This window comes from Euphorbia lathyris, chromosome 4, assembly GCF_963576675.1.
Source record: "Euphorbia lathyris chromosome 4, ddEupLath1.1, whole genome shotgun sequence".
Lineage (NCBI taxonomy): Eukaryota > Viridiplantae > Streptophyta > Magnoliopsida > Malpighiales > Euphorbiaceae > Euphorbia > Euphorbia lathyris.
In genome coordinates this window covers 60313851-60385939 of record NC_088913.1, presented here as the reverse complement: position 1 = coordinate 60385939, position 72089 = coordinate 60313851, and the positions used below count along the sequence as shown (strand labels likewise).

The window sequence follows — 72089 nt, the reverse complement described above, 5'->3', positions numbered from 1 at the left end:
CTTATAGCTCTGGGGGAATGTTTCGGATTTGCTAATCACATTTCGCGTACTCATTCCGTTATGCAAAGATTAAATATAATTCTGTGAAAATTAATTTAATAGTTGCATACGGCTAGAAGCAATAAGAACCTAATGGGTCACATATAAGACTTGGAGCCCAAAAGAGAAACATATGTTAATTAATTGATCGAAGCCCAACTGAGTCCACTAAGGCCCAGTTAGTGAGGGGGGCGATTTTATGTATGATAAATACATAAATATTTGATTTGATTTTAACAATTCTAATTAGATTATAATTGTGAATTAAATTAATTAAAGGATAAATAAGTTAGGAGTTTTAATGAGATTAAATTGCTCCTATTATTATCCTATAAGGTTATTATTATTATCTTTATATTTAAGATATAATTGTAAATAATAAATAACAATTATATTCCGAATTAAATTCTTATTCAGTAACCTGATTCTATCTAACTAGGGTTTAGATACAAGAGAATATAAATACCCCCTACATGTAATTTTCGAAACATACATAGACAACCCGGGAGAGAGAATTTCGACCCAAAGTATTGAGGACGAGATTATCTACCGCTTCCTTCCGTTCAATTGATTTTCATCTCTTTCTCTTATTCCTTGATCTTGGGTTGATTTATTAGAGACAATCTATTCTTGATTGTTTTATATGGTTGATATCTAACTTGATTTTGGATTGTGTTTTTGTCTTGTGCTCGGGAACTCGAAGTAAGAGTTGTGGGCACTTCGATTGCAACAGTAGATAGAACATCAAAAGGTATTTCCTTCTATCCATCTTTATATGAAATAACGATCAACGGATCTTGGGTTAATGGAAAAAAGTTAAAAATTTTATATTTCCGCTGCCAAACGTTTGCCTATTTTCCTTCAGTGGTATCAGAGCCTGCGTTAAATCCGTTATTTCATACATGAAAATTTAGAAATTTTTCAATCAGATTGAATAAATATTTATAGTTAGGTTAATTAACAAATCTATTTTGATTAATTAGTTCTAAAGATAAATAAGTTTTAATTAATTATTAATTAAAATAGTTTATGCATATGTTCCTAATTATTTTGGTTGATAATCATTATAACAAAATCTATTAGTTTTATAGTTAGATTGATAAAAGTTAATTTTATTGATTCTAAAGATAAAACGGAAAATCTATAATAGGTTTTCTTATTTTCTGAAAATCGTTTTAAAATCGTTTTAAAACTCATATATATATATATATATAAAATGGACAGCAGCTCGGGTCGCGCCTCACGGCGCAACCCGGCCGCTGTCCTGCGGTTGCTGCCTCGCGGCAGCAACCGCAGAGCGGCTGGCCACCGATGCCGTGAGGCAGCGGCGGGGCCAGGCGCAGTAGGGCTGCTGCCAAATGGCAGCAGCCGCGTCCTCGGGCCCATCCCGAAACCCACGTATTTTAAAATTGTTTTAAAATAGTTTTTAATATATATATATATATATATATATATATATATATATATATATATATATATATATGTTTCAGAAATTAATAGTTTTCTCTTTTGATTATCGAATGAGTGAATTTATTTAAAAGTTTGTTTTACCTATTTGTAAATCAAAAGTATTAAATGAATTGAAATCAAAATAATTGGGACATGCATAAATAAAGTTTTGTATAGTTGTATTAATCTAAAAGGTTAATATAGAAGATACGAAACTATTAGAATTAAAATTGGATGAAAGTTAATTGATGAGTTAATGCGATTAACCTAAATATTACATAAAGTATTTTATGTAATCAACCAATTAAATTTATTTAATTGAGTCTATGCATGTTTGGAGTTATGGACATATTTGGACCATCTTTTTTGTCTTTTGGTATTTTTGAAATAGGGTCTGCGAGTCCTGCCTTTCTACTATCTATTGTAATTTCTCCTCTGATCTAATTCCCTTCAAGTTAATTGAAGTTTTCTTTAGTAGTATAGAAATTAATATGTAATTTCAAGGTGCCATGGAGAAGACGGAGGACCTAAAGAGAAATATGTAATAGTTAGTATTTCCCTAGGTTTGGCCTTTTATTCCGTCTCTGGCTCGACAGAATAATTTAGATGATATGTCCATAACACCAATGTATGTGTCTGATATATGCTAAAGCAAATCAAGACTAAGTTAGATTATGAGACTAGCTTGTTGAGCAAACTCAAGGTGAAATCTCAGGAGTTAGGATCCTAGCTCACTAAAGGATTTATGAAATTCTTCGAATTAATATGGAGGGCTATTAATTTGGCAAAATAGTGGGAGCAATCTAAAATGAACAAAAGGCCTATAATTTTAGATTGATGTATTTTAAAGCAAATGAATAACGTACGCTTACTCTTTCTCACTCTCAAGTTATATTAAAACACTCTTAAAATCATGACTAACACCAATCTGCAAAATATACTTACCGATAACAAGTTGAACAGTTCAAACTTCACCGACTGGTATCGCAACCTCAAAATCGTTTTGAAGTTCGACAAGAAAGGGTATGTACTTGATACACCGATACCCCCTTACCCGACGGATGGTGCTCCCTACCAAGATTTTTATGCTTACCTGAAGCATAAGGCTGATGACGATCACGCGGGAGACATCATACTTGCATCAATGACACCGGAATTGAAAAGGCAACATGATGATATGGATGCCTATTCCATGGTCACGCACCTGAAAGAGTTGTTTGCGAATCAAACTCGGTGCGAACGCTACGAGATAACGAAGCAGTTATATAGATGCAAGATGCAGGAGGGCACATCTGTAATGACATATTGTGTCAAGATGATTGGCCTTATTACCAAGTTTTCTAGTATTGTAGATGCGATGGATCATGAACTAAGTGTAAACTTACTTCTTCAATCCCTCCCCGAGAGTTATTCACAGTTCATTATGAACTACCAGGTGAATGGCTTGCAAACCTCTCTTGTAGAGCTTGCAAATATGCTCGAGATAGTCGAGCCCAATATGAAGGAAAACGAGGGAATACCGGCCCTTGCTATTGAAGGATCAAAGAAGAGGAAAGGGAAATTCCCCAATCCAATCCATCCTGAGAAAGGCAATGGAGCCATGCTCACCGAAACAAAGGGAAAGGAAGTAAAGAAGCCCAAAGGAGAGTGCCACTATTATGGAGAAGATGGGCATTGGAAAAGAAACTGTTTGGTATACCTAGCTGCCCTCAAGAAGGGAAAAGCTGGGACTTTAACATCTGGTATGTTTTATATTGAAATAAATACAATTTCACAGTGTGAATCTTGGGTATTAGATACCGGATGTGGATCTCATATTTGTATGAACATTCAGGGACTCAGACGGACTAAGGAATTGAAGAAAGGAAGCATAAACTTGCGAGTAGGAAATGGAGCAAGAGGTGCCGCCCTCACTGTTGGAGATTAAGCTTTAAGCTTGCCCTCTGGGCTTGTAATAGAATTAGGGAACTGTTTGTATGTTCCAGAAATGTCCAGAAACATTATTTCTATTAGCCGTCTTGTTGACGACGGTTTTCATATTTCAATAAAAGACAAACATTGCGAGTTTCATAGAGATGGGATTTTCTATTTTTCAGGAATATCACAAAATGGGATTTATGTGCTAGATGACAAAATTTATGTATTCGCAATTGATACCAAAAGACATAAGCTAGATAATTCGACTTACTTGTGGCATTGTCGTTTAGGCCATATAAACAAAAGATGCATGCTTAAGGTACACCAAGATGGGCTTATAGATTCAATTGATTCTGAATCATTGGAAACATGCGAAGCATGTTTAAAAGGTAAAATGACAAAGACACCCTTTAGCAATAAAGGTGAGCGTGTATCAGACACTCTAGGATTAATACATTCAGATGTATGCGGTCCTATGTCAGTCCAAGCGAGAGGAGGATTCAGATACTTCATAAGCTTCATAAACGACCATACCAGATATGGTTATGTTTACTTAATGAAGCACAAGTCCGAAGCTTTTAAGAAATTCAAATGCTTCAAGAATGAAGTAGAAAATCAATTAGGAAAGAAAATAAAGATACTTCAATCCGATCGAGGTGGCGAATATCTTTCAGATGATTTTCTGAATTATCTAACTGAATGTGGGATATGCTCACAATGGACACCTCCCTATACACCACAACACAATGGTGTATTCGAAAGGAGGAACCGTACCTTACTAGATATGGTATGATCTATGATGAGCATATCGTTACTTCTAAAGTCATTCTGGGGCTATGCCTTAGAAATTGCCCTCTTCACCCTAAATCGAGTACCAACTAAATCTGCTAGTTCCACACCATATGAATTGTTCGTTGGTAGGAAACTCACATTCTCATTCATGAGAGTATGGGGTTGTTCAGCATTTGTCAAACGCATAGCGTCAGACAAACTAGATTCTAAATCTGATAAGTGTTTCTTCATTGGATACCCTAAGGAAACTATGGGATATTACTTCTATCATCTAGATGATCAGAAAGTAATAGTATCCAAGCATGCTACCTTCTTAGAGAAAGAGTTTCTCGAAGAAACAGAAAAGGGAAGCATGATTGAACTTGATGAAGTTCAAGAACAAGAAACACCGACTGAAACAACAGAGGTGGTTGAGGAACCCGAAGCAGTCCCATTAGATGAGACTCTAGTGCCACCCATTCGTAGATCACAAAGAGTTCGTGAACTCCCAATTAGATATGGTTTTCTAGTGGGAGATAATGATGAGGTTCCCGTGTTAGACGACGAACCCGAAAACTACGAAGAGGCTCTTACCAGTCCAGATTCTAAAGCATGGCTCGAGGCCATGGATTCCATGTACACCAACCAAGTTTGGACTTTGGTTGATCCACCCGAAGGGATAAAACCCATTGGGTGCAGGTGGATCTTCAAAAAGAAGACTGACATGGATGGAAAGGTTAGCACCTACAAAGCTAGGTTAGTTGCGAAAGGATATCGTCAGAAATAAGGAATTGATTATGACGAAACTTTCTCTCCTGTGGCTATGTCCAAATCAATCAGAATAATGCTCGCTATTGCCGCTCACTACGATTACGAGATTTGGCAAATGGATGTGAAAACAGCTTTCCTAAATGGAAACCTGCTTGAGGATGTATATATGATGCAACCTGAAGGTTTCATATCAAAGGATGCAAACAAGGTTTGCAAACTTCAGAGATCCATTTATGGACTCAAGCAAGCATCGAGAAGCTGGAACAAGCGTTTTGACGAAACCATAAAACAATTTGGTTTCGAACAGAATTGCGAAGAAGCTTGCATTTACAAGAAAGCAAGTGGGAGCTCAGTAGCATTTCTAATATTATATGTGGACGATATATTATTAATGGGAAATGACATAGCTCTATTAAAGTCGGTAAAAGTATAGTTATCAGGTACCTTCTCCATGAAAGACCTTGGTGAAGCAGCTTATATACTTGGTATAAAGATCTACAAAGATAGATCAAAAAGACTGCTTGGTCTTTCACAGGCTACATACATTGAAAAGGTGCTAAAGAAGTTTAGCATGCTTGAATCGAAACGAGGTAACTTACCCATGGTACATGGAGTAAAGTTAAGCAATCATCAATGTCCTAAAACCGAAGATGATAAGAAGCGCATGGATGTAATCCCGTACGCCAGCGCAATCGGTTCGATTATGTATGCTATGCTTTGCACTAGACCTGACGTAGCATTCGCGTTAAGTATAACGAGTCGTTATCAAGGTAATCCGGGAGACGAGCACTGGAATGTCGTCAAGAACATCCTTAAGTACTTGAGAAGGACTAAAGACATGTTCCTAGTGTACGGAGAAGGGGATCTGAAAATAGAAGGATTTTCAGACGCCAGTCATCTCACAGATGAGAACGATTTTAGATCCCAATCAGGATACCTGTTTATCTTGAATGGGGGCGCGGTCAATTGGAAGAGTTCCAAACAGGGAAGCGTAGCTTTCTCTACGACCGAGTCAGAGTACATCGCTGCTGCGGAAGCAGCAAAGGAAGCTGTTTGGATTAAGAAGTTCATTACTGAACTTGGTGTGGTGCCTGACATTGTAAATCCCATTACACTGTACTGTGATAACAATGGAGCCATTACGCAAGCAAAGGAACCACGGTCTCATAATTCATCCAAGCATTACCTAAAGCGATACCACATTGTAAGAGAGATTGTGGCAAGAGGAGATGTGAGAATAGAAAGAGTACCTACTGAGGACAACGTTGCAGATCCGTTGACAAAGCCCTTAGCCCAGAAAGTACATGATCGTCATCTAACTTCTACTGGGATAAGTTGTAGAAACAATTGGCTTTAGTCCAAGTGGGAGTATGTTGGGGTTTAGTGTCCTATAGACAATTGTTCTAGGATATAAACTAAATATGAATGAAGTGTTCTTTATATCATTTGTTTTAATAAGATATGGTTTCGTAACTATATAAAGGCAACCCCTTTTAAAGAACTAAATAAGTCTAATAAAAGGAAATCCCTAAGTTTATTTAAAGTGATTGTAAAGTGTTCATACAAGCATGAAGTGAGACGAAACTTTATAATAAACTAATAAACTTAAAACCACCACAAGTCAAGTAATATGTTTAGGATTGACATATCACTGTTGAGACTTGCATGTAACAATGTCTTCTGTCAAGACAGAGAGCTGATCTCACAAGCTTCAGATATACAGATGATCTGGACAGTTGTATGGATCCAATGAAAGGGAGTTCATTAGGATTGGGGACCCGACTTGAGATAATAGGATGGGTAGATTCATCCTTGTCACCTGTTCATCTCATTGGTATTAATAGGTATAAGTAATCCTCAGACTCAAAGGAATGTTAATTGGTGATTCTGGATTATGGAATGTAATGCTTTGATCCTGTTGTAACACAATCCATAACAGAGATGACTCTGGGGTGTGAACGGCAGACGTTGGGTATCATAGGAAGTAATTGCAGGATAATTATACATTGGATTGAGCATTTGTCACTCCCGATGAATGGGAGATACGTCCAAGGATCGCTTGTGGAAGACTTGACTCTAAATCCTTGCAAGGTGATAGCTTAAGACTTGAAATACAGATTTCACTTAACCTATCTAATTGGAGTTGACTCGGCCTGTACAAGTAAAACGAATGTCTCGCTATATGTGACTTGACATTATCCATAGTCATAAGATTCAGTTCAAGGATGTAGTTGATAAAGGATCGAATTATACTGTAACTAATACAGAAAGGTCAACGACAGAATCAACCTGTCTACTTATAGCTCTGGGGGAATGTTTCGGATTTGCTAATCACATTTCGCGTACTCATTCCGTTATGCAAAGATTAAATATAATTCTGTGAAAATTAATTTAATAGTTGCATACGGCTAGAAGCAATAAGAACCTAATGGGTCACACATAAGACTTAGAGCCCAAAAGAGAAACATATGTTAATTAATTGATGGAAGCCCAACTGAGTCCACTAAGGCCCAGTTAGTGGGGGGGCGATTTTATGTATGATAAATACATAAATATTTAATTTGATTTTAACAATTCTAATTAGATTATAATTGTGAATTAAATTAATTAAAGGATATAATTGTAAATAATTATTAAGAATTATAAATAATAAATAAGAATTATATTCCGAATTAAATTCTTATTCAGTAACCTGATTCTATCTAACTAGGGTTTAGATACAAGAGAATATAAATACCCCCCTACATGTAATTTTCGAAACATACATAGACAACCCGGGAGAGAGAATTTCGACCCACAGTATTAAGGACGAGATTATCTACCGCTTCCTTCCGTTCAATTGATTTTCATCTCTTTCTCTTATTCCTTGATCTTATGTTGATTTATTAGAGACAATCTATTCTTGATTGTTTTATACGGTTGATATCTAACTTGATTTTGGATTTTGTTTTTGTCTTGTGCTCGGGAACTCGAAGTAAGAGTTGTGGGCACTTCGATTGCAACAGTAGATAGAACATCAAAAGGTATTTCCTTCTATCCCTCTTTATATGAAATAACGATTAACAGATCTTGGGTTAATGGAAAAATGTTAAAATTTTTATATTTCCGCTGCCAAACGTTTGCCTATTTTCCTTCAAAGAAAAAGGGTAAAAATACCCTGCTGGCACAAATTTACGTAGATGATATAATCTTTGGTGCTACTGATGAATCTATGTGCAAAGAATTTAGTAAACAGGTGCAAACTGAGTTCGAGATGTCAATGATGGGGGAACTCAACTTCTTCCTTGGTCTACAAATCAAGCAAGGGAAGAACGGCATCTTCATCAGTCAGTCTAAGTATGCCAAAGAAATGTTGAAGAAATTCGATATGGAAGAATGTAAGCCCATATCTACCCCAATGGGTACTGACACTGTCCTTTGTGCTGACGAGAAAGGTAAGTCAGTAGACAGTAAGATGTATCGAGGTATGGTTGGCTCTCTACTTTATCTTACCGCTAGTAGGCCTGACATTCAGTACTCAGTATGTTATTATGCAAGATACCAAGCTGACCCCAGGGAATCTCACCTTATAGCTGTAAAAAGAATTTTTAGATATTTGCAGAGCTCAGTTAATGTAGGTTTATGGTATCCAAATACAAATGACTTCACACTCATTAGATACACTGACGCTGACTATGGACGAGATAAGCTAGAGCGTAAGAGTACTTCAGGAGGGTGTCACTTCCTTGGAAGCAGTCTAGTATCTTGGTTCAGCAAGAAGCAATCGTCAGTGGCCCTGTCAATAACTGAAGCTGAGTACATTGCTGCTAGAAGCTGTGTGGCCCAGGTCCTATGGATTAAGCAACAGCTTGAGGATTATGGAGTACAAACTGACACAATTGAAGTCAAATGCGACAACAAGAGTGCTATTGACTTGTCCAAAAATCCAATCCAACACAGCAGGATGAAGCATGTCAGCATTCGACATCACTTCATTAGAGATCATGTACTCAAAGGGGAGATCAAGCTGACCTACGTACCTACAGATGAACAGCTTGCGGATATCTTTACGAAGCCTTTGGCTCATGAGCAATTTAACATACTAAGGGAAGCTATCGGTATGTCTAATCCTCTTCAATAAAACTCTATGCTTAAATTGAATATTGAGTGATTACCATGCTGAGTTAGTTGTGCAGAATTAGTAACTATTGCATGCTGAGCTAAATATGAATTGTATCACCCTATGCTGAGTAGACATACATACTGAGTGATTATCTTAAGCTGAGTTACTAAGCACATGAGTATTTACTACGTAAAACTGAGCACTTAGAAAGACAAAAATGCTTGAGATTCTAGATACTGAGTAAAAGCCAGCGAAAAACAATAAATGCTTGCACGCATATTAAATAGCCACCTAGGATGACGTAAGCGCAATAATGAGAAAACACATGCACCGAATGTGTCATAAATGCCAGGATTCCTATCGATTGATCATCTCGATGCCAAACCGCCATTCCAACCTATCAGATCAACTCGGGATTCCTATAAATAGTGGATGAATTCCCACTCATACCTCTTTACATTTGAAAATTTCTGGCATTCAATCTCTCTTTCTTAAATCCCAAAACCTCTCAAAATTTCTCAAGGAATCATATCTGACGATTCACAAAATATCTCCGGGGCCGATTACGATCAAAATCGCTCCGATGAAAATCCTCCTTCTCCTGCTCAGGAGGACTACGAAGAGACTTCTACTGAGTCTCAAGGACATGGTCAGCATGGCCAATCTAAAGCCACCACTCCGAGCAAAAACCCCCAAGCTGACTGATAGGGGTCAAAAACCCCTATCTTTGGGTACGGTTTTAGGATGGGTTTTAGCGTTATTTTGTTAATAAGCGAGCAATTCTCGCATTTAAATGCTTTTGTGTGAGTTAGTTAGAAATTGGAAACGTTTTATTTACTTTTCGTTGTTTAGGCTCGTTTTATGATCAATTTATGCAAATACGGCCAAAATGGCATGCATATTATAATTCCGTTATCTTTTGAAGCTAATTGATCCGTCAAAAGTCGCACCAAATGAAGCGTTTGCTCAAATAAGCGATTGGCGGGTCAATTTAGCCCTTGGACTAATGTTGTTTGGAGTTTATGTGCGTGTGCAGGTTAAAACATGATCAATTTCAGGCAAAAATCGTGTCTCGGGGACCCCCGGCAGTCGCTCGGCGAATTGAGCATCGGCGCGCAGCCCGGGCGCTGCTCGGCGAGCAACCCAGGCACTGCCCAGGCACTGCCCCGGCACCGCCCAGGCACTGCCCAGGCACCGCCCAGGCACTGCCCAGGCACCGCCCAGGCACTGCCCGGGCACTATGCCTGCTCGCCGAGCAGGCCGTCAGGCGCCTGCTCGGCGAGCAGGGGGCTGCTCGTCGCGAGTAGCCCTGCTCGCCGAGCAGCTCGCCCTGCTCGACGAGCAGACCTGCGGGAATTGGTCAAAAAGACCAATTTCGCCCCCACGATGCCACGATGGACCCCACGACTTCCTACATCAATAAGGACACGAATTAGGTCAAGAAAAGGGCCCGAGCCGCGTCTATAAATAGAGTTTTTCCAATGTAAATTAGATATCTTTTTCCTTTGTAATTTTCTTAGCTTTTCACCTTGAGAAATCCTCTCCACCTCCTCCATGTCCTTCAAACCTCCATTGAAGACACCTCCGAAGCTCCATTCACCGAGGATTGCTCAAGCTTCATCCTTAAATCCTAGAAAGACGCCTGCATTGGTAGACAGGTTCCCTGAAAGGGATTTTTCTTCTTTTACATTCTGTCTAGCCTCTGATACATGCTATGAATTCTAGGTTTATTGTAACTTCGTGACAATGTTTCCATCTTTGATATATATTATAGTTCTTGTTTATTCAATTGTTTTTACGCTTTGTCTGATTGGTTTAACTCATTCGATAATCCCAAAATTAGGTTGGCACATATTGCGAGCTGAATCTGACCTAGTCAGTGCCTATAGGATTGACGACCCTATAGAAGATTAAGCCCAAATTACTGAGCCTTAGAGCTAGTTTCGGCCTTACAAGGGAATCACGAACTAGGGACTTTAGGAGGATAGGTCGGGTTAATCGCCTTGGACACAAGTGACTTAGGTTTCAATTCAATTGTTTAAACATTCTATTTTCATTATCATCGTATCCCTTCATGTTCCTTCGGTTAATTGCATTGGTAAAAGATCACTTAGGAGTAGTTTAACTTAATTAGGGGTAGAGTAACTCAATTAGGCGTAGAATAACTTAGTTAGAATCGGATAACTTAGCTAGGAATAGCGTAATTCAACCTAGGAGTAGATTAATTTAAACAAACCAACTCAAAACCCCCTAAGCCTAGATAACATCCGAGATCGAGTAGCGGTACTTGCAGAAATAAATCCTGTGGATGATAACCTGGACTTAAACTAGAAATTTATTACTTGATAACGACGGGGTACACTTATCCCTTAGTGAGTTCTCATCTAACCTTAGGTGAGGGCGCATCACTGACCAGGCCACTCCGTCAAAGAAACAGAAGAAGAAGAAACAACCTAAAGAAAAGGTATTTCTTCAGGTTTACAACAATGTAAAGAATTGTGAGGTACTTCGTTGCCGGTGGTTCTCCCCAAGTTTTGTAACTGCTGAGCAACCGTTCTGTGAGTGGATCTCCAAAAATGGCTGGTCTGGACTTTTCTCTCTACCCGGTAATACCTATCCGCAGTTGGTAAGGGAATTCTACACCAACCTCTATGTTGACGAGGATAATGTTGACCATCTGGTAACCAGTGTCAAAGGCAAGAACATAACGATTACTCCATCCTATCTAGAAACCTTGCTAAAGATGCCGGCCAAAGGAAAAGAATTCAGGACCACAAACGCCAAACTTGACTACCCTGTTGAGTTCTGTAAACCGAAGGACCACAAAGGAGAAATAGCCAGCACATGTATGGGTCAGAATAAAAAAATGGCTCATTACATCCTAACCAACTTCATATTTCCTAAGGTCAACTCTGCCTCATCTGCCTCAAACTTCGAGCAGTGCTTCATTTGGCACATGCTGACCTATCAACCACTCAATATGCACGTGTTTCTTATCAGTGCTTTCCAACGAAGTACTGGCAAACTCAGGATGGGCTCTCTCATCACGAAAATTCTCTAGGACCACCAGGTGAGCACTGTTGGGGAAATAGAAATTTGGGGTACAGAAATAACAACGGCTCTGCTGTTTAGGCTAGTTTATAACCAGCCGATTAAATCCAAAAAGGGTAAAGGTGCAGAAGAAAATGAAGAAGGGGTTGAAGCTGCACAGGATGTGCCAACCAAGAAGGGAAAGAGGGTAATGGTTGAACACGCTGACCGAACAAGGCAAGATAAGAAGCGGAAAGCTGACCAATCCGCTAAGGATGTCAACACAGCTCCAAAGAAGCTGAGGATAATCTCTAGCAAAGATGCCGCTGACCAAACTCAAGGTCAGGGGGAACCTAAGTCAGCAGAGAAACGAAAAAGGCAAGTTGAGCCTAAGGAAGAAAGTGAGGAAACCCCGGAGCAACCTCTGCAAAAGAAGAAGAAAAATTCTGGGTTAAAGCCAATTGATGCACCCCCTCTTGACTTCGTAATCTCTGAAGATTCACACTTTATGAGAAGTCAAGAAATTGATCTTGAGAAAACTCCTACTGACCAGGAGGATGAACTGGGTAATATCGAAGGTCAGTTTGATACTGAAAAGACAGTTCATGCTGAGCACACTGTGAATCTAACTGAGCCAAGTAAGACAGTTGATGCTGAGTCCACAGCGAAAGACCAAGCTGTGAGAAATATCAATGTTGACCTTGGGCTGAACTCCTCTTCTGAGTCTCTTGGCTCTATTCCAGCTGAACCCTCGCCTCCAAACAAAAAGGACAGCACAGGCAAACGACTTAAGTGAAAGGCTCAAAAATCTCCAGTCATTGACCTTCTAGACGATTCTCCCCTAAGGGAACCAATAACTGACCTCACCAAACTCCAGTTTCAATTCTTCTCCACCGTCATTGAGCCAACCCCAGATCAACTAAAGGAAAAGCAAGCCTCTTTTTCTCAAGCTGAGGAACAAGCCAACCCTAAAGCTCCTCAGGGTCCTGTTTCTGCCGAGCAAGAGCTCGAAGTTCCTGCTACTCAAGACAAAGAGTTAGCAAGGGAAAATCCTGCTCAAGTCAGTTCCGAATTGCCTCCACCTTCACAAACTACTCCAACTCAGAATGACGCTGAGCAGGTCAATATCTCTGCCGATCCACCTCTTCCAAATCCTTCAACGTAGAATGAAAACCAGTCAGTTCCTGCTGCTGACCACACTGGCACATCTAATTCTGGATAACACCAAACACCTCCTCCATCCGGTGCTATTCCAATTCCGGCCTCTAAACCACAAAATGATGAATCCTATGCTTACTTGCATGCTACTGAGTCTGGACGACGAATCATTGACTCAGCTCAAGCCTTACTTTAGGATATTCATCAATCTAATGCCGATGTTGCTGGGTCTGCCCATATTGAGCCAACACAACTCTCTTCTGTCACTCAACTTTTAACTGAAATCAAGGGTCTCAAGGACTTACTGAGTGTCATGACATCTGTTTAATCTCAACAACCCAAGCAAGAATCTATAGTGAAGCTGGCTGAACTCCAGCTGACAATGGTCAATCATATGAATTCTATCCAGGGCCAACTCAACACTTTGTTAGCTACGAACTCACTCTATGCAACCTATGCTGAGGTTAATCAGCTCTTCACCCAGCTAACCTCTGAGCTGACCGGGGCTCGAGAATTAATCTTCTCCTCCTCCTAGTGTTCCATTGAGCAAATTAGTGAAGCCGTTCGCCTACTCAACTTGAGTAAAGAAGAAATGGACACTGACCAAGTAAAGACAAATGAGATTCTGCAGTACTCTCAAGCCACATTTAAACATGTCCGGCATACCAATGCTCAACGTCAGTTCTATGATGCTGCTTTGCTCAAAATGTATCATCAATCATATGCCAAGCTGACTGACACTATAACTTGGATCGGGAAATCTCAAGAGTATCTTCTCAGTATGCTCAGTGCCACCATTAGGATACCCGCTTCCACTCTGGATGATGGCATGGCAGTCTTCGACGGTCTTCGGGAGAGTACGAGTCACCTCTAAGCGTACTCATCAAAACTGACTCGTGTTGTTCTTCGCGAGACATTTACTCCTCCTTCATCTAATGCTGGCAAAACGGGGGAGAAAGAAATGGGAGAAGCATCTGGTTCCGGAACTCAGCTCAAATCGGGCAATCAGGGTCAGCAACAAAGAATCGCCAAAGGCAAAGGAATAACTAACCAAGCTCAAGTCAACAGGAAGAAATAGATTGAATAGTCTTAGTTCTTGACTTGTAGTTTTATCTGGCGTGTTCTATTGTGTTAATGCTGACCATCTATATATATTTATGCATCCTTTATTCAAACTGAGAAATCTTATGTGATGCTTACTTACTTATTGTGCTTTGTGCTGATCTGTCTTAAATGAACAAAACAAACAAAATTAAAAAGGAATATACTCAGTACACATTAGTTCTGATACATCTTTTCATAACTCTGATACCTGAGCTGACTATGTATCAAACTGAGTAAACATATGTGTCAAGCATTAAACTCTTCTGAAAAATTGACCTAGGCTCATCTGAATTAGATCTTGGAAGGTCTAGAATTGAACTAAGTCAGTATAAGCATGTCTTATTTTTACTCGATTAAATCTTAAAAGGTTTAGAGTTAATTTAAGTCAATAGATGCAACCCTTACGGGGGAGTAACTTCAGAAGTATAAAAAGAATTTCAATCATGGGGAATCTCAATGCTGAGTTCCACAATTAAATATTTTGACAACATCAAAATGGGGGAGTTTGTTGAAACACCTTTCCACATGATTTTGATTTGAAAAAATTATTTAAAGTTGATCCATGATTAATGGACAATTAAATTTAAGTGCTTTGATTTAATTGTACTAATATGTTTGTTCGATGTTGAGTATAAGTATAAACGAAAACAGAAATAAAAAGTAAGACAGGACGAAGTCAGCATGAGAACACAACACAAGCCGAGTGGAGTGTAACTCAGCATTATAGGAGAAGAGTCATCTTCAGAAGTAACAAGAAAGACGAAACTGACTGAAGAAGCTGAGTGGAACACAACTCAGCATCAAAAGAATAGAAGTCTTCCTCTGAACTAAAGCTTGAAGTCGAAGCTGACTGAAGAAGCTGAGTAGAAGACGACTTAGCCTCGCCAGAGATAAAGAACAAAAGCAACGTCTATAAAGTTCAAGCTGAGTATTCGTCAGGATAGCACGAATGATCCATTTGCTAGAAGACAAGATCCGACAACTGTCTGCACCAATAACAGAAGCTTTGGAATTACGCACAAAGTAAATTTCGAGATGCATGGGTCAATAATCCGTTAGCTAAAAGACGAACTGGCGCTAGAAGACGAACCTGCCGGAAGAAGACAAGCCTGACGCCTGCTAAATTCAGACGACAGGATTGGCCTACAAATCTGAATGCTGACCAAAGGCATGACGCAATAGATCCGTTTGAATCCAACGGATACTTCCGGATTCAAATGATTAGAGCTTCAGAATCAACTGTAAAAGGACAAGACCATTTCTTGGATCTTTTGCCGAAAATACAAGAGAAAACGAGCATACATACAAAGCACATTCAAACAAGAAAAAGATCTTCACCAAATTTCTATGTCTGTGTAAAAGTGATAGGGGCGTTTCGTCCATATCTTTTAGCGTGATTTACGGTTTAATTTTGGATGAAATAAATAAGTTTAATTGCAAAAATAGAGTGTTTTAAATAAAATAATGAAATAAAAATAAATTCCGTACTTTCGGATAATTTTCCTTATTTTTGATTAATTTAGAAAATAAAACGTCAAGCTAACTCGGCTCTCGAGAATTGTATTTCAGGTACGAGCAAGAAGTGAAAATCTACCAAAATACGCGGGGCGTATCACTCCTCACGCGGGGCGTGGAACACTGAGTCAGAAATAATTGCCTTATCCACAGGTACCACGTGGGATCTACTCAGCAATATGCGGGGCGTATCAACAACCACGCGAGGCGTGGAACATGTGTCAGAAATGATAAGCCTAATCCTGAAAGTCAGACTGCATGGTCTCCCTGAGTCAACTACCCTACGCGGGACGTACCACCTGACATGCGGGGCGTGTAAGGAAGTTCTTCAATGCAAAAAGCTCAGAGACTTATTTACGCGGGGCGTGCCTCAGCTACGCGGTGCGTAAATGACCCAATTCAAGCAATAAAATCTCAGAAACTCAACCACGCGAGACAATCCCAGTCTACGCGAGGCGTGATTGAGACAACAAGATCTGGAATTGGTCCACATGCAGGAGATTTCTGACGAAATGGGCAATTACGCGGGGTGTACTCCACCATACGCGAGGCGTATCATGGGAAATCTGCAGAAAATCATGTTCCTCCAAGCTTGTATCTCATGAAATTACAACTTTACCCTAGCTTGATGTGTATAAATAAGAGTGACTAGCACTCATTTAAAAATCTCCTCTTTTACCATAAACCTTAGACTTTGTATACACCTTTTGATATACAATTGTTATTTTAGTTTGAGATTTTAGTTTACATAGCAATTCTCTTCCACCTTGAGAGCTTGTTCGTTGATTCCGGCATTCCGTCAAAGTTCCGTTCCTTCTCCATTCACCAAGCTCGAAAGCTCCACCTCCAAGTCCTAAGAGACGGCCTTGAGTCCGGTTAGCTAGTTCCGAGGGTGGATTCTTCCCTTTTCACTTGCTAATTAGCTTGTACTCTTCCTATGTACTAGGCTTGCTTGTATTTCACATTTACATCCTCCATATTTATGATTTATGATTCATAATCCCTTTCTCTATATTTGTGTTGATGTTTGCTACTTGTTTTGATACTTGTAATTGATTATTGTGTAGGAGAACGCGATTTCCGACGCCATTCGGGCTATCTTTAGGGATTCATATATGTGTTGCCTTACCGGAAGTGACGCTCTGGAAACCGGAGGAATTGACAAACCATGGAACTTACGGGCCCTAATTTCTGGTCCCAAGCATTAGACACGCCTTGACTAGGAACCACGTAGTCTAAGTACTTCACGGATCGGTCACACTACACGTAGTCGTCATTGCAAGAGTAAAACATTAACCGTTTATATATTGAGAGTCATTGTTTGTCATATTTATAACTTATCGCCATCCATATCATTTCGTAGAGTTTTGTTATATAAACTTGTCTCACCCGTAGTTAGGAGTAGTTTGTAGTTGTTCCCCGAACCAACTCAAAGTATTCACCGCTTAGATAACATATAAAACCGAGTCGTTTAATACTTGTAGTTATAAATCCCGTGGATTCGATACCCGGTCTTAACCGGATTATTACTTGATACGACGGGGTACACTTGCCCCTAAGTAGCCGCGTCCAGTAGAATCTAAGAACACGTGCATCCCTTACACTTATATAGTCTCACCCATCATCCACACTCTATTCACAACCTACTAGGCGTAGCACCCATCAAGTTTTTGGCGCCGTTGCTGGGGATTTATAATTTCTTGCAATATTAGACAAAAACGTTTTATTGTTAGTCTAAGCATTATTTTTGTATAAATTGTTTATACACACTTTTTTATATATATACTTTGCACTAACAATATTCTTTCTTGTTTATAATTTATTTTATGCACACCCGATCTCGTAGTGATTCTCTCGTTCCTATTGATCTTGAAATTGAACGTACTCTTTGTAGGATTCGGAGAGAGAAAATGGCGAACCTCAACGATGAAGCTAACCAACCCGAGGTCAACCAAAGGCCGCCGGTGCAACCCGTGAACAACAACCGCAATGGTGGAGACATGCACTCGATGATGGAGATTCTTGCTCCGCATCGTCCTCAAAACCGCAACGAAATCGTTGCCCCCACCATCCCGGCCAACACATATGAAATCAAGACTAGCATGATCCAACTCATCCAACAACTTGTCCAGTTCGGAGGAGAACCTCATGAAAACCCTAACGAACATTTAGATAAATTTCTTATGTGTGCCGAAACTTCTCGGCAAAACGGTGTACTGATCGAGGCCGTCCGACTAAAGTTGTTTCCTTTCTCTTTGACAGGGCAAGCGTTGGAGTGGCTGCACTCGTTGGAGGCGGGTTCGATTACATTATGGGTGGAACTTGAGAAGGAGTTCCTTTCTTACTACTTCCCGCCCTCCAAAACAGTCAAGTTGAGGAACGACATCACTACCTTCTAGCAGCTCGAACACAAAGCCCTTCATGCGGCTTGGGTAAGATTCCGGAAGTTGCTTCGAAGCTGCCCGCACCACGATATCCCCAAGCACGATTTGGTAAGCACTTTTTATTAAGGATTAACACCTACTAATCGTGCCACCGTGGATTCCGCAGCAGGTGGGGACCTGTTTAGGAAGTCGGCCAGTGAAGCATACGAGCTCATCCACGAGCTCGCAAGGAAAAGCGTGCAATGGCAAGAGGATCTACTTGCCGGACCTTCGCGACATCAAACGTTTGCCGTGGAGAAAAAGGCTCCGAAAAGTTCCATGGCGGAAATGAATAAAAAACTTGATGCTTTGATAGCCCAGTTGAGCCTTAACAAGGTTGCACAGGTCCTGATGTGCAATCACTGTGGTGGAGATCATGACGGATTCAATTGCCAAGCCGATAGCCCTTTCGCCGGCGACACCGAGAATGTAAGTTATATAGGAGGCAATCAGAGGTACAATCCTAACCCGAACTCCTATCACCACCACAATAATAATAACAACGGTTGGAGGCCTCGGTACCAACACCCGAACTTGTCATATGGCAATAATAATAATGTGTTAAGGCCCCCATCCGACTTTGATCAAGAATATCAGGAAAACGGGCTAGGGCAATCACAAGCCATGCCCGGTAATCGGAACGCTCCGCCTCTCGACAACGTACATGGCCAGTCGGTCACGTCTTTGTTAAAGGATATATTAACCCATCTTTCCGATAGTGAGGTGTTTTGCAGGGATCTTAGCCGCCAAGTAGCCCACTTGAATCGTCAGCAACAGGAGAGGCCACTAGGAACCCTCCCGGCAAACACCGAACAAAACCCGCGGGGCAAAAATAGGGAGTCCGGACAGGCGATAACTCTCCTCAATAGTAGAAGTTCGAACCCGTCAAGTTCCAACTCGAACAACCTGCAGTAACCCGCCGCATGAGAAAGTCGAGCTACTTCGACTCTAAACGTGCATCGGTTTGAATTTCTCAAACCCTGTGTCTATATGTATCATAACCGTTTTTCAAATTATTTTTATTTATTCCTATTTGTTCTCTCTTTTATGTTATTTTTAGTTCTCCCTCTTTTATGTTATTCGTTTTCTATTTTTATTTTTACCTTTATTTTTATTTTTATTTTATTTTTATTTTTTCATAAATCAAAAGAAAAACAAATCCCACTTTTAATCCAAAGAAAATAAGCCACGCGGGGCGTACACACCTATACGTCCCGCGTATCTGCGTCTCTGACCCCTTTGCTCGCAGTAGAAGGCATGTTACGCGAGGCGTTTACCCTTCCACGCCCTGTGTAATGTTCGACAATTAGTTACCACAAAATAAAAGCCACGTGGAAGGACACGCGGGACATACCCTAGGGCACGCCTCGCGTATCCTCGGGGAGTTGTGAATTACAACTCCTCATGGCAGCCTTTCCCTCTCCCACCTTTCCCATCACTCTCTCCTCTTCCCCAAAAATCTTTCCCACTTCTCCACTCCACCTCCTCTCTCCTCCAATCACCATTCACCTTTTCAAATTCAAAACTTCCCTCTTTATTATTTTTGTAACCACCCTATTAATTGTTGATTAAAATAATAAAAACATTAAATAAGCAATTAAAACCCATAAAAATTCAAAAAAACTCCTTAAAACCGAAAAATTGTTCATTCCACGCGGGGCGTACCTCCATTTACACCCCGCGTCCTCGCCCCTCTCCCTTCAAATTGGGGTCAGGAGGTGCAATACGCGAGGCGTGCTCTCCCGCATGCCCCGTGTACCGTACCATTTGCGTGTCAAATAATAGGCAAGAGGTGGGATACGCGTGGCGTGGCCCCTTCACGCCTCGCGTACCCCCTGGGAATCTGAGTTTTACTTGGATTCCCCACTCCTTCCCTATAAATAGTTCCCCTTTTTCCCCTTCTTCTTCCTCACAACTCACCCCCCACACCCTTCCTACACACTCTCTCAATCCCTCACTCACATCATGGTAAGGCGAAAACAAACTGCCGACATGCGCCCCCCACGGTCCACTCAGGCTCGTACCTCCCGCACCTAAAATCAACAACCACCACCACCCGAACGGGAAGAAACACCACCACTCACCCGCCAATATCGGGCTCCCTTCCATCTTCTCACCGAAGAGGAAGCCCAAAACTACCACACACTATCCGCCGCCCACATGATGGAGCTTCCATACATTGAACGTAGCGTTCTCGATCGCTACAATGTTGGAGGTGCCTTCGAGGACCGCCTCCGTGCTCTAAATTGGCTCAATCACTATCGGGCACGCCACCACGTCTACTCTTCGTTGGTTGTGGAATTCTACACCTCCTTAGAATCCAACAATGTTCCGAGAGCCGCCCTCTTCAACTTCCACCTTCACAACCAACCTTTCACCATTGACACCCAATGGCTCCGCAATTATTTCACCAAACAAGCGGAGGCGGGCATTGCACATTGGCCCGAGGGTGTCTCCCCTCGTGATTTTTGGACCTCCATCACCGGGTCCGATGATTACGATATCTCCAACCTCCGCCCGACATGCATCCATGATCCAATCCTTCAACTTCTCCACCGCTTCATCTCCTTCTACTTCTCGGGGAAGTCCGAGTCCACCAAGGTCAACAAGCATGAGCTTTTGGCCCTCTATTGCTGTGCCAACGGGCTCGCTTACGACCTCTCCTACCTAGTGGCCGTCCAACTCCACCACATGCCTACCCGAAAACGTGGCAAAATCGGGTTGGGCCATCTCATCACCATCTTCGCCACCTCCGCTCTTGGCGAAGCTTCCCTTGATCGCCTTCCAAGTCTTGAGCCTCGGCCCTTGGAGAAAAATGCTTTCAAATCTCTCAAGCGCCCTACCTCCGGCCCGGGTGAAACTTTGGGGGTGGCCCACTCAAACGAGGAGGAGGGCTCGGACTCGGACATGGGCCTCAATTTCAGTCCTCCACCCCTCCATGACTTCAACTCCCTCTATGCCCGGTTGGATATTTTGGAGGATAACCAACGCCGAGATTGGGCCCACTTTGACTCCCGCTTCGATGCCATCGATGCCCACCTCGACGCCTCCGAAGTTCAAAGGCGTGAGGATCGGGCCTATCTCGATGCTCGCTTCGATGCCCTCACCAACTCCTTCGCCTCCTACTTCAACATCCACGGAAATCCTCCTCCGCCTCAACCATAGTTTCCATTTTTTTTTATGTTTTCCTTTGTTTTGTATTTTCTTTTTTTTCGTGTTTATTTTAATTCATTTCGTTTTAGGTGTGTCCTTTCTTATCTTTTTATGTTTTTATTGTACTTTCTTCTCTATTTTAATATATTTATGATTTCCGTTTACATTTCTTCGTGTTTATTTTTCTCAATTTATGCACCACTAATAACCTTCACGCAGGGCGTATTCCCTTTTACGCCCCGCGTGCTCGTCATTTTTCTTACATAAATCGCTCAGAAACTCAAACACGCGGGGTGCCCCTCTTAGTGCGTCCCGCGTATTTGAGTCTCTGGTCACAAAGCACTTAAAACGTACCTCGTGCGCGGGGCGCCTCCCTGGGCGCGCCTCGCGTAAGACCTGACCTTCAAGGGTCCTATTTTTAATTTAAATTCCATCTTTATTTTTGTTTTTGTTTTTCTTCTCTTTTGCGACGTCCTTGGAATAGACGTCATTTTAATAACGCGGAGGGCCGTGCAACCCCGCACTCACCGTTTGTTTTGCACTACCAAAAACAAAAATAAAAATTAAATAAACAACAAAATAATTAAACTAATTTATTGATTCTTTAATTTTTCCGACACACTACCCCCTCGGAAATTAATTAAAAGTTCTGTTATTTGTCCTTAAATGTAAAGACATTAATACAAAGGATCGGTTTTAGTAAGAAATTTTAGTCTTAATTCTGAAGCTCTAGAATTTATGCAAAGCTTAGGTTCGTACTAAACAAAAGCATTGAGTCCTAACCCAAAGGTTATCTCTATAATGAAATTTAAAAAGGCAATAAAAACGGGATAGTTGAAAATTTGACGAGAACTTGAATGTACACAATGTAACCCAAAATTTTGTGAGATATTTTTTAGCCTAAAAGAGTTCGTACGAGAACTCTAATGCTTTCACAATTTTTCGAGAGCTTTGACTTCACTCGACTCATAGAGTTTGCACCTAATATCGGGTTAAGTACACTTATTTTGGTTAAAATGACAATAGATGATAAAACGAACCCACTTAGTCTAATTCTGTTCTTAAATTATTTTTCTCGTTTTCATCAACCTCTAGGAAACCCCCTCGAGCCTATTAACCGACTTTTCTTGTTAATACCCTTTTAATAATTAACCCTTTTTCCTCTTGTTTAAATACCAACAAAATCAAATCGTACCCGAAATAAGCCAAGGCCTTGATAAGTAAGCACCATAAGCTTTCGAAATCGTTTTTGTGCCGCTCTCAAAACAAAAAGAAAAAGAAAAACACAATAAAGAGCAAAAGACATTCTCAAGCTCCACCCGAGCAATTTCGAGTTATATTTTACGAACTTACTAAGGCCAAAATAAAAACACGGTGCGATTATCAAAAAAGGTGTTTGAACTCGAGTTTCCAAACATTAACCACTAAAAAGCCACCCACATTACAACCCTCCTCCGGGTTCATTTTTAATGTTGCCTAGACCATAACATAGAAGGAAAAACCCGGATGAAAATGCAAACTCAAAGTGATCTCGAGTAAGTGCAAAGAAGAGTGCAAAAACACCGACCCACCAAAATTTGAACGTAAGAGTGAAATCCCTTGGTGAGGTACTATCGGGTTCTCAAAAGATAATCGACCCCCGTTAATATTGCCTATTAAATTTAATCATGGAGGTTTCAAGCAAGTTTTGGTCACTCATTTGTTTGCGTAGGTACTTACCGAAAACTTTGTATAAAACTTTAGCTTCGGAATCACGCACTTGGTAAAACCAACCGACGGTTTATTTCTTAATAATCTCAATCTCTTGTCTTTCGATTTCTTTTACTTGCGGACAAGTAAAACTTTAAAGTCCGAGGAGGTTTGATAGGGGCGTTTCGTCCCTATCTTTTAGCGTGATTTACGGTTTAATTTTGGATGAAATAAATAAGTTTAATTGCAAAAATATAGTGTTTTAAATAAAATAACGAAATAAAAATAAATTCCGTACTTTCGGATAATTTTCCTTATTTTTGATTAATTTAGAAAATAAAACGTCAAGCTAACTCGGCTCTCGAGAATTGTATTTTAGGTACGAGCAAGAAGTGAAAATCTACCAAAATACGCGGGGCATATCACTCCTCACGCGGGGCGTGGAACACTGAGTCAGAAATAATTGCCTTATCCACAGGTACCACATGGGATCTACTCAGCAATACGCGAGGCGTATCAACAACCACGCGAGGCGTGGAACATGTGTCAGAAATGATAAGCCTAATCCTGAAAGTCAGACTGCATGGTCTCCCTGAGTCAAATACCCTACGCGGACGTACCACCTTACACGCGGGGCGTGTAAGGAAGTTCTTCAATGCAAAAAGCTCATAGACTCATTTACGCGGGGCGTGCCTCAGCTACGCGGTGCGTAAATGACCCAATTCAAGCAATAAAATCTCAGAAACTCAAACACGCGAGATGCATCCCAGTCTACGCGAGGCGTGATTGAGACAACAAGATCTGGAATTGGTCCACATGCAGGAGATTTCTGACGGAATGGGCAATTACGCGGGGCGTACTCCACCATACGCGAGGCGTATCATGGGAAATCTGCAGAAAATCATGTTCCTCCATGCTTGTATCTCATGAAATTACAACTTTACCCTAGCTTGATGTGTATAAATAAGAGTGACTAGCACTCATTTAAAAATCTCCTCTTTTACCATAAACCTTAGACTTTGTATACACCTTTTGATATACAATTGTTATTTTAGTTTGAGATTTTAGTTTACATAGCAATTCTCTTCCACCTTGAGAGCTTGTTCGTTGATTTCGGCATTCCGTCAAAGTTCCGTTCCTTCTCCGTTCACCAAGCTCGAAAGCTCCACCTCCAAGTCCTAAGAGACGGCCTTGAGTCCGGTTATATATTGAGATTCATTGTTTGTCATATTTATAACTTATCGCCATCCATATCATTTCATAGAGTTTTGTTATATAAACTTGTCTCACCCGTAGTTAGGAGTAGTTTGTAGTTGTTCCCCGAACCAACTCAAAGTATTCACCGCTTAGATAACATATAAAACTGAGTCGTTTAATACTTGTAGTTATAAATCCCGTGGATTCGATACCCGGTCTTAACCGGATTATTACTTGATACGACGGGGTACACTTGCCCCTAAGTAGCCGCGTCCAGTAGAATCTAAGAACACGTGCATCCCTTACACTTATATAGTCTCACCCATCATCCACACTCTATTCACAACCTACTAGGCGTAGCACCCATCAAAAAGCTAGATTGATTTTGTAATCATCTAAAGTGTTCTTCATCTAGAAAGAAAAAGTTTGTATCAATTGTAAAAGATTGAGAGAGTGGTGCTGAGTACTCGGTTTTAGTACTCAGCGGTAGAGAAAAATCCGAGTGTTCGGTTATAGCGCTCAGTAGGAGTTGAGTAGACGAATAGAGGAAGGTACTCTTGCATATTCAACTACCTTGTAAACGGTTTGTGCTCTACCTTTAAAGAGCTCAGTATTGGATTGAAAAAAGTCCGGAAGGACTCTGGGGACTGGACATAGGCGGTGAGGCCGAACTAGGATAAATCTTGCTGAGTAATTTCTAACCCTTTTCTCTCAATATATATATGTATGTTATGTTTGCTTAATTTACTCAGGATATAAATTGTATAAGCTGACACTGAGTAATCTGAGTGCTGAGTTGGAAGCTGACCTTAAGTGTTACTTCCTAACTCACAAGTAAAACGGTTTCAGTCAGCCTCTGACTAAAGCTGTCTTACATCTCTCGGCTGTGCTGACCAAAACTGAGTTAAGTAATTAAAAGCATTGATTAAGTCAGCATCATTAAACCAAAAAGTTATATTAGTTCCTAACCCCCCCCCTTGGAACTAATTACACGGGACCAACAGGTATGGTGGGAAGTGAATTTACATGGGAAAGGGGCCATGTGTCGGGGAACTTGATTGAGAAAAAACTGGACAGAGCGCTAGCAAATACAAGCTGGTATACGCGGTTTGGTGAGGTAAGGGTTATAAATGAAGAGGTATTAGGTTCAGATCACACATCTATCTTCCTATCTCTATGGAAGGACAGAACAATCTGGAGACATGCCTTCCGCTTTGACAATGCGTGGGTACAGGAGGCGGATTGTAAAGCAAAAGTAGAAGATGGATGGCAGAATGATAGGCCGGTTCAGCTAACGGCAAGGTTAAAACGATGCAACAAGAACCTGCTTCAATGGGGAGACATGCTCAGAATCAATTCAAAATTAAACTCAATGAGTGCAGGTCCACGATCAAGAGATTAAAAAACATACGTGATATGGCATCCCAACAAGCACTGCTAACAGCAAAAAATGAACTTGATGAGATTCTTCAACAACAGGAAACTTACTGGAAACAACGGGCAAAGCAACAATGGCTTAAGGATGGAGACTCTAATTCCAAGTTCTTCCACCTGGTAGCCACAGTAAGGAGGAAAAAGAACTTACTCGGTCGTTTGAAGGGCGAGGATGGAATCTGGCATGATTGGGATAGCAGTTTAAATCAGGTACTGTTAGACTATTATCGAAATATTTTTACATCTGAACCATGCCAGGACGACACCATATTGGACAATAACACTAACAAGCTGACAAAGGAGGATAATGAAGAACTTACAAAGCAGTTTACAACTGATGAGGTGAAAGAAGCAGTCTTTTCAATGCATCCGGATAAAAGTCCCGGACCGGATGGGTTCAACCCATATTTCTATCAAAAGTTTTGGAATATGGTTGGAGAAAAAGTGACAGAATCATTCTTACATTGGCTTAACACTGGGCTATTCCCTGAAGAAATTCATGAAACAACCTTGGTTCTTATCCCCAAAAAAATCAATTCCAGAGTTTGCTTCTAACCTTCGTCCAATTGCATTGTGCAATGTGATATATAAAATTCTGTCAAAGATACTAGCAAACATACTCAAGATAGTTCTTCCAAAAATCATCTCTGAACAACAGAGTGCTTTCATCCCGGGTAGACTGATAACTAATAATGTAATGTTGGCTTTTGAAGTAAACCACTTTTTACACAGGAAAACTCAAGGCAAAAAAGGTTTTTCTTCTCTCAAGTTCGATATGGCAAAGGTGTATGACAGAGTAGAGTGGCTCTTCCTGGAGAAAATGATGTTGAAACTAGGCTTTGCACCTCAGTGGATTCAGCTAGTTATGCAGTGTGTATCTAAAGCAAGTTATCATATTCTTAACGGCTCTCATATTGTTGGTCCTATCTTGCCGCAAAGGGGACTCAGGCAAGGATATCCAATCTCACCGTATCTCTTTCTGATAAGTGCAGAGGGTCTTTCAGCATCATTGGCGGCCCTTGAAGCTCGTGGGATTATTCATGGGTGTTCGGTGGCAGCGGGGGGCCCTTCAATCTCCCACCTATTTTTTACTGACGACTGTTATCTGTTTTTCAGGGCCTCAGAACAGGAATGTGATGCTATCAAACAATGTTTGTGGCAATACGAACAGGCATCTGGATAAAAGATCAACTTCGACAAATCATCAATTCACTTCAGCAGAATTGTCCGTCCTGAAATATGCACCCATTTGGGAGCCAGACTAGGCGTGGGGGTGGTAGAACGTCCAGGGAAATACTTAGGTCTCCCTTCACTAATAGGAAGGAACAAAAAAGAGATATTTGGCTACTTGGAGGATATGTTCAGAAGCAGAGTCAATAGTTAGAAGGTAAAATATCTGTCTAAAGCCGGCAAAGAAGTGCTAATCAAATTCGTTCTGCAATCTCTCCCATCGTATGTCATGAGTATGTTTCTCCTCCCTAATTCTCTCTATAGTGACCTTGAAAAATTGCTAAATTCCTTTTGGTGGGGGTCGGGGGATGGAAATGGGAAGAAAATTCACTGGAGATCATGGGATAACTTATGTAATCCAAAGAAATTTTGGGGCCTTGGTTTCAAACGTTTGCATGAGTTCAATCTGGCCCTCTTAGCTAAACAAGCTTGGAGGATGCTAATAGAACCAAGTTCACTAGTGGTAAGAGTCTTCAAGGCGCGTTATTTCCCTAATACCTCAATCCTTGAAGCTCAGTTGCAGGCCAACCCAAGTTATATTTGGCGTAGTGTGATGGCAGGTATCCCAGTAATTAAAGGAGGTGCGCGAATTCTGATTGGCACGGGGGAAGAGGCTCGCATTTGGGCTGACCCATGGCTACACGATGAATTCAATCCATATGTGGACAGCCTACCCCCTCCTGGACGCGAGGATGAAACTGTTAATAGGCTCAGAATGAATCAAAACGGAGGCTGGGACCAAGCACTTCTCGCATAACTTTTTTCAACCAGAGACAGACTGCAGATAGGCAAAATAAGGCTTACGGATAGGAGGGTCAGGGACAGTTGGTGGTGGAATAAGGAGAGAGGAGGCATCTACACAATACGAAGTGGATATAAACATTTACAGTTTACTCTTCACAACGGCTCAATCCAATTGGAAGAGAATATATGGGGAAGCCTGTGGATGCTACGAACTCCACTAAAAATCTGCCATCTAGTCTGGAGGGAGTTAGCTGGTTATTTATCAACCCGCGAAGCTTTAATCAGAAAATGTGTGGAAATTCCCGGTGAATGCCCGAGGTGCGGAGGGCAAAGATAGACGATATACCATGCGTTAGTCGAGTGTCCAGAGGCGAGGCAAATATGGCTGTTTACCCCAATAAGGGACGTTAGGTTACGGTTTTTGTTTTTTCAGGATTTCTGGAGATTTGTCAAACGGGAGCATGATACCCGTACCCTAAAGATGGGCTGGGCTATCTGGAAAGACAGAAACGCTAAAGTTTGGGAAAACCGATCAGTCCCCCCATCGGTTTCGTTTAGCAATGCCACGGCTTACTTGAGTCTAGACCTGTTCATGGACCCGTTGGCCCGCCCAAGCCCGCTCTTTATGGGATGGGCTTGGATATATATATATTTCATGTTTAGCCCGGCTCGGCCCGGACCCGCTTAAGCCCGAACATGAAATGGGACGGGCTTGGGATTTAGCTTAAAAGCCCGAATATAGCCCAGCCAGGCCCGACCGTATATTATATATATATTGATAAATATTTTTTGTTTAATTAGATTATTTATTATTATTATTTTGTTAAAAATATTACTAATTTTCTTAAAGAAAAAATACTATGAATTTAACATTTGATATATTATAGTTAAAACTTTAAACATATAACAATTGAATGAGTAACTATATGGAGTTCTTTTTTTTTTTTTCTTTAAGCGACAGGAGCTGCTTCTCTTTGAAAAAAAACAACTGTTGAATAAATCTTATACATATTTTATTGATTTATCACAATTAAACACATTATTCCATATAAAACTTTTTTTCATAGGTTAATTTACTTTACTTTAATTTTTATATATACATATACTAGTTGGGCGGGCTGGGCTGGGCCGGGCTTGGGATTTAGTTTTCGTAGCTTGTCCCAGCCCGGCTCGAGCCCGATATAAAAAGAGTATGGGCTGGGCTGGGCTGGGCTTGGACATAGTAATTATACAATAAGCCCGGTTAGGCCCGGCCCGAGCCCGGCCCGAGCCCAACCCATGAACAGGTCTACTTGAGTCGATGGAAGCAAGCGCGATGTATAGCAGCCCGATCGGAACAGCAATTGCCAAATATTTTGTGGCAAAAACCGACACAGCATAGCCTGAAACTAAATGTTGATGCAGCGGTTTTTGCGGAGAATAACAGGTCTGGTTTCGGCTTTATTTTGAGAGACCATGAGGAGGTTTTTGTGCAGCAGGTAACGGATTAACAAACAGTACACGGGATCCCCTTATAGCGGAGGCAATGAGCTGCAGGGAGGGTTTGAGCTGGTTAAAAGGGACGAACTACTCAAATGTTCACTTGGAGATGGATTCGCAGCTGCTGGTACTGGCGTTAAACAGTTCCACGGAGTTAGTTTCCCCATTTGGCATTTTGGTAGATGATTGTAAAGCTCTAATTAATGAGCTAAATGTGTTATCGGTTTGTTTTGTTGAAAGGTCTGCGAATCGTGTAGCCCATGTGTTAGCAAGGGCTGCCGATTCTGAGTCCGGCCAAGGGGAGTGGAGATCCAACCCACCCCAATTTATTTGTACTGTACTGTCCGCTGATAATGAATGAATGGAGCTTTTTATTTCAAAAAAAAAAAGGTAAATATGCATTTCTCTAAAAACCGATGGGTAAACTTTTACCGTTTCATACATAATAGGTAAATAAGAAAGAAGCTATATATGGTTTTTATTTAACATTGGGAATTGAATTAGTGTTGTTGTTGTTAGTGGTTATAGCAAGTTTGATAGGGAGAACATGAAATTTGAGTAATTTAAATAATTTTGACTATATTTATATCTAGGAATGAAAAGGTGTACATAATTCATTAATAATTGCCAAGTTTATATAATATTAAATAAATCATCTAATTACAAGAATAAAAAATTTGACATCTAATTACAAGAATAAAAAATTGAGTAATTTAAATAATTTTGACTATATTTATATCTAGGAATGAAAAGGTGTACATAATTCATTAATAATTGCCAAGTTTATATAATATTAAATAAATCATATCGTTTACCTAAATCTCTAACTCTTAAATTTCAGATTGCATCTTCTTATCAAAAAAAAAAAAAAAAAAGAAGAAGATTACATCCGAGATATATATATATATACCAATAACATAAACTCCGGTTTCTTCATAAATATAAAAACAATCAACTCTTATTTATATAGACGTAAAAAATTTAGTTTACTAATTAGATTGATTTTGAAACAATTTGTAGTTCAATTAAGAAAATGAAATGATATAGAGAATTGAAGTAAATCTTAACGTTTAAAAATGGATGAAATCAAAGTAAAGGTTAGTTGTTGATGTTTATTCAAGTTGGTGATAGATTAGACATAATTCTAGCTTAATGGTACATTGTCTTTTTTTTAGTGTCTTTTTCAAACAACCATTGAATTTATTATCAAGCATTAACGTAAAACATGTCTTTGAAAGAATATCATACCTTATGATTACAAGTTCAATCCAACTTTTTATAAACAATTGTGAAAATAAAGTAAAATGATTGCTGCATTTGATTTCTTCAATTCCTTGTAATTCTTATGATTGATTTAGTAATGTTGGGTTAGATTAAGACATATTGCCAAATTCCCCCTAATTATAATTATAAGTCATAACAACCTATAATTTAAATTATGCATTTTTCAAATTCTAAGCAAGCATGCCTTATTGGGTTCAATTCAAAGAATATATATGCATGATGTAGATTAATTGATAAATCAATTATATAAAGTAATTTTGTTTTGAGAGTTGATTTATGTGTATAATATTTGATTTAAAGGTAACAATTTGACCCACAAAGAAGGGGAAATTAAATGTCATTTCATGGTGGGAGCTTACTCAGATTTCTTTGGTGACACCACATTACACCTCCTCTTTATTCTGTTTAATTTGGCATCAATCTATTTCTTTTCATTTATAATTGATGGGTTTTAGTTTAAGTTTAAATAAAAATATATAATTGTAAAAGTAAAATGCATCTTAAAGTCAGCTAAACAAGTTTGATTTTTTTAGATTATGAATGTAACGAACCGGTTTGGAGTAGAATGTTTGAACAATTATCAACATTTAGAAATGGAGGGTAAGATTGACATAAATCTTATATAAACAATAGAGAGAGTGATTAGAATTTATAACTAAAATTGATTTCTAATGCATATAGACGCGTTTTAAAACCGTGAAACATAAGATGTTGAATTTCTGCCAAAACGAACAATATCTATATTATAGCATTGAGTCAGCTCTCTACAATAATTTGTATATAAACAAAGGTCTAACTCAACCCAAAATGTATGTCAAATGGAGAGGATTATCTTATACAATTAGTCATATAGCTCCCTAATTAAGCAATGAGGGATTTTTAACATGCTCCTCCCGCCCAATTCATTTGATGTCTGAGGCTTATATGAGCAGGGAGCCTAACATTGAATACCATGGCTTTAATACCATGTAAACAAATGTCTAACTCACTACAAAATATACCTTAAAAGAGAGAATTGTCTTAAAAAGACATATAGCACTCCAATTAAACAATGTTGGATGTTTAACAGTGTGATTCTCTCTGTTCGTAACTTTTTTTTTTTTACTACAAGCAATAGAATAAAAATGGTTGGTTGAGACCGAAAAACATTTTTCTGGTTATAACTATTTTTAAAATAAAAATCAAAGTACCAGTAACACAGCAAACAGTAACAACAACGGAATAAATAAGACTAAAAATAATATGGTTGCAAGGGATAGAAGAAAATAGGAAAGCAAGATTGATTACAAGATTTAAAAATCCATTACTCATCTTAGAAAAATTCTACTAACAAATATAACTGCAAAAAGAATGGCCCAACAAAGCTAAGGAAAAAAGAAGAAATCAAATGAAATGAATTGAAAAGAGAAAACAGGGACAGACAGACTGACTTTCAATATCTAAACTTAAGGACTAGACCTATACCATATATCACTAAACTCTCTAATTATCCTTAAAATACCTTATAGTTTCGCTCTAACCCTCTTAATCTTTCACTTAACTAGCTAAAATTATCTCCTAATTTGATTTCCCCCCATTCCATCCCTGTACAAAATATAACCAATTTAACAAACAAAAATTTAAGTTTAAATAACATATTACAAGAGCGAAACTAGGGAGGCTGCACCAACACTTTTTCTCCTCACATGTATTCCATTGAGAGGCTGTAATTATTCGGAATCAACTCCGGTGAATCCGCCCTCAATTCTGTGGTTGTTGCGTTCATAATAAGATTCTCGCAGACCTTGGTTCTCATTTCAACGACTTTCTTATGCGAATTGGAGTGCAGAGAAGGAACGAACGTTGGACTTGCAGCTGGGCGGTACTCGGGGAAAAGCCGTCCTGACTTGTAACGTACGCCACAAGCGTTGCAAAGGGTTTTAGGCCCCATGGGTCCTGCACGCCATTGTGGTGTTTTGGTGATTTCACAATGCATACATTTCCTAACTGCGCCTTGTTGCTGGGTCACTGCTGGAGTGTGTTTTGTCTCTGATTGGCCTAATGGTAATGTGAACTTTATTTTCTTCTTCTTCTTGTGCTCCGGAACAACCTGCTTCGGTAACTTGATCAAAAGTCGGGACTCTGCGCAGTTTTCAGAATCCGAATGAGCTCTAGGGATAATGAAAGGCTGCGGGCGGGACTCGGTGATTGAGGAAGTGGGTGAGATGAGCTGCATTGGGGGGCGAGGAGTGAATGTGGCAGGACGAGGACGTTTGCTACGAGCACGTCCGCGCCTGCCTGAGGCAACCATTTCGGGGGCAGCTTTCGGATCTCCGGAGCAGGAACTGCTGCTTTCAAGGACAGAAACTGGACTGGATGTCTGAAATTGGTTAGATAAGTCCTTGTTGATAGAGGTTGATTCTTCTTTTTTCATTGTCAAGCTTCCTCCAGAAAATGAATCCTCAACAAAGTTTGATAACCATTCCAGCTGAACTATATCTTCATACTGCAATTCCACATCAAAATTAATAACAAAATTAATAACTTTGAAGACAGTTTCGTTAATAATATCTGAAATTAACGCAACTTATTAAAATTACACTATTTTAAATATTAGAGATAAAATTATTCTTAACTGTCACGTTAGGATTATGTTTTTTTTTTTACCCTATCCCAATTGTTAATTATCTCCGCAATTACTAGCTCACAACCATTTATTTTTTTTATTTTTTTATTCTTTCCTACTTCTTATTATAAAACTACAAAATATATATAATTATTTAATTGAATAAGACTCAACATAACGTGAGAATAATTTTTACTTTAGTCGATCACATGACAAAGCCACGTGACTTCCATAACTGAACCAATTATTTAAGATAACAACAAGCCACCTCATCACCGACAACTCAACCAAATTACTAAATGACCCTCGTGACCCCACAAATTGACTAAAATACCCTCGTCATGAAAAGTATTCAAATTTGAACAATTGCCAAAAACAAAAATCAAATCACATCAAAATAAAAATAAAAATAAAAATGACATCATGATCAGGAAATCCAACGGCTATGATTCAAACAAACTCACCGGAACGGACAACTCAGCAGAGAGGTCAGAGGCGCTATGATTATGAGAGAAAACCGAGTCAGAACACGCAAGTGAGTCAGAGTGAGTCGACCATATACTCGGAAACGAGTTAACATTATTGGCGGCGGTGGTGCAGTCTGGGCCGGGAAGACAAGCTTCAATATCGTCGGTGGGGAAATCGAGGAGGTCATCTATGTGATCAAAGAAGCTGCCGCAGTCTATCTCGTCCACCAAATTTGCTGGTCCAATCATGATTCTAAATTTTCAAAATTTTCCTGCAAAATTGAGAGGGAAAAAAATGTAAGAACAGAATAATAAAAAAGGTTTAATTTTTATGAGTGGGTATAATTATTGAGAGTGGTATGGAAATGGGTTTTTCTTGGGTGTGGGCCAATTGTGTTTTCTTAAAAAAAAATAGGATTGATTGATAGAAAAATGTGTCAATTCATCATAATAAGAGAAATGATAGAATGAGAATTCGAATGAAAAATTGTCAACAGAAATTACTTTAATAGCTAAAGGCCAGCTGGCTACTAAAGTGATAATTGAGTACATCATATAAAATAAAGTAATTAAGAGTAGTGATTAGGGATAATCAGCTTTACCTTTAATGTATAATAAAGATAAACTTGAATTATTCTTTTTCTTAAGTAAACTCAATTTGTAAGCAATTGGGTAACGTTTGGCACGAAACTCAAAGTAGCAGAGGGGAAAAAGGAATTAAGGGTCAAAATCATCAATTGATAATGCCTATAAGTTGAGGGCCATTTTGAGAGTTAATTGAAGAAAAAAAGTAAGGAAATTGAGGAGCATACCTTTGTTAAATTCTGAAAAGAACTAACTGGGTGGTGCTGAAATTGAAGAAAAATTACTTGAATTTTCCTGCAAAAACAAGATAAGGAAGCAATAATGAGTCCATAAATTTATATAAACATGTTCAATTTTAATATACAATGTAGGTGAAGCTCGGAGCTCTGTTTTTTGTGAGAAAACAGAGGATGAAATCAACCCCTGTTTTGGGAAAGGAAAATTAAAACAGAGTCCTAGCTCATTTTAGAAGAAAATTCAGGAAGTGCAGGGGGGCTAATTCATTTTACCCCCCCAAAAGAACACACAGAAATGGAGGAAGTGCATGTACAAAACTAGTACCTTGGAGAGAGAGTGAGTGTTGTAATTTAGTTGTATGGAAGAGAGAGGGGGAGGAGGAGGGGGGAATTATGAGGAGGAAAGAGTAGAAATGAAGAAGAAGAGAAGAGTTGAAATAATAAACAGATAGAGAGAGAGAGAGAGGGGGATAAGAAAAAGAAAAATGGTAGGTGAGGCTACTTCTTCATTGCTAGCTGTCTTTTACTTCACTGTCTTGATGTTGAAGTCTTATTATTTCCTCCTATGGGTCCCACTCCCCCCCTCCTCCTTCCTCCGCCCCCCCTCCTCCTCCACCGCCTCCCCCCACTCCTCTTTATTACTATTAAAGTGACTATTTAACTATCTGATCCGGCTTGAAAGGTATCGGGATAGAAGAAATTAGCGTGGAGCGATACTGAGGAATAACGATGAGAAATGAATTGAATTTTACATCGGATATGTTGAGAGGATAATTAGAGCTTATTAGTAAAATATGTTTAATATATATAGACGGTCCTAAACCCAAGTGTATTCCATGATTTAAAAAAAAAAAATTGTTACTAGAATAGTAATGGTCGGAAAATATTTCTCTTAAAATAATTGTTTTACTCATTACGTTAAAAATAGCTTTATAGCAATAAGCTAATGTCCAAAATGCAAAGACCATTTCGGCCAATTCACCATCGTAATAGATTGTTTTCAACCTCGGAATTAAAAACAACCCCATTGAAAGAATTATTTCTCAATCGGGGAATAATTCCTTCAAATTGCTTTTTTTTTTTTTTTTTTTTGAGGTTTAGTCCAATGTTTTTGAAGAAGTACATATTTAGTTTTAATGTATGAAATGTTATAAATTTAATCTTAATATTTTCAAACAAGTTTAATTTTAGTATATGTTATCAACAATATCGGTTTGGTTTGATTGTTATTTAACGGTCACATCGGACCTTCCAAACATATATTTCCATAAACTAAAGTATTTTCGTAATTTTTTATTGGTTATCTGTGATTATATTAGTAACATATTAAATAATTTAGATACTTTAATATAAAAAATGTGATTTATATATATGTATCATATTTAGTTGTTAGCATTTTAATAATATTTTTTTAATCGTATTAGTACCACACTAAATATTTTAGATATAATTAATTTTAAAAGATCCAATACGCTAATTGAATAACAGTTAAATCCATCATTTTCCAAATTTTTAATAACACCCAACTAAAATTTATCAAATTTGAAAATATTAGGATTAAATTTATATTTATGGTCAAATATAATCCTTATCTTTTTTTTATCCCTTTTTGTTCTTGAAGGGCTACTTCAGTGATTTTACAATGAGAAAAAGAGAATTCACCTCTCTTTCTTCATATATACACAACAACAGGACTTGCCCATTTTGTCACCATTTAACCTTTTTCTTCTTTTATCTGAAAGATTTCACATGTTCATATTATTCACTCGCTTTATAAGGAGTTTGAATCACACGCTCTCATCCCATTGGTTGTGATACGTTTTATTTATTTAATTATTATTTTGACTGCAGTTACGTTATAATTTTGGAATAAAGGAATACAATTAAGGAAACGTGAAGCTGTAATTTGGTAAGTTACAGTTTTGCCAGTTCAGCTCTATTAATTTACCATTACTTACCTCTTTCCACCACCTTTCCAGATCATATTTGGTTTTCATACAAAAAAACAAAAATTCAACTCAATTCCTTCTTATTTTATTAATTATATATTTTGATAAGATTGGGATTTATTTATATTTTATCTCATTAAAGAGTAAATAGATTGAATACAATAAGATCGCGTATCTAATCCACCATCTTCCATCGAATGTAAACTCAGATAAGATTGTAGAAGAAGATCAGAAGAATAACAGAGTTCTCAATTTATGTATAAGACGACAATCATCTTCCATTGAGTGTAAACTCAAATAAAATATAGAAGAAGATCGGAAGAATGACAGAGTTCTTAATTTATTCATAAAACGACAATCCCCTTCCACCGAGTGTAAACTCAAATAAAATATAGAAGATGATCGGAAGAATCACAGAGTTCTCGACAATCCTCTTCCACCGAGTGTAAACTCGAATAAAATAGAGAAGAAGATCGGAAGAACGACAAAATTCTTAATTTATGCATAAAACGACAATCCTAGTGTAAACTCAAATAAGAATATAGAAGATGATAGGAAGAATGACAGAGTTCTCGACAGTTCTCTTCCACCGAGTGTAAACTCAATAGAATATAAAAGAAGATCGAAAGAATGACAGAGTTCTTAAATTACATAAAACGATAACTCTCCTACCAAATGTAAACTAGAACAAAATATATAGAAGAAGATCGGAAGAATGAAAGAGTTCTCAAATAATTATAAAACGACAAAACGTAATCTAATTAAAAACAAATAAATTGAAACAATAACATAAACTAACTAAAAAATTGAAACGCGTAATTAATTATTAAGTCCATAATAAAATCTTTGTGCCACGTTGCAGTTTATCTAGAATGCAGATCAATTGCGTGTCTCCACCATAACATCAGTTGTATCGGACTTTTAGATTAAATTTATTCAATTTTGAGAAATAATAATAATAATAATAATAGAAAAGGTAATTGATTAGCAAAACATAAAAAAAAATTATGGAAAAAATTAGGGATGGTAACGTGGCACTATAAGAGCCCTCGGATCTACGTTCACGTGTCACGAATTGGACTTTCAGATCCATTAGGAAGCTTCTATAGAGCGTGTTTCCCTTAAAAGGGAAACCTCACGCGGCTAAGTTAAAGACTCCACATCACGGAGGATTTCTCCTAAAGCCGCACCCCTAATAGGAAAAGGAATCATGATACCAAAAGGACTCCTAGAATCGGAGGGTTCAACCTACCCTTGTAAATAGATATGTATGGCAACAACATACGGTACGTTAACACTATTATATCTCAACGAGTCCATACTCTTCAGTCATTCCAAAGCACGTACTAACTTAGGTATTGGAACGGGTTCACCGAACTTCGTCCCCTCTCTAAACCTTGGTTCTGTTTGTATCTAATTCACCCTCTTCCACCGAGTGAAAACTCGAATAAGAATATAGAAAAGAAGAGTAGAAGAATGACATAGTTCTCAAATTATGCATAAAACGACAATCCTCTTCCATCGAGTATAAACTCGAAGAATAAAATATAGAAGAAGATCGGAAGAATGACAGAATTCTCAATTTATCCATAAAACGACAATCTTATTCCACTAAATGTGAACTCAAATAAAATATAGAAGATCGAAAAAATAAGAGAATTCTCAATTTATACATAAAACGACAATAACATAATCTAATTAAAAAACAAATGAATTGATACGCATAATTAACTATCAGTTTATAATAAAATCTCTATGTCACGTTGCAGTTTACCTAGAACGTTCATCGCTTTACGTGCCTCCTTTATAGCATCATTTGTATCATTGATAAGATTATAGAGTTTTGGATTAAATTTATTCAATTTTAAGAAATAATAATAATTATTATTATTATTATAATTTCACAAATAATAATAATAAATAATAAATAAAGAATTATCTAAACCCCTAATTTATAAACCATAGCCTAGAAGTAAAGGGAATGGCAAAGGAAAGGGAGAAGGAAAAACCTAGGGCTTCTACGATTTTGGGCGGCGCGGGTGGCCGTTCGGTGAAAGAGGCGGTGGTGCGTACGGTGGGGAGGGGCCTGGATGTAGATCTGGCGCTGGAAGGTAGGTCAGCGGAAGGTGGAAGGCTTTTGGAGATTTCTCCGCGTGGTAGAGGGTTGAGTGACGAACGGCTTCGGGATAGGTCAAGGGAGCGGGATCTGCCTGCGCGGATGGAGGGAGAGGGGCAAGATCCGGCGTTTGCTGGTATGGGGGAGGCGATCTGTGGTTCAGATCGCGGCCGGGAGCAGATCCGGCTTTCTGCGGCGCAAGGATCGGATGGATGCGGCAGTTCTGCTGCTGGCGTGTTCGGGTTTTCGGCAGAGATTGAAGGCGGGCAGGAGCGGGGCTCTGGCTCGTGTTTGGAGGTTGCGAGGCTCCCTTGGCCTGGGAAGGAATTAGCCTGCGCTGCGGCAGACTCTCGGGTTAGCGCAGGGGCTAGAGGAGGTGATCTCGGGGCCCAGGCTGTGGATCTGGAAAGGAAGTCCGGGGATGCTGGGGTCTTCGGATGGAGTGTGTGGAGGGGGGGCCGCCCAATCCTTACTGGTAGGGAAGGCTGCGGATGTTGCGCAGGCCACTATGGCCGCGTAGGCTGCGCTGGCCGCGCTGGCCGCGCAGGGTGCGCTGGCCGTGCAGTCCGCAAGTGTTTCTGATTTAGTTGTTGGGGAGGTTGGGAAAGGAGGAGGGAATCCGGTGGTTTCGATGGCCTCTGGCGTTAATACTACTGATAGGGTTAGTCCTGGGAAGTCATCCTGGAGAGACAAAGTTTTAGGTGTGATCGAGGAGGACCCTATGGTGGAAGATGTCAAGAGCGAGGAGGTTTCTGAGGTTGAGTTTTCTGACTCGGATACTGAGGAAGAAGGGGTGCAAGATGACCCTCTTTGTCCGAGGATCCGTCTATCCTCTGAAGACAAACGTATCCTAAGATCAAAATGGAAGTTGTCTTTAATTGTCACCGTTCTTGGAAAAAGAATAAGCTTTAAATATTTTGCTCAGAGGATTCAGGCCCAATGGGCAGGTAAAGGGAAGGTCACCATTACTGACCTGGAGAATGACTATTACGTCGTCAAATTCACAAAGGCTGAGGATTATAATAGAATTGTCAATGGTGGTCCTTATATTATATCCAATCATGTGTTGGCTTTGAGACCTTGGGTCCCAAACTTTGACCCTCATGACTGTTCAGTGAATAGGATCCTTACCTGGGTTAGATTCCCAGGTCTTCCCTTAGAATATTATAATGAAAGATTCCTAAATAAAATTGGTGGTCTTGTTGGGAAAGTCCACCATGTTGATAAAACCACTGTTGGGGCAGAGAGAGGCAAGTTTGCCAGGGTCTGTATAGATATTGATCTGGCTAAGCCTCTTCTGTCCAAATTCAACATCCGAAATAAAGTCTTTCATATTGAATATGAAGGGATTCACAATATTTGTTTTGAATGTGGCATGTTTGGTCATACCTTTGAGGGATGCCCTAGGAAATGGAAGGCGGTTGATGAGATGGTGGAACCTATCATAGGTAGAGCTGAGCCTCAGATGGATGAAAAGAATTTCGGCCCTTGGATGCTGGCCAAAAGGACGGTGAGACGTCAGCCTCAGGCTGCTTCTGTTCGTAATCAGAGCTCTGACATTAGTAAGAAGTTGTACGCTTTGCAGATTAATCCTGAAATCAAGGTTAGGCCCTCTGATTCCAGGACTGGTGCTGAGGTTGCTTCTACTTCCGGTTCTGGGTCGAGATTTGGAGCCCTGGCTCTTGATGAGAGTCAGGATAATGCTTTATCTAATGAGCATTTGGAGTTAAATTTGCCTAGCCTGGAAGCTGCTGAGCAGGACTCTGTCCTGGGTGACGCTATCAATCCTCTTTTTGATCCTAATGCTACTACTAAGGTAAAGTCCCTAGTCATTGGCTCTAGAGGTGGAGAAGCAACCAGCAAAATCAATAATTCTAAATCCCCGGTGGATTGTCCTTCTTTGAAAGCTATGGGTGTTAACAAGTTGAAATTGAAGAAACCTAAAGTTAACCCCAAAAAGAGCCAGAATTCTTTGGGATCTTGGGATAAGAGGGGACCTGCAGGTTCCTCCTCTAGGCTCTCAGGAGCCCCTAATAAATACCTTGCTTAAGGTTTGGGTCTTGATCAGTTTCCTCTTTTCTGATGGATTTTTACGTTTGGAATGTTAGGGGTGCGGCTAGTAAGGCTACCCGCATTCATGTAAACGATCTTATCAAGCAGTTTAATCCCTCTTGTTTTGCCCTTCTCGAAACCAAGGTTAGTGGAGTCAAGGCTGATGAGGTGGTGAGTAAATTTAAGTCTTGGAGTTGTATCAGATCAGAGGCTACTGGTCGGGCTGGAGGGATTTGGCTTTTTTGGAAGCCAAATCGGATTAGAATTGATATTATTAATCTGGATAAACAATGCATCCATAGTAAGGTTTGTTATCCAGGTAATAACCCCTTCTATGTGACTTTTGTTTATGCTGATCCGGTTCTTTCTAACCGTAAATGTCTTTGGGAGCTTTTGTATACTATCAGCACTAGTATGGTGGATGCTTGGATTGTTGCTGGTGACTTTAATGATATTGCCCTCATGAGTGATCAAAAAGGGGGGGGGGGTAATCATTATGTTAACCGGTGCCTTAATCATAAGCAGAATATGGATCTTTGTGGGCTGTCTGATTTGGGTGCCGCGGGTCATAAATTTACTTGGAAAAGGAATAGTGTGTTTGTTAGACTGGATAAAGCTTATGTGAATGTGGCTGCTCTTTACAGATTTCCTGATTTGTATGTGCTGAATCTTCCTTTCCGGCACTCTGATCACTGTCCTATCCTGGTTAGAATGGTTAAGAGTAATAAGCTGAAAGGGAACAGACCTTTTAGGTACCTCGTTGCTTGGGATGCCCATCCTGGGTTTGGTAACTTTGTTAAAGATAATTGGCAACCCCATTCTGACGTTCTTCTGGCAGCGGAGGAATTCAAAAGGAAGGTGGATAGATGGAATAAAAACATCTTTGGCCATATTATCCGAAGGAAGAATAAACTGTTGAGTAGGATGGAAGGGATTCAGCATTGTTTGGAGGTTCGCTTCGACCACAGTCTGAGCTGTCAGCTTAGAGCTCTCTAGAATGAGTTGGAAGCGGTACTCAGATAGGAGGAGCTCCTCTGGTTCCAGAAGTCTAGAAAAGCCTGGATTAAGGATGGCGACCGGAATACTAGATTTTTCCATCTTTCTACTATTATCAGGAGGAAGAGGAACCGAATCGACGCTATCAAAGACTCTAATGGTGATTGGATTTATGAGGAGGAAATCATTCGCTGCCTTGCTCTCGATTTCTATAAAAACCTCTTTGAAGCTGATGAGGTGGATCTGAGTAGAGCTCATTCTGGGATTTCCTTTCCAAGATTAGAGGAGGATGTTAGGGAAGAAGCTTTCCGACCTATTAGCATTAAAGAGATTGATCTCGCCTTTTCCAGTATTGGAGCTACTAAAGCTCTTGGGATCGATGGTATTCCTGCAAGTTTTTACCATAAACACTGGGATACGGTTAAGGATGGCGTTTACAAATTTATCCTTGGGGTGTTTGGGGGTTCCATTGACATCAGTCTGGTTAATAAAACCCTCCTCGTTCTGATCCCTAAAGTTGAGAAACCTTCTTCCTTTTTGCAAATGCGGCCTATCAGTCTTTGTAATGTTATTTATAAAGCTGTTACTAAGATTATAGCCAATAGACTCCGGATTATCCTTCCTGGGGTTATTAGCCAGAACCAGGGTAGTTTTGTCCCTGGCAGGCAAATGATGGATAATGTGGTTATCGCCCAGGAGATGGTTCATTCCATGAAGGTGAGGAAAGGTAAGAAAGGGATTGTGGCTCTTAAGCTTGACTTGGAGAAAGCGTATGATCGCTTAAATTGGAGCTTTCTTATGGATAGCTTAAATAGAGTTGGCATTCTTGAGAACTGGAGAAGGCTGATTGAAGATTGTATTTCTTCTCCTATCTTCCAAGTCATGATTAATGGGGATATGTCGGAGGAATTCTCTCCTTCTAGGGGTATTCGGCAAGGTGATCCGATGAGCCCTTTTCTCTTTGTGATAGCTATGGAGAGGCTTGCCCTCCTTATCCAAGAAGCAGTGGATAATGGAACCCTCCATCCTGTGTCTATTAATAAGTTTTGCCCTCCTATTTCCCATTTGTTTTTTGCAGACGATGTGATGCTTTTTGTGGAAGGGAATTGTTGAAACACCTTTCCACATGATTTTGATTTGACAAAATTAATTAAGTGAAATTAAATATTCTATAACACATTAAGTTTAAATGCTTGGATTTATTGTTACTAATGTGTTTGTTCAATGTTGAGTTCATAATTGTTATAAGACATAAAGATCATAAGGCCCAAGCCCTATATGGAAGTCAAGGCCCAAGTCAAACAAGCCCAAGATTGCTCAGCCCGCCTATCTCCAAAACGCTGTCGTTGAAGTAATGAAACGCATGCTGAGCAAAGAAGGATCGAGAAGATCCACGTAGACAACTTCGGTATGAAGCTGCTGAGCTGTCTCGACAAAACGTACAAGACAGCCGCTGACCAGAAGATAGCTTCCAGACAAAGTATTTCCTCTTCGAGTAAAGATCAGAAGACACAGCAAGCTGTCTGGTTGACGTTACCCAAAATGGAGGAACATACTGTCACACTGACCGAAGAACAGAAGATGCTGGAATCTGATTGGCTAAGAGAACTGCTGACAGACTGAGTGAAAATGACCTGTAGCCGTTTCCCTCTAACGGTTATTTCGAAATTCGAAATAACCAGAAGCTCCTACAGCTCTCTATAAATAGAGCATTCAGAATCCACATTCCATAGAGAACTTTGAGCAAAAGCCGTTACGCTGATCAAACGTGTACAAAAGTTCTCCATCAAAAGCAAAGCAAATTCTTACACTACAAGCTTATTCATTTGTGTAAAAGTCTAGAGTGATTGATTCTCAATCATCTAAGGTGTTCTAGCAATTGTTGTTTAGGACAAATCTTAATCATTTCTAGGAATAGAAAGGAGAGGCTGAGTACTCGGTTTTAAGTACTCAGCGGAGAGATTAGGATTGAGTAGAAGTATAGAGGAAGGTACTCTTGTCATACTCAATTGCTGATATTGTAAAAGGTTTGAGGCTCTACCTTTAAAGAGCTCAGTAGAGGATTTGAAATCTCGGAAGTGTTCCGGGGACAGGACGTAGGCTTAGAAGAAGCCGAACCTGGATAAATCTGCTGAGTGAAGTATTTCTAAACCTTAACTCCTTATTTATATTGCTTGCTTAAGACAAACTAAAACTGACCAAGTAAAAGAGGTCAAACTGAGTTGTGCGCTGCCAACGAATTAAGTCAGGAATAGACTCTAAGTGCTATTTCCTGATCTAAGCAACGAAACTGACCTAGTCACTAGTTGACTAAGCCAGTGTCTTATCGATTGATCAGCGCCGCTGTCATATAATCTTTTCTAAAAGAAAAGAAATCTGCCCTAATCGTTTTAAAAGGTAAAATAGTTCCTAACCCCCCCCCCCCCTTGGAACTATACTTGCAACCTTACAAGGGACCAACAAGTGGTATCAGAGCTTAAAAGCTCATTACTAAAGGTCTAACAACCTTGAGTTGATCCATACCATGGGCGAAAACAGCACTCGGTTTCTCCCTGGAAACCAGACAACTCAGATATTACCTGAGGGGCTGTCCATTACCAGGCCTCCCCTATTCTTCGGGTCAAACTATACCTTTTGGAAGAATAGGATGAAGAACTTCATTCAAGCTACAAACATGAGTGCCTGGCTATCTATAGTCCAAGGCCCGTTTGTACCTGTGAAAGTTGTTGCTGGCCAGTCAGTTGTTAAAGCTGAGGTTGAATGGACAGAGGATGATCTTAAGAAGCTTCAAAACCATGCTTCGGCTATCAATATGCTTCACTGTGCGCTCGATGCTGCAGAATATAACAAAATCTCAGGTTGTGAGTCGGCACAAGAGATCTGGAAAAAGCTGGAAGTCGCCTACGAGGGAACAAACAAAGTAAAAGAATCCAAGGTGAATCAGCATATGAGACTGTACGAGCTGTTCGAGATGAACAATGATGAGGGCATTTCAGACATGAATGCAAGGTTCACCAACATCATTAATGAGCTCAAGAGACTTGGGAAAATCTTCACTAAGGAAGAACAAGTCAAAAAGATACTTAGGAGTCTTCCAAAAGACTGGCAAGCAAAGAAGATAGCAGTTGAGGAAGCTCAGGATTTAACCACCTACAATTATGACGAACTCATCGGTTCATTGCTGACCCATGAGATATCCATGAAAAACTTTGAGGTGAAGGAAAAATCTGATGACAAGAAGCAGAAGTCACTTGTCATGAAGGCTGACTCCACTGATGGGAGTTCAACTGATGATGAGGAGATGGCTATGTTCACAAGAAAGATGAAGAGGCTGTTCAGGAAGAACGACAAATATTCTAAAAAGCCTTACAAAAAGTTTGATAAGTATAAGGCTGACTCAAGCAACAGCAAATACAGAAAGGACAGCTCAAAGCCCATTACATGCTTTGAGTGCCACCAAGATGGCCATATTAAGTCAAACTGCCCCACGCTGAGGAAAGACAAGAAAAGTGGGAAGAAGGCAATGGTGGCTACTTGGAGTGACAGTGATGAATCTTCATCAACAGAAACTGAGGCCACCGAGTCAGTGAAGATATGCTTTATGGCTGACGAACTTGCTGAGCCATGCATTTCTAAGCATGCTGACCAATCTGATGAGTCAGATAATGAAGAGCAATCTAATGAGGTAATCTCACTCTCTCAACTCAGAAATGAAATGGGTAACGCCCTGAGTGATCTCTATACACTTGTTAAAAAGTGTAACAGGAAGATTAAAGCACTCAGTCGGCGCTGTGATGAAGTTGAAGAGGTCAAACTAAGTGACCTCAGATACCTTCTTCAAGACAACTCAGTTTTGCATGAAAATATGAAAATCATTCATGAGTCTGTCTCTGAAGTCCAGTCAGTTTCAAAGAAACTGAGGAAGGATGTCACAACCATTCAGAACCAATTAAAGGTTCCAGACAAACACAATTTTCCGCTGAGAACTCAGTATCAAGGTACACAGTACCAAGGTACTCAGCAGAGATGAAATCCCCAGCGAAAAGTCCAATGTGACTTTTGTGGGAAGTTAAGACACACTACTAAAGTGTGCTGGCACGCTCAGCACTGGGTGCTGACAAGTCAGTAAAAAATCCTAAACAGAAGGTCAGTTGTGACTTCTATGGAAAGAATGGCCATACTATCAATGTATGTCGCCATAAAATAAAATATGATGCTATACCTGTTGCACCTAACAAGTCAGGACCCAAAAAGAATTGGGTACCTAAAAGTAACTAGTTACAATGCAGGTAAGCATGAGATGTGCCGAGAAGTCAAAGATGTGGTATATTGACAGCGCATGCTCAAGGCATATGACGGGTGATGAAACTCAGTTCATCACGTTTGAACGTAAACGAGGAGGGAGTGTAAGTTTTGGAGACAACAAGAAGGGTAAGATAGTAGGCTCAGGAATCATCGGAGGTAACCCTACTATTGAATCTGTCTCCCTAGTCAGCGGACTCAAATATAACTTACTCAGCGTAGCTCAGCTATGTGACAATGGGAGAAAAGTTATATTTGATACTACTGGATGTAAAATATACGAGGGTAAAACTAATGAGTTAATTTTAACTGCCCCTCGGATAGATAATGTCTTTATGCTAGACTTAGAGAAAAAGTTTTCAAAAACTGTGTGCTTAGTAACAAAGGAAGAAAATTCCTGGCTATGGCACAGGAGACTTGGTCATGTAAGCATGGACCTCCTGGCCAAATTAGCAAGAAAGCAATTGGTTGAGGGACTGCCTGAACTTAAATTTCAAAAAGATCAATTATGCCATGCTTGCCAAGCTGGAAAACAAACCAAGCAATCTTTTCACAGTAAAAACATTGTCTCAACTAAGTGTCCGTTAGAAATGCTACACTTGGATCTCTTTGGTCCAGTCCAGCCGCTGAGTCTGGGTGGAAGAAGGTTTTCCTTGGTTATTGTAGATGATTTCTCTCGGTACACATGGGTTATCCTGCTGACCAGTAAGGACGAGACCTTTGAGACATTTTCAAACTTGGTTAGAAAAATTGAAAATGAGAAAGACCTAAAATTAGCTCATATCCGTAGTGATAACGGTGGAGAATTCAAAAACCAAAAGTTTGTTGAATTCTGTGAAGCCAGCGGCATTGACCATAATTTCTCTGCTCCTAGAACGCCTCAGCAAAATGGGGTTGTTGAAAGGAAGAACAGAACTCTGGTTGAGATTGCCAGGACAATGCTGGATGAGCATAGGCTTCCAAAGTATTTTTGGGGAGAAGCTGTTAACACAGCATGCTATATTCTGAATAGGGCTCTAGTTAGACCTATACTTAAGAAAACCCCTTATGAACTTTGGAAAGGACGAAAGCCCAACATTGGATACTTTCGTGCCTTTGGCTGTAGATGCTTTATTTTAAATACCAAAGATAGCTTAGCCAAATTTGATTCAAAAGCTGATGAGGCTATCTTTCTAGGCTACTCAACAAACAGCAAAGCATACAGAGTTTTTAATAAGAGAACTCAAGTATTAGAAGAATCTATACATGTGCAATTCGATGAAACTGACCCTGCAGGAAGATACCAGCCGCTGATAGAAGATGAACCAAACTCAGCACCTGCTGATCAAGAACCAGCTACTGAGTCCTTCACAAAATGGCTGACCAAGAGTAAGAGTGAACCTAAGATTACTTTCACTGACCAATCTACTTCTGTAGAGAATGTTGAAACACAGATAGAACAAGACATAAATCTACCCAAGGAGATAAGAGTCCCAAGAGGGCATTCAGAAAATGCAATTCTTGACTCAGCTGGAAATACGCTGATGACAAGAAATCAATTAAGGAAGTATCTCGGCAATGTAGCTTTTGTCTCAGTACAGGAGTCGAAGAATTTTGCCGAAGCTGAGGATGACGAATTCTGGATGAATGCCATGCAAGAGGAACTCAATCAGTTCAGGAGGAATAATGTGTGGGAACTAGTGCCACATCCTAGGAGCCAAAAGACCATTGGAACGAGATGGGTCTTCAGGAACAAGCTGGATGAACAAGGAAACGTAGTCAGAAACAAGGCAAGACTTGTAGCTCAGGGCTACAGTCAGTAAGAAGGTATTGACTACGGTGAGACCTTTGCCCCAGTGGCAAGGCTAGAAGCAATTAGGATTTTATGTGCATATGCATCGTATATGAATTTTAAACTGTTTCAAATGGATGTTAAAAGTGCATTTCTTAATGGAGTAATAAACGAGGAGGTCTATGTCAATCAGCCTCTAGGGTTTAAGGATTCTAAGTTCCCAAACCACGTTTACAAACTCAAAAAGGCTCTGTATGGCCTCAAGCAAGCACCACGTGCTTGGTATGAGAGGCTGACCAACTTCTTACTGACTAGAAATTATGTCAGGGGTCAAGCTGATACAACCTTATTCATTAAGAGAAAGGGTAAAGATACCCTGCTGGCACAAATATATGTAGATGACATTATATTTGGTGCTACTAATGAATCTATGTGCAAGGAATTTAGCAAACAAATGCAGACTGAATTCGAAATGTCAATGATGGGAGAACTCAACTTCTTCCTCGGACTTCAAATTAAACAAGGAAAGAATGGCATATTCATCAGTCAGGCTAAATATGCCAAGGAGATATTGAAGAAATATGAACTAGAACATTGTAAGGTAATATCCACTCCTATGGGCACTGACACTGTCCTCTGTGCTGATGAAAATGGTAAGTCAGTAGACAGCAAGTTATACCGAGGTATGATTGGCTCTTTACTTTACTTAACAGCAAGTAGGCCAGACATTCAGTTCTCAGTATGTTATTGTGCTAGATATCAAGCTAACCCTAAGGAATCCCATTACATAGCTGTAAAAAGGATCCTTAGATATTTGCAAAGCTCAGTAAATGCAGGTTTGTGGTATCCAAATACTCATGACTTTACACTCATTGGATACACTGACGCTGACTATGGTCGAGACAAGCTGGAAAGAAAAAGCACCTCTGAAGGATGCCATTTCCTAAGAAGCTGTCTTGTATCTTGGTTCAGCAAGAAGCAGGCGTCAGTAGCCCTGTCCACAACTGAAGCTGAGTACATTACTGCTGGAAACTGTGTTGCTCAAGTCCTATGGATTAAGCAACAGCTTGAAGATTATGGTGTTCAAACAAAGACAATTGAAGTCAAATGCGACAACAAGAGTGCAATTGACCTCTCAAAGAACCCAATCCAGCACAGCAGGATGAAGCATGTCAGCATAAGGCATCACTTCATCAGAGATCATGTACTCAAGAAAGAAGTTAAGCTGACTTATGTGCCAACAGATGAGCAGCTTGCTGATATCTTTACAAAGCCTCTAGCACGAGAGCAATTTAGCATACTGAGAGAAGCCATTGGTATGTTTAATCCACTGTCTTAAATTCCTAAGTAAAAATGTGATATGATGCATGCTGAATGAATGTTAACATGCTGAGTATTTTAAAGAGTATCTGTCAAAATCACATGCCCAGAAATAAATGCACACTGAGTGAGTTATCTCATGCCGAGTAACTAAACCTCTACAACTATCCGTTGAACAAAACTGACTACTCAGAATACGAAACGTTTATATCATCAAACACTGAGTAAAAGTAATTATTAGCATTTAATGCCACCACACGCGTAATGACACATGTACTGCGCATGCGCCGAAAACATCTTAAAGTGTCATAAATGTCAGATTTTCTGCCGATTGGACAACCCAAGGGCAAAACCGACCAAAATTCAAATGAAAATCCAAGTTAAAAATCTATAAATAGTGGATATTAACCCACTACCTTCTCTTCATGCGCACTGAACTTTAGAAAGCTTCAGAATTTTCCTTAAGCACTTAAGAGCTTCAGAACTTCAAAAAAAATGTCCTTAAACAAAAGTACCTTCTCTCCAACCCTCAAATCCACTGATCAGGCTGGTCCTTCAACTAGCATGGTAAGAAGGATGATCAAAGTACACTCTTGGGCCAAGAGTCAAGAAGTACTAAGGAGCCGATACTTTCCTTCTGGCCTCGTCTCTTCTGAGAAACCATTCAGTGAATGGATCAACAAGAACAAATGGAAAGGTCTCTTCTCTCTTTCCGGACAAACCTATCCCACGATAGTGAGAGAGTTCTACTCCAACCTGCACATTGATGCAGATGACTCTGACTACTTAGAGACCACAGTTAAAGGTCAAAAGATAGTGATAACTCCTGAATATCTAGCAACACTGCTAGATATACCAAATACAGGGATCCAGTTCAGGACAACAAAGGAGCCAATACCAAAAGCCATCGCAGAAAAGATGAAGGGGTTCTGTAAACCCAGAAACTACAAAGGAGAAGTACCCAGCACCTGCATGGGCAAAAATCAGAAGATGGTCCACTTCATGCTGACCAACTTCATCTTTCCTAAACTCAGCTCTCCCTCATCTGCCTCCAACTTTGAACAATGCTTCATTTGGCACATGCTGACCAGCACTCCATTCAATCTTCCTGTCTTCTTGGTCGGAGCTTTTCAACGAAGTGGAAGGAAGCTCCGTTTGGGTTCTCTCATCACCAAGATAATACAGGACAAGCATATAGAGACTGCAGGTGAAATAAGTTCATCAGGAAGTGTTATCACTGCAAGTCTGCTGAATGGACTATCACATAGTCAACCCCTGAAAGGATATGATGGAAATGGAAGCACTGAGAAGGAGGATATTATGGCTGAGACTGAGCAACCCATTGGAGAAATGGAAAATCTAACAGATCTGGATGATGCTATAGCTCATGTTATGGCTGAAACTGCTCAAATTAATGAGGGTACAGAACCAACAGATGAACCTCAAACTGAGAAGAAGAAGAAAAAGGGAACCTGCTCGAAGGATATTCGTACTGTCCCACGAAAGGTAAGGCTAATGGAAAGAAACAAGAAGAAAGCTGATCAGGACCTAGCTGAGTCAGCTCAGAAGAAAATGAGAACAGAAGAAGAAACTGTCGCTGAGCCCAACATTACTCAAGGGAAGTCTTCACAAAACCAAGCCTCTGTTCCTCAAAGTGAGAAACAAGCCAAAACCCCTGCTAGTCCAAAAGAAGCTCAACTCCCACCTCACAGCAACTCAGCACCTGAAGTCAACACACCCCGTAGTCCTGTTGCTACTCAAGGCACTCAGTGCGAGCCCACTCCTGCCAAATTTTCACACCTAGGTGCTACTAAATCAGGACGGCGTGTCATTGCCTCAGCTAACAATCTGCTTCAAGAACAAGCTCATCCTCCACCAAACCATGACCAGTCCTCTCATCCACCTGTAACTCACCAAATTCTGCGTGAAATCCATGACTTGATCAACCACTTCTCTTCGGTTCAGACGCAGCAATCAACACAAGCTCAGATGTCCACGATGACCGCACTCATGTTGACTATGGTCAATCACATGAATTCGTTGGAGGGTCAAATTCGTCTGCTGCAAGAACAAGACAAGTCTCCTGCCCCTACCGTCAATTTGCCTACTGCTGATGCTGGCAAAACGGGGGAGAAAAGTGGCAACTAAGGAGAAGGAACTCTAAGTTAGAAACTAGAGAGTTAGAAGTTAACTCTAAGTTAGAAACTAGAGAGTTAGAAGTTAAGAAGAAGAATTTTTTTTATGCCTTGTCCTTATCCTTTTTTTTTGTTTTAAAAATTCAATATGCCTAACTTCTGTTACTTTTGGAATACTTGCATTACTATTAGTTATCCATCCTTCAAATGCTAAGTATTATATGAAATGCATGCTGCGTATAAATGTTTGAACTTGTCAAATATAAACCATTGAACAAATAAATTACTCAGCGCTCTGTCACTATACATTACTTCCGTTGAATACTGAGTAAAATAGAATATGTCCCATAAAGCAGACCTATACCTGAAAACTGATCTTAGACTTATTCGATTAAACCTTAGAATGTTTAGAATAAAACTAAGTCAGTAGCTCAGCCCTTACGGGGGAGTTCACTTAATTAAAAAGGTCAACTATCATGGGGGAGCTCAAAGTTGAGTTCCTTGCTGATTAGTTTTGCCAACATCAAAATGGGGGAGTTTGTTGAAACACCTTTCCACAGGATTTTGATTTGACAAAATTAATTAAGTGAAATTAAATATTCTATAACACATTAAGTTTAAATGCTTTGATTTATTGTTACTAATGTGTTTGTTCAATGTTGAGTTCATAATTGTTATAAGACATAAAGATCATAAGGCCCAAGCCCTATATGGAAGTCAAGGCCCAAGTCAAACAAGCCCAAGATTGCTCAGCCCGCGTATCTCCAAAACGCTGCCGTTGAAGTAATGAAACGCATGCTGAGCAAAGAAGGATCGAGAAGATCCACGTAGACAACTTCGGTATGAAGCTGCTGAGCTGTCTCGACAAAACGTACAAGACAGCCGCTGACCACAAGACAGCTTCCAGACAAAGTATTTCCTCTTCGAGTAAAGATCAGAAGACACAGCAAGCTGTCTGGTTGACGTTACCCAAAATGGAGGAACATACTGTCACACTGACCGAAGAATAGAAGATGCTGGAATCTGATTGGCTAAGAGAACTGCTGACAGACTGAGTGAAAACGACCTATAGCCGTTTCCCTCCAACGGTTATTTCGAAATTCGAAATAACCAGAAGCTCCTACAGCTCTCTATAAATAGAGCATTCAGAATCCACATTCCATAGAGAACTTTGAGCAAAAGCCGTTACGCTGATCAAACGTGTACAAAAGTTCTCCATCAAAAGCAAAGCAAATTCTTACACTACAAGCTTATTCATTTGTGTAAAAGTCTAGAGTGATTGATTCTCAATCATCTAAGGTGTTCTAGCAATTGTTGTTTAGGACAAATCTTAATCATTTCTAGGAATAGAAAGGAGAGGCTGAGTACTCGGTTTTAAGTACTCAGCGGAGAGATTAGGATTGAGTAGAAGTATAGAGGAAGGTACTCTTGTCATACTCAATTGCTGATATTGTAAAAGGTTTGAGGCTCTACCTTTAAAGAGCTCAGTAGAGGATTTGAAATCTCGGAAGTGTTCCGGGGACAGGACGTAGGCTTAGAAGAAGCCGAACCTGGATAAATCTGCTGAGTGAAGTATTTCTAAACCTTAACTCCTTATTTATATTGCTTGCTTAAGACAAACTAAAACTGACCAAGTAAAAGAGGTCAAGCTGAGTTGTGCGCTGCCAACGAATTAAGTCAGGAATAGACTCTAAGTGCTATTTCCTGATCTAAGCAATGAAACTGACCTAGTCACTAGTTGACTAAGCCAGTGTCTTGTCGATTGATCAGCGCCGCTGTCATATAATCTTTTCTAAAAGAAAATAAATCTGCCCTAATCGTTTTAAAAGGTAAAATAGTTACTAACCCCCCCCCCCCCCCTTGGAACTATACTTGCAACCTTACAAGGGACCAACAGGAATGAGGAGCAAATTGGTGTTATCATGAATATTCTTGATAGTTTCTGTGCTGCCTCGGGCCAGAAGATTAACATCTATAAGTCTCGAATGCTCTGTTCTAAGAATATGGACAGGAGTGTTTGCAAAAGGCTTAGTGATTTGTCTGGTATTCCCCTTACTCACTCCTTGGGTAAGTATTTGGGGGTTCCGCTCCACAGTGATAGAGTGTCCAAAGCTTCCTTTAAAGAGACTCTGGATAGAACTAATGGGTTATGTGCGAGTTGGAAAGCCAAGTCTCTCTCCTTTGCTGGCCGCCTTACCTTAGTTCAATCTGTCAATTGTGCGGCTCCCAACCATATCATGCAAGCCTATAAATTGCCCGAGCCGGTTCTTAAGGACCTGGACAAAATTAATCGTCGCTTCCTTTGGGGAGAGTCTGGAGAAGGTAGGAAGATCCACCTGGTTCCCTGGAAGGAGGTGTGCCAGCCTAAGACTATGGGTGGTCTCGGTATTAGACAGGCTAAGGATAATAATAAAATCTTATTGATGAAGCTCCTCTGGCGTATGTGGCAGTCCCCCTCTTCTCTGTGGGTGCGTTTGCTCTGTGGTAAATACAGAAAGGATAAGATTTTTGGAGGTCCGAAAGATAGAGTAGCTAATTGCTCGTTTACTTGGAAAGGTCTTAGCGCTGTCTTTGCCGAGTTCTGCTCAGGCGCTGATCTGGATGTGGGGAATGGTAAGTCCATTAGCTTTTGGTTTGACTCCTGGATTGGGGATAGACCTCTTATGAAAGTCTGTTGCTCCCCCCCGCCTTCCAGTATCCATAATTGGAGGATTGCTGACGTGGTTGATGCTGATGGGGACTGGAGGTGGCCTATGTTTGAGTCCTTCTTTAGCCTGGATATTCTCCTTAAAATCAGGGGAGTCAAGATAAGCACTCAAGAGGAAGACATGGATAAGCACTGTTGGGCTCTTTCCAATAATGGTATTTATTCTTGTAAGTCTGCTTTTGAAGCCTTCTCCTGTAATGGGTCTGTTCATCCCTCCATTTCTTGGAAATCCATTTGGGCCATGAAGATCCCTTACAGAATTAGGAGCTTCCTTTGGCTGGGTGTGAAGGACAGATTGCTGACCAATGCTGATAGACACAGAAGGCATCTTGCGGTCTCAGGTGCTTGTAGTAGGTGTACTGGCCATATTGAGTCCATTTGCCATGCTCTTAGGGATTGCTCTAAAAGTATTGAGGTTTGGAAGAAAGTTCTTCCCCCTCACATTCTTCCGTCCTTCCTTGCCCATCCTGAGACTGATTGGTTCCACTCTGGGGTGAGTGGGAAGCTTCTGGCTAATTTGGAGCATGGGGATATTATCTTTGCTATTATTTGCCACCAAATCTGGAAGTGGAGGAATGGAGAAATCTTTGGTGAAAGGGAGGTGTATGTTCATAACTTATCTGAGTTTTTCTCGAGGAAACTCTCTTCAGTTATTGATAGTTTTAAAGGGGATTCCCTGGCCAGTGCTACTCAGAAAAAAGAGGTGCATCTTGTCGGTTGGGTTAGGCCTAAGGAAGGGGTGGTTAAGCTTAATACGGATGGTTCCTGTCTGATTAGTGGGAGAATCGCGGCTGGAGGGGTCTTGAGGGATGGAGGGGGAGCCTGGATGTCTGGTTTCTCTCATAACCTGGGGATGGGCTCGTCATTTTCGGCAGAGCTGTGGGGTATCCTCTCAGGTATCAAGCTTGCCAAGAGTCTGGGTGTCAAGAGGCTCTCGGTGGAGTCTGATAATAAGGAGGCCATTGATATGATCTCCGACGTTCATGCTATTTGCTTTAATAGCCAAAACCTTATTAAAGCCATTAGGAGGCTTGTCTCCGTCTTTGAGTCTGTGAATTTCAGACATATCTACAGAGAGCAAAACCGAATTGCTGACCGCCTGGCTGCTGCTGGTCATGAGAGGATGCTGGGAGTTACCATTCTTTCTAGTCCTCCTTCTTTTCTCTCCGCCCTTCTTCTTGAAGATAGGGTCGGGGTCAGCTTTCCTAGGCTGATCCCAGGTTAAGTTGTGCTTGTTTTGTCCTTTTTCTTTCTTTGTTTACCAAAAAAAATAAAATAAAATAAAGAGCAAAAGATAAAAATGAATCCTAGAATGCTGAAGGATTTTCGCCCTATCGCCCTGTGCAATGTCATCTACAAGATAATTGCTAAGGCCTTAGCAAATCGCCTGAAAAGGGTACTCCCTAAGATTATTGGTGAAACTCAATCTGCGTCTGTTCCAGACAGGTCTATAATTGACAATGTTCAGGTGGCCTTTGAAAGTATACATTTTATGAAGAGGTTGAATAGAGGGAAGAATGGGCAGGTTGCCTTAAAAATTGATATCAGCAAAGCCTATGATAGAGTTGATTGGGAGTTCCTAAAAGCAGTTATGGGCAGAATGGGATTTCATGAAACCTGGATTGGCTGGATGATGTTATGCATAACAACAGTGAAATACAAGGTGGCAGTAAATGGGGAGTGCTCTGATCAAGTTGTCCCTGGTAGAGGATTAAGGCAAGGGGATCCCCTATCTCCCTACCTTTTTATCCTGTGTGCTGAAGTCTTATCTAAAATTATCAGAAAAGCTGAAGAAGAAGGGCTTATTTCAGGTTGTAGGATCTGCAGAAGGGCACCGGCGGTAACACACCTCTTCTTTACTGATGACAGTTTTTTGTTCTTTGGGGCAACTGTTGATGAGTCTAGAAAGGTCATGAACATCCTGTCAGAATATGAAGTGGCTTCGGGTCAAGCGGTAAACTTAAGCAAATTAGGGTTTTTTTTTCAGCCTTAATGTGTCTGAACCAATGCGAACAGAGATCAAATCGTTATTGGGTGTGTGCACTCCTCTTGACACAGGCAGGTATCTGGGGTTACCATCACTCATTGGGCGTTCCAAACACAGGATTTTCGCTTTTCTGATAGATAGACTACGCAAGAAGTTTGGTGCGTGGGGTCTTAAATTCCTTTCCCAGGTTGGGAAAGAGGTGCTTCTTAAGTCTGTGGCTCAAGCCTTGCCAACCTTTTGTATGAGTACGTTCCGTTTACCCTTATCTATCTGTGATGAGCTGCAAAAATTAATGAATTCCTTTTGGTGGGGTATGAAACCTGAGGGTAGAAGAAACATTCATTGGTTTGATTGGGGTAAATTGTGTAGACCTAAAGATTCAGGTGGGATGGGTTTTAAGGATCTACATATGTTTAATCTAGCAATGTTAGGTAAACAGGGATGGAAATTACTAAAATTCCCAAATACTTTAGTGAGTCAAATATTCAAAGCTTAGCTGACTTGTTCCTTGAAAATGGGAGAGGGTGGGATATGCAGAGACTAAACGGCTGTTTTAGCGAAGTGGAAGTGCAGGCCATTAGTGATATTATTTTTCCATACAATGCGGGGGAAGATATGAGAATCTGGCATTGATCAAGGGATGGACACTACAATGTTCATTCAGGCTACTTGTCAGGTATGGGTTTAGTAGAAGCTAGCAGAGCCCAGGAGGGTTGGAAGAGGTTGTGGAAGTTGATGATTCCCCCTAAGCTAAAACAGTTTATTTGGCGTCTGTGTTCAAAATGTTTACCCACTAGAGCTCGGTTGGCCCAGAGAAGAGTCCCCATTTCAACTGAATGCCCAGTATGTGTGGAGCAAGAAGAGACGGATAACCATTTATTTGTTGATTGTTGTTTCGCAGGTGACATTTGGCGTGTAGCAGGAGTTCCTGTGCCGAGAGTGGACAACAGACACATTGACGAATGGCTTCTTCAAGCCTCGCGCGACTCAAATCTGGAAGAAATAGTCAGAATCTGTTGTGCGCTTAAAGCAATCTGGGACCACAGAAACAGAGTCCTGTGGCACATGAGATGGTGGCCGGCAGACACGACTTGGCGAATCAGTTTGGAGGTTGTTCAGGACTGGAAGGCCTATCAACAGAAGGCGCCAGCTTCGGGCAACCGACAGATGCAAGCAACGCACATGCAGGCGGTCCCGTCGACGGCCGTTCAGCCACTCCCGCGCACACAGGGCGATCAGATGAGAGGCAACCACTTTCCGCCAAATCCTCACCAGAGATGGAACACGCCTAGCCCGGGCTTTGTCAAATGCAATATCGACGGGGCTATCTTCAATGAATTAAAGAGCAGCGGCATGGGAGCGGTTATTAGGGACGAAAGGGGAGCATTTTTATTTTGTAGTAGCAGTCTTATCCCAAGTATCAAGGAGCCACGGGTCATTGAAGCTCTTGCAATCCGTACGAGCTTGTTATGGCTTGCTAATATGAGTTTTTCTGATGTTATTTTTGAATCTGATGCTAAGGCTGTGGTAGATGCTATTCATTCTGAAAAGCAAGATATTTCTGAATTTGGTATGATTGTAGAAGCTTGTCGAGTCCTGCTAAGATCCATCCCATCTTTTAAATTAGGTTTTCTTCCTCGTTTAGCGAACAGTGCGGCTCATTTGGTAGCTAGGCTTGTCTGTTCCAATGCTAGCGATTTCTTTTCAACTATTGTGTCAGAATGGCTTGTGAACACTATTTATATGGATGCGAATCCATCATCTAAGTTTCACTTTCGGGTTAAAAAAAAAAATAAAAATGAATTATGGAAAAAATTAGGCATGGCAGTAGTTAACGTTTGACCAGTAATATAAAAAAGAATTAATGTTTATATTAATTTGCTGGAATTAGAAAAAATACAATGGGATGTTAATACGATGGGCATGTAACCGTGAGTGTAGCAGTTGGTAGAGGTACGTACGTACATTCAAAACAAAATGCAGTACATAATATTTTTTTTTCTAATTTCAAACCAATCAATGCATTTTCTAACATAATTTTCCTAAAGCAAAATCAGCCCCCGTAATTACCGAAACTAATTTTCCATGCCCATGCATGTCAATCATCAAATTTAATATATATATATATATATATTAATATTAGTTGTTACACTTTTACCTAATTAATACACTATTTAGTTTTCTAGTTTTTTCCTATTTTAATAATACATCATTGACTCCTTATAATTTATTTTATTCAACAGTTTAGTCCTTTATAAAGGAATATGTTTGATAAAACTAAAAATTAAAGACTGAAAAAAATAAATACTAATTTTAAGTGTTCAATATTATAAATATTGAAAGTCTTAAATGATGTAATTGTTTGATAAATACTAAAAATAAGTATTGAATATAAAATTATTCAGTAGTGTCTAATAAAGCTTAAAATTAAGTACTGAAAAAGTAAGTGTTGGATTTTAAGGGCAGAATATTATAAATAATGAAAGTATTAAATAGTATAATTGTTTGATGGGTAAAAAAACTGTGCCAATTTTGAGGCTCATTTACCTATTTGAACTCATTACACAACACACTCCATATCCAAGCTATTTCATTTAGGAATTACCCACAATATCATTCATATATATATAACAAATTAACATCTTCTTCCTCTTTTTCTTTCTCTCTTCCTTTCTTTCTTATTCTATTCACGGGGAATCCTTCATTTTCATACATCATTCCAAGCTCCAAGCTCTTGATATAAGTATTATGTTCATTTTACATACATAAATCTTTTTGGATTGGTTAGTTTTGTATATTTGAACTTAGTTGGGACCTATAGCTTATGAAATTTGGAACTGTAATTTTTACGCTTCACGGATAAGCTAAATCTGTGAAGCCAAAACATAAAAATACTTCGCGGTTCCACGAACCGCAAAGAACTACAACTTCACAATTAAATAAATTGCTTTGCGATTCGTTAACTCGAAGCACATTATCTTATTTTCTTTAATACATTGTCTGACATTATCTTTGTTTTCCTTGTTTTTTAACAGTAGCAGTATGTCAACCAACCACTACTTATGTGTAATCATGTGGACCGACCAATGAAAAACCATGGGAAAAGCCATGACATACGAGGGGGGTGAATCGAAGTTGTTTCGGCTTTCAATAAGAATCAACTTTGAAATGCTTGAAGAGAGAGTCTATACTTCTGTAATTGTTGAGTCAACATCATTTGACGTACGTATGGCTATGCAAATCACAAACGATCCAAACAGAGTTCCTGGGATAATAGTTTTGATTGTTGATTCAAGTGATGTTGAGTGCTTCATAGAATATTTTAGAATGAATCCAAGCGATGTTATCCCACTATATGTTAATTTTGAATCACAAAGAGTAAATGCACAACTACCGCGAGCTATGAAAACATAGAATGTTATTCAATGAAGTTATGATGCCACCGTCGAAATGGACACAGCCGCTGAAGTGGACACAACTGTTGAAGTTGAAACTCATCGGCCAAGCAAAGAAAAGATTACTAATTCCAACCTCACAACCAACCCTGGTTTAGATGATATTAGCTCGAATCCATTTTTTTTATCCAGAAGAAACGATATATGAAGAAGATATTTAGGTTCATTTTGACCCCGAAGAAATGGTAAACAAAGGAATCGTATATGATGAACTACTTCTCCCTTAGAAACAATCTTGTCGCGAAGGTGTTCCCGAAAGCCATGTATCAGTAAGTATCTATAAGGTGGATGATGAAGAAAGATGACTGATCGATTTCGATGGCTGTTAGAGGTCCATGATGCATCTGTTCTCCTATTGAATCTAGTGCATCAAAAGGGGTTTTCGGTTTAAAGGTGCATGATATATTCTCAAACAAACAAGAATTGCAAGATGCACTTGAAAAATACGTAGTTAAGAACAGGTTCAAATGGAGAGTGTACAAGTCTATGTTTGAAGTTAGATGTAAGCTTGATGCGACATATAAATGGCATGAGAGAGGTATTGCAATACCCAATTCCGATATGTTCAGGCTCTGAGGAATGGATGAGCTACATCAAGGCTTAGTACGACGGTACGAAGGCCCATTTCCGATAGAGTAGCATGTTGGCAAGATGGCGCACCGTGTGCAATTGCCAATTCACCTAGAGATCCACCCAGTGTTCCATGTTAACTACTTGAAGCCCTATAGTGAGGACAAGGAGGACCCGAGCCGGAACGAGTCATAGAGACAGTCTACGATAATTACGACTCAACATGGCCATGAGATCGAGGAAATTCTAACACACCGACGGGTCAAGGCACGAGGGGTTCATCTTGGTTACATGGAGTATTTCGTGAAATGGAAGGGACTCCCAAATAGTGAGGCTAGTTGGGAACGGGACGTTACGTTGTGGGACAGCCGAGATAAGGTGGACAAATATCACCAAAAAGCAATGGGGTTATTGCTTGATGGAGTGGGGGAGGATGCCACAGACCACATAATTTCCCCCACATCAGGCCAATTTGGATAGCCAATAGGCCCGTCGCAGCTGGGCAGCACGCCCATGCCTGTCGGGCCAAGGTACACTCCGTCCTATAGCGTGTCTTACGTCGAGTGTGGGTCCAGGGGGAGTGGACATTGCCTTGTTCCATTCACCACTACCTCCAAAAGGGAGGTTATAGATATCCAATGGCCTTTGTACATCATCTTTATATAACTAAAAGAGGCTAGAAGAATCAAGAAGGTTCGCGGGAAGTCTAGCGATTTCGAGAATTGGCTAGAAGGTTCTAGAACGGGCCTGTTTAACCTCAATTTATCTGGCTACTGGCCTAGAAGCTACCAGAATGCCCCAGAACACCTAGAAACTGCCCAACAATTTCCAAAAGCGCCCAGCAGCGTCCCAACAACTCTAATTTAGGTTGCCCTAGATTTTTCTAGACTCAAATAGTTTGTAAATAACTAAAGGCTTCCTAGGTTGGATGAAGGCCTATAAATAGAGGGTAGGGTTCATTTGTGGAGGCATCATAAGCCACTCAAACTCTCTCAAAACATACTTGTAATTGAAAAGCATTCATTTGTAATACAATTCTTATTCCTTACAACTCTTGTGCATTTAACCTTGCTAACTTTATTCGCTAAGGCAATTATCGATTGCTAGGGTGAATCTGGGAAAGTTGACTAGTAATCAGGGGAAGACTTACTAGTGCCGCACGGACAACAGTTGACGAACAAATTGTGACTGTGACAATATACATGGGGAAAATAGTTATAGATGTTAGCAGAATTAAAAGATTTGTTAAGCTGAGTTCACAGTCAAATTAGCAATTGTAAATGTAAATGTGAAGTTGTAAAAATTGTAATTCGCTTCTTAATTTTAATAAAATAAAATTCCATTTTCGTTTCTTAGGAGCAATTTCTATAATTAGTCAATGAAAAGTGAAAAATGCACTTGAAATCAAATAACTAGACATAAAACTAGTTAGCCAAAGTTTAGAAGAATAAAAATAAGAAGAAAAGGAATTGGGAGAATATATTGACAGCAATAATATTGTGGATTCAAAGTCAAACAAGAATATACATGTGCAAACACCACTTATATATGCAAATTCTAAAATATACCCGAATTTAGTGGACTAATTATGCTATATGTTTCTTCCACTTATCAAATTTCTTTTCTACCAATCAATTGGAATTATACATCGTATAACTTTTCAATACCACTTCAGTTCTTAATTATTCTTTTTAAATTTGTCCGATTTCTCGATTTGAAACTCATCATATACCTTTTAAATAAATACTCTCCTTATTAAAATTTAAAATCTCTAATTTAAACGAGTTGAGACCTTTCACCACTTTAGCAAACTTTAATTTTATTTTTATACTAGATAGTTGCTTCTTGTTAAATTAATTTAGGAAGAGGGACAAATGAAAAGCATGCAACATCTCTAAGTGGGTCCTAATTAAAAGTGGTCAAGGCTTTAGAACCCAAATAAAATTTGGTATTAATTAATTATAATTAATGAAGGGGATATCTTAATCTTAATTTATTTTGAAACCCTCTTAGTCTTTAATTATTCATCTAAGAATTTTAAATTTTAAAAATTAACAACATATTTTATTTTTGGGCCTTGTCTTATATTTATGAATTATATGATTTGCCTCACTCACTGGCTCACTTTTATTATACAAAGCTAACTCTAATTAATTAATTAATTTTCTGTAATTTAAATTAGTAACTTGAGGTATACTCTTCATGAATCCCTTGTAAAATACTCTCTCTTAAAATCTATTTTGATGGAAAGGGAATTTTATTTTTATTTTGTAACTAACTTGGGTTGCACTCTATCAATCATTCCTTCTATTATACTTTTCTTCCTTTGAGAATTAAACTTTAATTTGGTAAAAAAACATATATATATATATATAGTGAAGGGGTTTGGAGTCCTTCCACTATATATTTATTCAATAGGATTAAAATTCATTCTGAAAAGATATATGCCTAACAAAATTCATTTATCAATTAATAATACACTACTTACTAGATAAAACAAAATTGTTTCACAAAAATACAAATAAATTAAATTCAAGTGTTATGGGTAGCTTTTCATTTTCCAAAATTTGAGTCTTTTGACCATATAGAAATATAAATAATGTAGTATTTATTTATTTAGATAGGATTGAAATATATATCGAAAAAATGATGGCAAATATATTTCTTTCCTTCAAAGAGAAGTGGGATAAAAGGTGTTGTGTCCATGGCATGGCATGGCATGGCATCACCTATAATATATTTATAGCCAATAAAAAAACGTGGCACGGATAAGCATTCATAAAAGTATGTTAATTAAATTGTCACCATTGTATGATAAATATATAGCTTAATAATTCCTTACAATTTCACCAAAAATTAAATAAAGATTATAAGACCATGTCCTTTTTCTTGTTTTTTTTCATGTTTTTTAGTTTTTATTTTTCTATATTTTTACTGTTTTTTACGTTTCTAAATTATTTCAGATATGTTTAAACTTGTTCTATATTTTTTTATTTTTGAACCCGTTCTATATTTTTTTATTGATGATTTTTTATAAATTGTATATATATTATTATTAAACTATTAACTTTAGCTGAAAATAAAAAGTATAAATAAATATATATTATATACTTCAAGTTTTTTTTTAAATATATACTTTAAGTAATAAACTTTTTATTTTTTAACAAATTTTTTTTCCTTATCTAAAATTTTGCGTGTAAACAGGAGGGGGTCAAGGAGATAGAGAGAATCCAAATAGTTCACGATTGGGGGAGATTGAGGTGGGAATTTGCCATTTCTCAGGACCTTATATTAAAAATCCAGTACTGAGGGAGGAGGAGGGCCGGGAGAGGGAGGCGAGGCTGAGAATGTCAATGAGAATACTGAGATGGAACTGATGGAAGCCAGGACGGGGAGGAGGGAAGGGAGAGAGAAGTCGGGAAACCAGGAAGGAGTGCGAGGAGAAGGAGTCTCTGTTCCAAGGAAGGATAAGGGGATTCCTAGTGAGCCCTAGTGAACAAGGCCGCCGGGTAATATGAATTGTGTAATTAAGTTGGGACTGTCGTGGCCTGGGAAACCATCAGACAGTTCGGTCTCTTAAGGAGTTAGTCGCTTCCAAGAAACCAGTTCTTTTGTTTTTAATGGAAACACTTGTAGAGGAGCATAGTATGGTTACTATTAAACAGCAGTTAAAGTTTGATGGGGTCTTTTATGTAAATAGGAGAGGTCGTAGTGGTGGATTGTCAATTTTATGGAAAGCAGACATTAAAGTTAATATCATGAGTTACTTTGAGCACCATATTGATGTTACAATTTCTGATGAGTTGAGAGAGGATTGGAGGTTTGTGGGTTTTTATGGGTTTGCGAGACGCAGCAATCATGGGGATTCTTGGAGCTTATTAAGGCGGCTTGCTGGCGAGTCTAGGTTGCCCTGGGTGATTCTGGGGGATTTTAATTGCATTCTGTGGGAGGAGGAGAAGGTTGGGGGAGCTACATTTCCTACACATCTGATGCAGGAGTTTGACAGGGCAGCTAGTGATTGTGGCTTGGCTGAGTTGGTTATGAAGTGCAATAGATTTACTTGGGAAAGAGGGAGAGGGACAGAGGCGTGGGTGAGAGAGAAATTGGATAGGGGTTTTGCGTCGGCTGAGTGGCTTCTTTGTTATGTTAGCTATCAATTAACAGCATGCATGTCGGGATACTCTGACCATCTTCCTCTTGTACTCACATTAGAGTAGTGGAAGGCTAATAAACAGATTAAAAGATTATATTTCGAGGACAGCTGGCTCAAGGAGAGGGATTTCACCGAGTTGGTTCGGAGACATTAGGTACATCAAGGGTCACAACATGTGCCTAAGAAGCTGAGGGAGTGTGTGAGGACAATGGCTGGCTGGGGAAGGAACTTTAACGTTCATTTTAAGAGCCAGATTCGAAAATGGAGAAGGACAGATAGAGTTATTACATGGCAAAGGTGATAGGGACTCTATTTCTCAATTTTTCATTGCCAGAAGGAAGCTTAATGATACGTTAGAAGCGGAAGAGAGGTTCTAGAGACAAAGGACAAAGGTGTTTTGGCTAACGGAGGGGGACAGAAATACTCAGTTCTTTCATGCTAGTGTCAAAAGCAAGGAGGCAACAAAATCTTATCTCCTCACTTAATGATGACTTGGGGGTTGAAACTGATAATCAGAATGTTATGTTGGCTCAGTAGTATTTTCAGACTATTTTCTCAGCTTATGGTACGACTGTGATACAGACTACTAATGTCATTGATGCAATGATTGGCATGCCTACAAATGAGCTTCTGACGGCACCTTTTGAGGTTGAGGAGTTTAAGCATGCATTATTTTCTATTAGTCCGAACAAATCTCTTGGCCCTGACGGGCTGAACCCAGGCTTTTTTCAATCTTTCTAGGATACCATAGGAGAGGAGCTGGAGTTGGCATGTGCGATGTGGCTGAATCAAGGTGCATTTCCACCAGGGTTAAATGACACTACAATTGTACTCATTCCTAAGGTTGATAAACTGAGGTTGTTAAAAGATTTTCACTCAATTTTCCTATGTAATGTGCTCTACAAAATTATAGCAAAGGTCATGGGTAACTAATTGAAGGGTGTGCTCCCAGCAATCATTGGGGAGGCATAATCTGTTGGGGTTTAGTGTCCTATAGACAATTGTTCTAGGATACAAACTTAATGTAAATGAAGTGTTCTTTATATCATTTGTTTTAATGAGATATATGTTTTATAACTATATAAAGGCAATCCCTTTTAAGCACTAAATAAAGTCTAATAAAAGGAAATCCGTAAGTTTGTTTTAAAGTGATTATAAAGTGTTCATACAAGCATGAAGTGAGACAAAACTTTATAATAAACTAATAAACTTAAAACCACCCCAAGTCAAGTAATATGTTTAGGATTGACATATCACTGCTGAGACTTGCATGTAACAATGTCTTCTGTCCGACAGAAAGCTGATCTCATAAGCTTCATATATATAGATATCTGGACAGTTACATGGATCCGATGAAAAGTAGTTCATTAGGATTGGGGACCCGACTTGAGATAACAGGATGGGTAGATTCATCCTTATCACCTGTTCATCTCATTGGTATTAATAGATATAAATAATCCTCAGACTTAAAGGAATGTTAATTGGTATTCTGGATTACGGAATGTGACGCTTTGATCCTGTTGTAACACGATCCTTAACAGAGATGACTCTGGGGTGTGAACAACAGAGGTTGGGTATCACAGGAAGTGATTGCGGGATCGTTATATATTGGATTGAGCATTTATCACTCCCGATAAATGGGAGATATGTCCATGGATCGCTTGTGGAAGTCTTGACTCTAAATCCTTGCAAGGTGATAGCTTAAGAATGAAATTAGATTTCTCTTAACCTATCTAATTGGAGTTGACTCGGCCAAGAACAAGTAAAACGAACGTCTCGCTATATGTGACTTGACATTACCCATAGTCATAAGATTCAGTTCAAGGACGTAGTTGATAAAGGATCGAAATATACCGTAACTAATACTAAAAGGTCAACGACAGAATCAACCTGTCTTCTTATAGCTCTAGGGGAATGATTACGGACTTGCTAATCACATACTCTGTACATCATTCCGTTATGCAAAGATTAAAATATAATTCTTTGAAAATTAATTTTAATAAGTTGCATACGGCTAGAAGCAATAAGAATCTAATGGGTCACACATAAGACTTGGAACCCAAAAGAGAGACAGATGTTAATTAATTGACGGAAGCCCAACTGAGCCCAATAAGGCCCAGTGACTGTGGGGGTCGAAATTTATGTATAATAAATACATAAATAATTAATTTGATTTTATCTATTCTAATTAGATTAGGATTATGAATTAAATTAATTAAAGGATAACTAAGTTAGGAGTTTTAATTAGATTAAATTACTCCCATTATTATCCAATAAGATTATTGTTATTATCTTTTATATTTAGATATATTAATAGATAATAATTAAGAGTTCTATTCCGAATTGAATTCTTATTCAATAACCTAATTCTATCTAACTAAGGATTAGATACAAGGAAGATTATAAATACCCCTAAGGGATTTTCGAAATCCCTACCCCTTGAGAATTTCGAATTCCACACTAAGAGAGAGAGAGAGAATTTCGAACCCCCTAGCCCGAGGACGAAATTTTCTACCGCTTTCTTCCGTTCAATTGATTTTCATCTTTCTTTCTTTATCCTTGATCTTGTGTTGATTAATTAGAGGCAATCTATTTTGGTTGCTACTCAACGGTTGATTCTAACTTGATCTTATATTTGTTTTGTTCTGTGCTCGGGAACTCGAAGTAAGAGTTGTGGGCACTTCGTTTGCAACGGTAGATAGAACATCTAAAAGGTATTTCTTCTTATCCCTCTTTATATGAAATAACGGTTAAGGGATCTTGTGGTTTATGGAAATAGGTTAAAAAATTTATATTTCCGCTGCTATGCGTTAGCCTATTTTTCCTACATTGGTATCAGAGCCATCGTTAAATCCGTTATTTCATATATGAAAATTTAGAAGTTTTTCAATCAGATTGAATAAATATTTATAGTTAGGTTAATTAACAAAACTGTTTTGATTAATTAGTTCTAAAAGATAAATAAGTTTTAATTAATTGTTAATTAAAATAAATTATGCACATGTTCCTAATAATTTTGGTTGATAATCATTATAACAAAATCTATTAGTTTTATGGTTAGATGAATAAAATCAGTTTTATTTATTCTAAAAGATAAAACGGAAAATCTATGATAGTTTTTCATATTTTCTGAAAATCGTTTTAAAACCGTTTTAAAACTGATATATATATATATATATATTATAAATAAAAAAATAAACAGTAGTTCGGGTCGCGCCATACGGCGCGACCCGACTACTGTTGTGCGGTTGCTGCCGCGCGATAGCAACCGCGCGCGTCGTCTGGCTGCCGCTGCCGCAAGGCAGCGGCATGTCCGACGCCTAGGGCTGCTGCCAAACGGCAGCAGCCCGACCTCGGGCCCGGCCCGATTCCCACCTAGTTTTAAATTGTTTAAAACTATTTTTTTAAAAAAATATATATATATATATATATATATATATATATGTTTCAGAAATTAATAGTTTTCTGTTTTGATTATCGAATGAAAATTTATTTAAAAATTTGTTTTACCTATTTGTAAATCAAAGTTTTAAATGAATTAAAATCAAAATAATTGGGACGTGCATAATTAAAGTTTTGTGTAGTTAAGATAACATAAAAGACACGAAACTGTTAGAAGTAAAATTGGATGAAAGTTAAATGATGCGTTAATGTGATTAACCCAAATATTACATAAAATAGTTATGTAATCAACCAATTAAATTTATTTAATTGAGTGTATGCATGTTTGGAGTTATGAACATATTTGGACCCTCTTTAATCTTTTGGTATTTTTGAAATAGGGTCTGCGAGTCCTACCTTTCTACTATCTATTGTAATTTCTCCTCCCATCTAATTTCCTTCAATTTAATTGAAGTTTTCTTTAGTAGTATAGAAATTAATTTGTAATTTCAAGGCGCCATGGAGAAGACGGAGGACCTAAAGAGAAATATGTAATAGTTAGTATTTCCCTAGGTTTGGCCTTTTATTCCGTCTCTGGCTCGACGGAATAATTTAGATGATATGTCCATAACGCCAATGTATGTGTCTGATGTATGCTAAACCAAATCAAGACTAAGTTATATTATGAGACCTAAAATAAAATCCCTCATTAAAAGTTAAGTAAATAAGCAAGTTATTAAAATCGGTTGTCCCTCCCTAATATTATAATTCAGCCGGCAGTACTGGGGGCCTTTGGGTTGTTGGGTAAACTCAAGCTCGGGGTCTTACAGTAACACCTGAATTATCGAAAATCACTTTTCATGAATATAGGGTAATACTTAAATTAGATTATGATAATTGGATGGGTAAACTCATGTTTTTATAAACTAATGGGCAATACGGTTGGGATTAATATGAATAGCATATTAGTTACTAATGTGGTTAGTAACCCAATAACCTAGGAATCACATTTAAGATGTGATTGATTACATGAATCTACCTAACGAATGAGACTAGCTTGTTGGGTAAACTCAAGGCGAAATCTCAGGAGTTAGGATCCTAGCTCACTAAAGGATTTGTGAAATTCTTCGAATTAATATGGAGGGCTATTAATTTGGTAAAATAGTGGGAGCAATCTAAAATAAACAAAAGGCCTATAATTTTAGATTGATATACTTTAAAGCAAATGAATAACATACGTTTACCATTTCTCACTCTCAGGTTTATATAATCACTCTTAAAATCATAACTAACACCGATCTGCAAAACATAATTACCGATAACAAATTGAACGGTTCAAACTTCACCGACTGGTTCCGTAACCTCAAAATTGTTTTGAAGTTCAAGAAGAAAGGGTATGTACTGGATACACCGATACCCCCTTACCCAGTGGATGATGCTCCCTACCAAGAATATTATGCTTACTTGAAGCATAAGGCTGATGATGATCAAGCGGGAGACATCATACTTGCATCTATGACACCAGAATTACAAAGGCAACTACATGCAGATATGGATGCCTATTCCATGGTCAAGCACCTAAAAGAGTTATTTTTGAATCAAACTCGGTGCGAACGCTTCGAAATAACAAAACAGTTATACAGATGCAAGATGCAGATGGGCACATCTGTTGTGGCGCATTGCGCCAAGATGATTAGCCTTATCACCAAGTTTTCTAGTATTGCAGATGCGATGGACCGTGAACTAAGTGAGAACTTACTTCTTCAGTCCCTCCCCGAGAGTTACTCGCAGTTCATCATGAACTACCAAGCGAGTGGCTTGCAAACCTCTCTTGAAGAGCTTGCAAATATGCTCGAGACAGTCAAGCCCAATACAAAAGAAAACAAGGAGATATCAGGCCTTGCTATTGAAGGATCAAAGAAGAGGAAAGGGATCTCTCCCGATCCAAACCATCCTAATAAAGGCAAGGAGGCCATGCTCACCGAAACGATGGGAAAGGAAGTTAAGAAGCCCAAAGGCAAGTGCCACTATTGTGGTGAAGTAGGGCAATGGAGGAGAAATTGTTTGCTGTACCTAGCTACCCTCAAGAAGGGAGAAGTCGGGACTTCAACATCTGGTATGTTTTATATTGAAATAAATACGATTTCACAGTCTGAATCTTGGGTACTTGATACCGGATGCGGATCTCATATTTGTACAAATATGCAGGAACTAAATCAGACTAAGGAATTGAAGAAAGGAAGCATAAACTTGCGAGTGGGAAATGGAGCAAGAGTTTCCGCCCTCGCAATTGGATATTATGTTTTAAATTTGCCCTCTAGGCTTGTAATAGAATTAAGGAACTGTTTATACGTTCCGCAAATGTCTCGTAACATTATTTCTATTAGCCGTATTGTTGACGACGGTTTTCATATTTCAATAAAAGACAAACGTTGCGATTTTTATAGAGATTCGATTTTCTATTTTTCAGGAATATCACAAAATGGGATTTATGTGTTAGATGACAAAATTTCTGTTTTCGCAATTGATACCAAAAGACATAAGCTAGATAATTCAACTTACTTGTGGCATTGTCGTTTAGGCCATATAAACAAAAGACGCATGCTTAAGCTACATCAAGATGGGCTTATAAATTCAATTGATCTTGAATCATTGGAAACGTGCGAAACATGTTTAAAAGGTAAAATGACAAAGACACCCTTTAGCAATAAAGGTGAACGTGTATCAGAAACTCTAGGACTCATTCATTCAGATGTATGCGGTCCTATGTCAGTCCAAGCAAGAGGAGGATTCAGATACTTCATTAGCTTCATAGACGACCATACCCGATATGGTTATATCTACTTGATGAAGCACAAATCTGAAGCTTTTGAGAAATTCAAATGCTTCAAGAATGAAGTGGAAAATCAACTAGAAAAGAAAATAAAGACACTTCGATCCGATCGAGGTGGCGAATATCTTTCAGATGATTTTCTGAATTATCTAACTGAATGTGGAATTTGCTCACAATGGACACCTCCCTATACACCACAACACAATGGTGTATCCGAGAGGAGGAATCGTACCCTACTAGATATGGTACGATCCATGATGAGCATAGCATTACTTCCAAAGACATTCTGGGGCTATGCCTTGGAAACCGCCCTCTTCACCCTAAATCGAGTACCAACTAAATCCGCTAGTTCCATATCATATGAATTGTTCGTTGGTAGGAAACTCGTATTCTCATTCATGAGAGTATGGGGTTGTTCAGCATTTGTCAAACGCATTGCGTCTGACAAACTAGATTCTATGGAAACTATGGGATATTACTTCTATCATCCAGATGATCAGAAAGTGATAGTATCCAAGTACGCAAACTTCTTAGAGAAAGAGTTTCTCGAAGACACAGAAAAGGGAAGCATGATTGAACTTGATGAAGTTCATGAACAAGAAACACCAACTGAAACAACAGAAGCGATTGAGGAACCCGATGCAGTCCCATTAGATGAGACTCAAGTGCCACCCCTTCGTAGATCACAAAGAGTTCGTGAACTCCCTATTAGATATGGTTTTCTAGTGGGAGATGATGATGAGGTTCCCGTGTTAGACGACGAACCCGAAAACTACAAAGAGGCTCTTACTAGTCCAGATTCTAAAGCGTGGCTCGAGGCCATGGATTCTGAAATGGATTCCATGTACACCAACCAAGTGTGGACTTTGGTTGATCCACCCGATGGGATAAAACCCATTGGGTGCAGATGGATCTTCAAAAAGAAGACAGACATGGATGGAAAGGTTAGCACCTACAAAGCTAGGTTAGTAGCGAAAGGATATCGTCAGAAGCAAGGAATTGATTATGACGAAACTTTCTCTCCTGTGGCTATGTCCAAATCAATCAGAATAATGCTTGCTATTGCCACTCACTATGATTACGGGATTTGGCAAATGGATGTGAAAACAGCTTTCCTAAACGGAAACCTGCTTGAGGATGTATATATGATGCAACCTGAAGGTTTCATATCAAAGGATGCAAACAAGGTTTGCAAACTTCAGAGATCCATTTATGGACTCAAGCAAGCATCTAGAAGCTGGAACAAGCGTTTTGACGAAACCATAAAACAATTTGGTTTCGAACAAAATTGCGAAGAAGCTTGCATTTACAAGAAAGCAAGTGGGAGCTCTGTAGCATTTCTAATATTATATGTGGATGATATATTACTAATGGGAAATGACATGGCTCTGCTACAGTCGGTAAAAGTATGGTTATCTGGTAACTTCTCAATGAAAGACCTTGGTGAAGCAGCTTATATACTTGGTATAAAGATCTATAGAGATAGATCAAGAAGACTGCTCAGTCTTTCACAGGCTACATACATCGAAAAGGTGCTAAAGCGGTTTAGCATGCTTGAATCGAAACGAGGTAACTTACCCATGCTACATGGAGTAAAGTTAAACAATCATCAATGTCCTAAAACCGATGATGATAAGAAGCGCATGGTTGTAGTCCCGTACGCCAGCGCAATCGGTTCGATTATGTATGTTATGCTATGCACTAGACCTGACGTAGCGTTCGCATTATCTATAACGAGTCGTTACCAAGGAAATCCGGGAGACGAGCACTGGATTGCCGTCAAAAACATTCTTAAGTACTTGAGAAGAACTAAAGACATGTTTCTAGTGTACGGAGAAGGAGATCTGAAAATAGAAGGATTTTCAGACGCAAGTCATCTCACAGATGAGAACGATTTTAAATCCCAATCAGGATACTTGTTTATCTTGAATGGGGGCACAGTCAGCTGGAAGAGTTCCAAGCAAGGAAGCGTAGCTTTCT

General features: G+C 39.4%; 1 protein-coding gene across 1 annotated transcript; it reads right to left on the bottom strand.

Annotated features, from left to right (window-relative positions):
* Window positions 1-31747: 31747 nt before the first annotated feature.
* On the bottom strand, window positions 31748-34857 carry LOC136226371 (GATA transcription factor 8). Its single transcript, XM_066014822.1, has 4 exons — window positions 34708-34857; window positions 34374-34440; window positions 33559-33833; window positions 31748-32974 (listed from the first exon to the last, which is right to left on the bottom strand). Exons 3-4 carry the CDS (start codon window positions 33808-33810, stop codon window positions 32171-32173), a joined length of 1056 nt encoding a protein of 351 aa, XP_065870894.1. The 5' UTR covers window positions 33811-33833; window positions 34374-34440; window positions 34708-34857; the 3' UTR covers window positions 31748-32170.
* Window positions 34858-72089: the final 37232 nt, after the last annotated feature.

What these genes read in the sequence shown, in the direction of transcription:
- LOC136226371 (XM_066014822.1), bottom strand. Translation starts at nt 33,810, where the DNA reads ATGATTGGACCAGCAAATTTGGTGGACGAGATAGACTGCGGCAGCTTC. An exon ending in CTGCTGAGTTGTCCGTTCCG is followed by an intron (nt 32,975 to 33,558) that starts GTGAGTTTGTTT and finishes GTGGAATTGCAG; the next exon opens with TATGAAGATATAGTTCAGCT.